The 72089-nt window shown below is 37.2% G+C and overlaps 3 protein-coding genes across 6 annotated transcripts; 2 read left to right on the top strand and 1 right to left on the bottom strand.

The window, feature by feature from the left end:
* The first annotated feature begins 22187 nt into the window (after positions 1-22187).
* Positions 22188-23544, top strand: rasd4 (rasd family member 4). Its single transcript, XM_058766340.1, has one exon. It carries the CDS (start codon positions 22286-22288, stop codon positions 22910-22912), a length of 627 nt encoding a protein of 208 aa, XP_058622323.1. The 5' UTR covers positions 22188-22285; the 3' UTR covers positions 22913-23544.
* A 3655-nt stretch (positions 23545-27199) lies between these two features.
* Positions 27200-42578, bottom strand: prpsap1 (phosphoribosyl pyrophosphate synthetase-associated protein 1). 3 transcript variants are annotated; one of them, XM_058766301.1, is made up of 12 exons: positions 42276-42578; positions 41728-41780; positions 40112-40178; positions 39414-39586; positions 38994-39109; positions 38503-38558; positions 37435-37580; positions 35787-35825; positions 32642-32712; positions 32405-32551; positions 29810-29982; positions 27200-27595 (listed from the first exon to the last, which is right to left on the bottom strand). In XM_058766301.1, exons 1-11 carry the CDS (start codon positions 42356-42358, stop codon positions 29824-29826), a joined length of 1110 nt encoding a protein of 369 aa, XP_058622284.1. In that variant the 5' UTR covers positions 42359-42578; the 3' UTR covers positions 27200-27595; positions 29810-29823. The 3 variants fall into 3 exon arrangements, with proteins under 3 accessions (XP_058622284.1, XP_058622294.1, XP_058622301.1); XM_058766311.1 differs by having other exon boundaries at positions 27200-27591; XM_058766318.1 differs by lacking the exon at positions 35787-35825 and having other exon boundaries at positions 42276-42577.
* Positions 42579-44167: 1589 nt separating this feature from the next.
* On the top strand, positions 44168-70603 carry LOC131533802 (NACHT, LRR and PYD domains-containing protein 3-like). Of its 2 annotated transcripts, XM_058766259.1 has the most exons (8): positions 44168-44263; positions 48129-48331; positions 50964-51047; positions 52046-53944; positions 59689-59862; positions 62785-62946; positions 67124-67170; positions 67254-70603. In XM_058766259.1, exons 2-8 carry the CDS (start codon positions 48180-48182, stop codon positions 67814-67816), a joined length of 3081 nt encoding a protein of 1026 aa, XP_058622242.1. In that variant the 5' UTR covers positions 44168-44263; positions 48129-48179; the 3' UTR covers positions 67817-70603. The 2 variants fall into 2 exon arrangements, with proteins under 2 accessions (XP_058622242.1, XP_058622247.1); XM_058766264.1 differs by lacking the exons at positions 44168-44263; positions 48129-48331 and adding an exon at positions 50778-50861.
* The last annotated feature ends 1486 nt before the right edge of the window (positions 70604-72089 follow it).

Raw genomic sequence — 72089 nt, 5'->3', positions numbered from 1 at the left:
TCACACTCAAGAGTCTGATTTCCTCTGTTCTTCTAAATTGCATTAGTATTTACTCACGACCCTGTGCAACAACAATCGGCTACTGAAGTGGTTTGTATTCTTGCTGTATGTATTTGAAAAGTCATTTGTATTCACAGCAGAATCTATACCGAAGCTCTTAGAAACACCACAGCGCATCTCATGAGACTCAATGGATTTCCTGACAAAGCATTTGGCTTATTCTTTCAGAGCAGTGCACACACATTTTAAATAAATGCAAGTGGCAACAATGGTGCCATTAAATTAATACATAGTTTATTATTATTATTAAAATTTAACATTTTAATGGAGAGAATCATAGTGTAATGGAGTTGAACAAAATAGATGGACAAATTTTCAAATATTTTTAAACAAGCACAAACAGTAAAACATTTTGTAAAAGCAAAAATGAGGTAGAATTTGAGAAAGGGGAAATGCAAATCTGCCTACATTCTGATGAAAAACAAGTATTTAAAAATAAATATGCATCAAATATATCTAATAATGCTATAGATATAAAAAGCTCAGCTTAAATGGCACAGTAAGTAACATAAGAGACAGTAAATAACTTGTCGTAACTAACTAACTAGCTCTACAATATAAATATTTGCAGAATGATTTTTCCATGCAAGCTACTACAGCAGCAAAAATGGCAAATTGTTCCTGGGCTTTTGTGAAGCAAACTAGTGCCCTGCTGACCTGTAAATCATTCACAACAATGTGCTATTAAAAAAGCCTGTCTCTGCAGACCTTTCTGATCCAGGTTGGTCCCCTTTCCTTCCATTTATAGATGCATCTAGCATCACTACAATACCTCCCAAATGCAATACAGCAATTACCCGTGCAAGGGATTGTGGGGGCTGAGGTAACCTATTGTGATGGATATCACTTGCTCATTCTGTTCAGGAACATGGGCACACACATACAAATGATTTCAAATCTTTGCCCTTTTTAGATCTGCCTGGTTTATTTGCACATTTATGGGCATTCAGATTCACGATCTCCAGCATGATTTAATATATGATTTACTTCACAAAAGAAATAGTTTGCAATCTTGAATTTTGAATGCTGAATCTTGAATTGTATAAACTGATACCATTTATAATAATTTTATAGTCATAATAAATAAAGGTTATTTATTTATTTATTCTGTTTAAATGTAAAAAAAACAAACACATGCCAAATATATTTCATTAAATACACACACAAAAAAATAAATAAAAATAAAAATAATAAATTGGAGTATTTACTTAAAATGGAAATAATTTTAACAAAAGTATTGGAGTAATATATTTCAGTGTACTTCAAAATGTCATTCTTTGAAAATAATTGTCAAATATACAAGCAATTTCTGGCTGACAATTATTTCTACACCATATTTTTATCTTTAATCTTTAAAAAAAAAAAAGATTTTTTAAAGTGGTGATAATCTTAATATGTCCTGCAAGAGAGGGTTAAGCAGATGAATCTATACCATTCTTTTCCTAGAATTACATGCGTTTGTTTCAGAACACTTCCCTGTTTTCCTTTTTGATCAAGCAATCGATGAAAAACAAATTATTCTGGCTGCCTGAAATAGGCCTGATATATAGATCGTGGCACTATGTTATTAAATATTAATTTATCAAGAAAAAGCTTTGTCTTTGTTTGCTTCACATATTTCCTCTTCATTCTATCAAGACGAGGCAGCAAACATTGTCTGTCGGGTGAACAGGTTTACTTTTCCCTCCCATATTGATCAGCACACATCTGTGCTGATACACTTCAACCGACAAGGGCAATCGCCACCTTACTATGTTCATGTACTTCCATGCGGATTTTAAACTTAGTCGTGTGACCCTCTCCGGGTTTAGTGGTTAACGTCATTGCTGGCATTGTAGCCCATTAATACGGCACATTAAACCAGCAAACACATCATAACCACATGGCCGCTCAAACCCAAACACACTGTCAGTATGGTTGACTACGCTGTGTTGACAGTGACGCAAATCTTACACATTTGGCCCTACAAGGTAAGGGTTTGTTATGATGATTAAACCCTATTTTATGCAGGTGAGTTTCTCGTGGTGTGTGTATTTGCTTGTTTTAAGGAAGCAATAAAAATGTAGATTTTACTGACCTATAGAATTATGTATTACTCAACAAGTCACTACTGGACATTGACTGTTAACCTTTTATCAAATTATTGGCTAAGTATAGTTAGCCAAGAGCCAAATGTTTTTTTTTGTTTGTTTTTTTATTTTCAACAGTAGAGTAGAGTACATGAAACATGTTATTTTGAAATGTGAATAAAAAAATAAATAAAAAAGTATTTGTATGCATGCCTTGCCTAAATACAGGTGCTGGTCATATAATTAGAATATCATCAAAAAGTTGATTTATTTCGCTAATTCCATTCAAAAAGTGAAACTTGTATATTATATTCATTCATTACACACAGACTGATATATTTCAAATGTTTATTTCTTTTAATTTTGATGATTAGAGCTTACAGCTCATGAAAGTCAAAAATCAGTATCTCAAAATATTAGAATATTTACATTTGAGTTTGAATAAATGACCATCCCTACAGTATAAATTCTGGGTATCTCTTGTTCTTTGAAACCACAATAATGGGTAAGACTGCTGACTTGGCAATGATCCAGAAGACGAACATTGACACCCTCCACAAAGAGGGTAAGTCACAGAAGGTCATTACTGAAAGGTGTGGCTGTTTACAGAGTGCTGTATCAAAGCATATTAAATGCAAAGTTGACTGGAAGGAAGAATTTGGGTAGGAAAAGGTGCACAAGCAACAGGGATGACCGCAAGCTTAAGAATACAGTCAAGCAAAGCCCATTCAAACACTTGGGAGAGCTTCACAAGGAGAGAACTGAAGCTGGAGTCAGTGCATCAAGAGTCACCACACTCAGACGTCTTCAGGGAAAGGGCTACCAAGCCACTTCTGAACCAGAGACAACGTCAGAAGCATCTTAACTGGGCTGTGGAGAAAAAGAACTGGACTGTTGTTCAGTGGTCCAAAGTCCTCTTTTCAGATGAAAGTAAATTTTACACTTCATTTGGAAATCAAGGTCCCAGAGTCTGAAGGAAGAGTGGAGAGGCACAGAATCCATGTTGCTTGAAGTCCAATGTGAAGTTTCCACAGTCAGTGATGATTTGGGCTGCCATGTCATCTGCTGGTGTTGGTCCACTGTGTTTTCTGAAGTCCACAGTCAACGCAGCCATCTACCAGGAAATTTTAGAGCACTTCATGCTTCCTTCTGTTGATAAGCTTTATGGAGATGCTGATTTCATTTTCCAGCAGGACTTGGCACCTGCCCACACTGCCAAAGGTACCAAAAGCTGGTTCAATGACCATAGTGTTACTGTGCTTGATTGGCAAGCAAACTCGCCTGACCTGAACCCCATAGAGAATCTAAGGGGTATTGTCAAGAGGAAGATGAGAGACACCAGACCCAACAATGCAGAAGAGCTGAAGGCCACTATCAGAGCAACCTGGGCTCTCATAACACCTGAGCAGTGCCACAGACTGATCGACTCCATGCCACGCCGCATTGCTGCAGTAATTCAGGCAAAAGGAGTCCCAACTAAGTATTGAGTGCTGTACATGCTCATACTTTTCATTTTCATACTTTTCAGTTGGCCAAGATTTCTAAAAATCCTTTCTTTGTATTGGTCTTAAGTAATATTCTAAATTTTCTGAGATACTGAATTTGGGATTTTCCTTAGTTGTCAGTTATAATCATCAAAATTAAAAGAAATAAACATTTGAAATATATCAGTCTGTGTGTAATGAACGAATATAAAATACAAGTCTCACTTTTTGAATGGAATTAGTGAAATAAATCAACTTTTTGATGATATTCTAATTATATGACCAGCACCTGTACACTCTGGCCTCCAGGCAAAAAACAAAAAACAAACAAAAAAACATGCATTTTCAAGTAAACCAGGATAAATACATTTAATCTGAGACCTCACGTACTGTCACGGTGCACACAGCAGGGAGGAACGAGGAACACGGAGACGAGTAGTAACTTCAAAATAATAGTCTTTAATGGTGACATCAGGACAGGGCAGGACAGGGCAGGACAGGGCAAGACAAGACAAGGCAAGGTTCACACAGACAGGAACACCGGGGAATAACGAGTAGACCAGACCAAAACTAACTAAACAGGCAGGAACTAAATACACATGACAATTACTGATAATAACTAAAACACAGCTGGACAACACTTAACTAATAATAACACTTTAACAAGGACAGGAACAAGACCAAATATGGAAACAAGAGACAGGAACACATGACACACACGACAGAGGACTGACACCTACAGGGTTGCCAGTTCTGCATAACAAAACCATCCCCATTGGTACACAAAAAAAAAGTAGTTCAATCACGTTTCGGGGGGAACGGCTATCAAATTCACTCCGAATTCACGTTCTGGGGTTCCACGTGTGTCAAAATCAAAATAAAAGAATAAAAAAACAATGTAAATTTAAGTTTATATATCAAAATTCTGATTTTATTCTCGCAATTCCGAGATTGCATATCAAGGACAATACGTCCCCTATGAACAGCATATGTAAATATTATATAGACCTAATGTTTAAATCAAATTTATTCTTTAAAAGTAAAATAATCATAGCAGTTTTCATCCATAGTATGTTTAAACATCTGCATTTAACTTCAAATGGCGTCTTTGACGACAATATTCTATAAAAATTATTGTGCATTCCGATTCTGACATTCAAAGCACAAAAAAAAAACTCTTATTCAATGGATTTTACCCATTTCCCTCCACTTGTTACCAGTATTTCAACTTTAATGTAAACAATTAAAAGAATTAATAAAAGAAAGCTAAACACACGACGCAAATTAACATGGTGATATTATTTGATAAATTTGACTTACTCATGTGCACTGCAAAAGCAAATGACTAAAATGTTACTTCCAATCTACCAGTTTAATAGGTTATTCAGAATAAAAAAATGGTGAACCTCTAGTGTCTGTGGCAGTTACTTCCCTGATAGTTTAGAGTGTGAGGAAGGAAAATTATTTCTTGCACATCCTGTAATGAAATGATACAAAACATCACAGTAAAAAAAAAAATAAAATGTCCTAATTTCTTCCTCAGAATGACACTTTGATTGTATTCCATGTGTTTAGTGTTGTGTTGTTACTTACATTTGCCTTATTTCTTGATGTATCCTCAAGGGTCACCATAGAGAGGGAACTAAACAAAGCCATTAAGACAGATAGAGGATAAATATGGCAGTTCACTGGAACTGGATCATTGCACTCACCTCTAACCCAAATCAAAGAAGGCACAGAGCATAATTGGTACACCTGAGTTACATAATGCTCGTCCTGTCAAAACAATATTTCCTTTTTAGTAAGAGGTCATCTAAGCCACAGCAGTACAACAAGTGTGACAAATGTGCGTAGTAGGGAACAAAAATCTGTAGTGAGAGTCAACATGAAATCAAAATCCACACTGTTTTTAATGTTCATTCCTGATCTTCATGTGTGTGTGGATCATCAGTGCATGCTTTTCTAAAAAAGAAAACAATAAGTTGCTTTTCAGCTGAAACCAACTAGCCATTTTTAGCACCTCTCTGACTTCATTCTAGGTATGAATGGCCAATCAATCTCAAACAGAAAATAAATAAATAAATAACTAAATCAAGACATGTCCTACATTTATTCTCACTCAGTAACAGTTTCACCCAGAAATATGTGCAAAATATGTGTTTCATGTTGATTTCAAACAAGAGCATTTATATGAATGAGCATTAATTGAATGTATGGTTTGCAATAGTTCATATACTGGAAATATAAACTTCATTAAGTATACTTAATTAAATATTTAGTTCATTACTTTTGTAATACATTTATTCCAAAAGCATAAAGTATTTACTTGCAGCATATACTTTATATCCTAAAAAGACACATTATGAGTCACTGAAAAGTGATATGTACAGCTGAGAAAGCATATCCAAATGAAACCCTGGAACAGATGATACAACCATGCCTGAAACACAATCTTCTAAAGCTGCACTTCTTTTTTTATGATATTCTATAATACACACCGTAATATTTGCTGGATTATTCAGCACATTTCCCTGAGTACACCACCAGATTTGAGACATGCATTACTGTTTGACCTCCAGAGGCAAAGGTTGCTCTGAAACATCCAGGATAAACAACATGGAGAAAGCTGGCAGTGAAGGACAGCCTGTGAACTTCAAGATTCAAAGCCAACATTGTAGCAGATATCTCTGTTGCCAAAGGGAGTGTGATAGCATCTCATGAATATTCATCTAGGGAAGAAGGAGATAACACAGGCAGATTTATAGTGCAGTGTTGCATACTCGTTTGAGTTTCGAGTGAAATCCATCCACAGGGTTGGTTGATATTTCTGTAGCATTCAGCTGTGCTAATCCATACATCTACAGGCTATGTACTCAAACCTTGCCATAGCTGCACTGCTAATAGCAGCCCTGCTGTCTCTAAGCCTTTCATGATTGCAGCCAAGCTGACGAGACCGGGTTTGTGATGATCCACAAAGGTCGATTCAGTCCTCACAACAAAACCACTATCTACCATTTCAGAGAACCTGGTACTTTCCAACTCATGTTTGATTCATGAAGCGAGACTCTCTCAGAATATCAAGTGACTGTGTGAAATTAACATTTACATTAATACACTAATGTGTTTTTTCCAAAAAGCATCACTTGCCAACTGGTCAGTTGTTACCAGCATCGTTCAACAATTAGTTTTTTCCTGAATCCATAGTTGAAACGAACATTTGCAAACAATATCACAAAAATATGGATGGATCTACAGCTCTCAACCTGTGGTTAGAAGCATAGTTTCTTGTTAGTATGACATTTAAGGAATAATCCAGCCGGTTGTTATCACAGAAAAAAGCCAGACAGGCTTATCAGCAGCCCGATGCGAAGTATGAATCAAGAGAGAGTGAGTCCGCGATACCGGAATGACATAATTAAATATTTGTACACTGAATATTGATTTAAGTTTCAATATTTTATTAGCCACCCAAATGCAAAGCTTCCACAAAGAAAAAAATGTTCCCAGCAAGCGAATGGCTCTGACTGCTGTTACCTGGATGTGTTATTAATTTCAACCGGTTATTATTGGGGAATAACATACCTCACAATTCGGTGACTGACCAATCAGAATAGAGTATTCCACAGAGCCGTGCAATAAATGGGCTTAAATGTATTTTGTTCTTGAGTAAAATAAGCAAGCTAACATACAGGACAATCTATATTTTTAATTCCATACATATACAAATATCATTCTACGTCTTTTAGTTTGTTAAAGGGGTCATGAACTGCCTATTTTGTACTGTTCTCTGAGGTCCACTTATAATGTTATCAAGATTTTTACAGCAAAAAAGTATCATAATTTAGAAGTAATAAGCTATTTTCTGTTCTGTTTTTAACCCCCCTCATCAGAACACTCTGTTTGAATAGGCGTGATGGATTGTAGACTCAGAAGTAACAGCACATTCATTCCTCATAGATGGACGCCACTGTGATTTAGGTTAAAAACGTATAAATACTCAGTATATATCAAACAATCTGTTTAACAGACAAAGCAATAGTGATCATGTAATAAAAACAGTTGCTCGCACTTGTGTTGCAATATTACTGTCAGATCCAATATAGTCTTTTAGTTTCAATCTCTCTGAAAATCCTGTGTTGAATTGTGCCATGTTTGTAAATGAATCCACGGCAAAATGAAATGAACAAAGGACCAAGTTCTTATTGACGCGGTCTGGATCTTCATTAAAAAGGAAGTTCATCCACTTTTTCCTCAAGTTGGGATCAGAAGGAAGGCAATGCAAAGATTGTTCAGTGTTTTTGCAGTACAGTGACGGTATATGTCAAAAGATCAAGGTTTCATTTTGATGAAAAATTGGCAAAATGATGGACAACAAAAACATCAAAGCAATGGTCAGATGCCGTGTTTGTCTTTTACAGCAATAATCTGACATTAATTTGATTGGACTGATTAATTAGAAGAGGTTATGTGCTTGATGTCATTAACGACAGTTCTAACCACCATGGTTTGAACATATGGAAGGCAGACAAGGCCAAAAGTATTTCAACTGAAAGCGTGAAATTTAACTTGTTCAACATGCACAGCAGCCACTTAAACTACTGTATTTTAGAGTACATTAGCATATGCAATGTGATAGTACATTGGTTTATACCAGAGGTGGAAAGTAACGAATTACATTTACTCGTGTTACTGTAATTGAGTAGCTTTTTTGTGTACTTCTACTTTTTAAAGTAATTTTTAAAATCTATTTAAAACATATTAATTACTGTGTAAAAAAAAAAAAAAAAAAATCTCTTCCTGGAAACTACTCCAGTAAATAATGGGTAGGAGAAAAAACTGGTGCTAAAATCACAAGAAAGATGCAGACGGACAAGACAGACGTTGTGGTGCAGACCCAGCTGAAAACCAAACCCCGTCGTATTCTGCTGAAAACTCCAAGGAAATGAAGTGAACCCCTGGCCATGTGTATGCTCTGTTATGCAGTGTAAGCTGTGTTTGCTTAGGGAGACCAAACTAGCAGTTTATAAAATCTGGACATCAACCCTTCGCAAGCTTGTAGAGGTAATGTAAATACTTGCATCATTGCATTGGTGGATAAAATGAAGCTTTGACAGCTTAGCAAAAGGTTTTGCACAAATTTGCCAAAAAGACAGTGGTGCAGGGTGTACGATATTAATATCTTAATTGTTGTTTTAACGATGTGCGATTTGACATTATCAGTATTTTGCAAAAACCAAGAAAAACACTCCTACAGAGTGCCGTGAAGTCTAGTAGATTTAGAGTGTGTTCTTTCACTGCGTGATTCAATCTGTTAAAATGCATTTTGAATGATCACAAAATTGAAGATATAGGGACAGAAAATGTATATATTTATATCATTTCATATAGTAAATCAATATCGCACAAAGAGTGCCGTTTTTTCTCCAAAAATCAGCATGCAAGTGCCAAAATGCAAGTGTCTTAATTAACTTCTTGTTTATTGAACTGTTGTAAAAAAATCTATATGTAATTATAGATTTTTTACAACAGTTCAATAAACAAGAAGTTAATTAAGACACTTGCATTTTAGACACCATATTGCCTGTTTTTGCTCTATTTCAACAACAAGAATAATTCCAAACACAGCAACCACAGCACAGTTTTACGTCTCTGAGCAATGACGGTCGTTCCTGAATGAATCAACAACTGTATAAATGATTCGGCTCAATCGCAATGACTCACTTATTAACAGTGACTTGCTGACACCTACTGGCAGTTTTAATTTCTCATTGACTTGATTTTATTTATTTATTTTTTATATAATTTCAAATATGAGTATTCAACATTTTATATCTTATATATCAAAACATTATGTATGCATTTGTAACTGCAGATTAAATGCATTCATGTCCTGCATTAAACAGTGTGTAAATACATCTAAATGGCACTTTCAGATGAAGCTTCTGTGTTTCCTCTGCATTGCAAAGATTAATTTTGTTGCTACTGATTTAATTTGCCTGGTAACAGCCAAAATGTCTTATTATTCTAAATAACTGATTCCTTTAATTAAAAACAACTAGTTTGAGATTTATAGGCCTATCCCAGGGGTGTCAAACTGGAGAGTCACAGCCCTACAGAGTTTAGTTCCAACCCTGCTCCAACTCTCATACCATGCAGTTTTCAAATAAGACTAAATGATTAGATTAGCTGGATCAGATTTAAAATTAGGATTTTGTTTAATCAGGATTATATCTAAACTTTGCTGTGGCCCTCCAGGAACTTGGCCTATCCCATGTTTGCCTCCCTCTCACTGTTAAAATGTAAATGAGTAAATTTTAAATGAGCTACTTTTTACTTTTACTTGAGTAGATTTTTAGACTGGTAAATGTAATGGTACTTTTACTTGAGTAGAATGTTTTCGTACTCTTTCCACCTCTGGTTTATACATATACAAGCATCGGACATCATGTTTATTTATGAAGGATGCCGTAATGGCACACTGGGTATGCATGTATGCAAACATCAGATGCTATGTTTGTTCATGAGGGATAATTGGTTGTGTGTGATGTTGTTATGATTTTTCATGTCCTTTTTCGATTGTTTAGTTCAGCATTCTTTTTTATGTAGAAAAGTCTTAATTTACATTGCAACATTAATTTACTCTAGCAGAAATAAGCTAAATGAAGGATTAATGTGTGTGTAAATCTAGTAAATCTACTTAAAAAATTATTAAAAGTACAAAAAGTATTACACATTCGAGAAATTTGAGACACATTATTGAGAAATTTTAAAATTCATTGTCTTTAAAGGCTAAAACTGTGAATCTTTAAACATACTAAAGAAACACTGAAAAAAAGGCACCAATTCATTTAAGACACTGAAAACTGCCTTAACCAAATGTGTGTGTCTCTAGACATACAAAAGAAACATGTTCAAAACTGTTGTGTTAACGCAGTCGAACATAGCATATTGACAGTCAAATTTTACATATCTTTTTTAAAGACTTTTGGCCCCATTCAGCCTTCCATATGAATGAAGAATGTGAGACAAAGAAACAGTTAGATAATTTCTTCAACAATGTATCATACTGTGGTAGATAAGCAGCGATTTATGTCTTTGTTTGGGAAACGCACACCTGATTACATCTATTGGCTCTGCTGATTCTTTTCCAAAGTGATTTCCGAGCACAAAAGAGTAATAGGAATGCAACTCTTGAAGAATCAGTGAAACACTACAAGGATGCAACAACAATTGTGAATTTATGTTACGCTACAGACAAGACCCTGATACCTAGGCAAACGTTTAGATATGCTGAGAATAGAAGATTTTGAAAGGTTTCTAGTGAGGTCTGTGAATAGATTAAATGCCAACAAGCACACTTTATACCCTGCAAATGGCAGACCTTTTCTTCTAAAGGCTAATTCAAATACACCAACAAACAGCAGAGGTTGTTGAGTTTGGTAAGATCAGTGTGCTAACTCTGTTGCCATTTGTTGGTGTTTGTTATCACCGACCGAACATGTTCAGTCATGGTTGTTGGGTCATGAAATGTTTGAGCAATCTGGTATGATTTTCAACTCCAATAAACCCTGGAGTAATCGGACTTGATCACCATCTGTTGCCACAACAATGAGGTAAGCACAGAGTGTCACTTACAATTCACAAGGCAGGAACAAAATGGACCGAAAGTATTATATATGCATAAGGTTTATAACTAATTTTATAAGGTATCTCTGTATCATTTACTGATAAACCCTTACAGATTAATCCAGGGTTTTTTTTAGTTCAGTCTTACAATTCTGAAGCAAAGTGTATGTGTTGTTCATAGCGTTGCACATAATGAATTTTTAAGGCTTACATGGAATCAGAAACAGATCAATAACAAATTGTGTCCATGCAGTGTGCCCTTAGGAGCTTGTCAAACAGCTCAATCTCATTTGACAATGACAAAGCCCTGTGGTGTCAGTCTTAAAATACAATCTGAAGGACAACTGGTAATTCAGTACGATTCTAATCACAGACATGAAATTCAAGTCAGAATCTTACATTACTGTCAATATGGTGATTCATGTCAGTGAATATGTATCATACCCAAGTTCTCCAAAGAACGTTTCACAATTCACATCTCCAAGATTTGTCGTTTTATAAAACCATATTGCATGTTCAGCTATGCAAATTACACATTACTGTAATCAAATGCAGTACTCACACATATATTCAAGTCACATTTCGCTCCAAAATCCAATGAAAAACGATGTGACAAAGCAAAGAATGCTTATAGTCCTAAATATAGTCTTGATTTTCTTTAAGCAAAATATAAATTGTTCTCAAGAGGGTTTATGAGATTCACCTAACTATAGAAGATTTTTGTGAAAGAGAAGGAAGGTTAACATGCCAGAGGAGTATTTTTTTCTTCTTCTAATAAACGGTTCTTGGATGTCAAAACCTGTTTGTGTCTTTTGATGAAATAAGAATCATTTGGTATGACATCCTCGGCTCTTGAGGCATAAATGACCCAAACCGAATGGCTACCATCAACTCTTGAGTAGTTTGGCTTGACCTCTCCATGTCAGTTATTCCAGCTAATGAATTTTAAATAATACACTGTAAAAAATGGCCGTGATTTTAACAGTAAAAAAACTGTGAAAATGCTTCAGTAAAAACCTGTTAAATGGTTAACGGGAGGGTTCCTGTAAAATATACAGGGAAAAAACATAAATTGACGTTCCCAGAATTCCCTGCATTGCATTTAAAATTGTGTTTGAATTTGATGTTTTTTCTTTAAGGTAACTATGCTGCTTCTCAGTTTTTTCTGATCAGTTATGTTTATTAGGGTTGTATACATCTAATGTTGTTATAATGTTTATTGCATATTTCAGTTTAATGAGTCTCACCATGATGGTTTTTAGTGCTTGTGTGAATGACACTGTTCACCTTCTATATAGTATGTTATTATTTAAAAGCTGCTTGTGATGGACTTTGGTTCATCATGTGACTTTCTCATCACCACCTGCATTTGGTGGTTATCAGTTTATTTCAAAGGTACAAAACAGATTTCAGTACTTTAATAGGTTGGTATATCAGTTAATGAAATTACGGTATTTAACTGTAAATTTAAGTTAAATCCGTAAAACCTAAAATGTTGTGACTGTATTTTTTATGGTAGAATTCCGGCAACCACAGCTGCCGTTTTTTACCGTAAATTTTTTACCGTAATTTTTTTTTTTTTTTACAGTGTAGGATAATTATAAAGTATAAGGCTTTAGATAAGCTCATTTATTTTTCAGCAATCAAAAGGTTAATAATAGTAAAGTAATTACTTGGAATGAATTCACCCTTATGTCCTCATATAGATGAAGAAAGATGAAACAGGAAGCAAGGAATGTTATGATTTATAGTAATAAAAGACACACCCTATGGACGGCACTTCAATTACCACTGAATTTATTTTTATAGTACGTTTATGGTAATGAACAGAACATGAAGGTAAACCAGGTCGACATTCTAGAGGGCTTAACATCAAATTTATACTCTCTGAACTTTCAAGCCTCTTATGTCTCTGAGCATTTGAGAATGGGCAAACAATACAAAAAATAAAAATACACCTAAATATAGTTCAGCCTTTTGACAATATTTAATATGAATCTCAGTTTTTTTGCACTGGAATGGCTTGGAATAGAGGATCTCGACCTTTTTGACTCCAGGGAAGAGTTACAGCTATATAAATATTTCAGTATAACTAGAAAGAGATTAGTGGTGTTAGCTTATTTTAATTGTCTTTTCTTGTTTTTGTCATTTTGAGGCTTGCTGGTTTAGAATCACTCTTTTTTCAGAGCACAGTACATGATTTATGGAAATGAATAAAACATAAACTCAAAAGCCATCTATGCTCCAGAAGATCAGACACTGTTAAAGGGCAAAACATTAAAAATGAACAAATACTTGGAGCAAAATCCAGTGTAAACAAGCAATTTTCGTTTTCTTGGTTAAACTGGTCTCCTGGGTTAATCTTGTGCTTTAATGTGGCTTTTCCACAATGTTGCTGAACTACATACTGTGTATGTACTAAATATACTGATAAACCATTTTAAAAATACAGATAAAAACTGTATGAGAAAATCTACTCTGACAGAACAATGTGATTAAACATGATTAGGCCTTAAAATATGAAGTTTTATAGATCCAAAATTATATTTATAGGGACATGTTACAGCATAACTGTGTTAAACAGAAAGAAAACTACAGAGGCATTGAGATCAGTGAACCTATTAATAATTAATATGTAAAGGGCCGTGAAAAGTTTGCCCCTTCCTGTTTTTTTTTTTTGTTTGTTTTTTGGCATATTTGTCACACTTAAAAGATTCAGATCATCAAACTAATTTTAATATTATACAAAGATAATGCAAGTAAATACAAAATGCAGTTTTTAAATGATGATTTCATTTATTAAGGGAAAGAAGCTGACCAAACCTGCCTGGCACTACGTGAAAAAGTAAATCTATAAACTGGTTGGGCCACCCTTTGCAGCAACAACTGCAATGAAACATTTGTGATAACTGGCAATGAGTCTTTCACATCACTGTGGATGAAGTTTGGCCCACTCTTCTTTGCAGAATTGTTTTAATTCAGCCACATTGGAGGGTTTTCGAGCATGAAAGGACTGTTTAAGGTCATGCCACAGCATCTCAATCGGATTTAAGTCCGGACTTTGACTTGGCCACTCCAAAACCTTAATTTTGTTTTTCTTGAGCCATTCAGAGGTGGACTTGCTGGTGTGTTTGGGATCATAGTCCTGCTGCATAACCCAAGTGCACTTGAGCTTGAGGTCACAAACTGATGGCCGGACATTCTCCTTCAGGATTTTCTGATAGAGTGCAGAATTCATGTCATCCAGGTCCTGAAGCTGCAAAGCAGCCTCAGACCATCACACTACCACCACCATGTTTGACTGTTGGTATGATGTTCTTTTTATGAAATGCTGTGTTGGTTTTACACCAGATGTAAGGGGACACACACCTTCCAAAAAATTCTACTTTTGTCTCATCAGTTCACAGAATAATTGTCCAAAAGTCTTGGGGATAATCTATTATAATAATATTTTTTGGCAAATATGAGACATGCCTTTGTGTACTTTTTGGTCAGCAATGGCTTTTGCCCTGGAACTCTCCCATGGATGCTGTTTTTAACCAGCTTTTTTTCCCTTAATAAATGAAATCATCATTTAAAAACTGCATTTTGTATTTACTTGAATTATATTTGTGTAATATTAAAATTAGTTTGATGATCTGAATCTTTTAAGTGTAACAAATATGCAAAATATTTTAAAACAGGAAGGGGGCAAAAACCTTTTCACGGTGATGATATGCAAACTAGCTAATTATAAACATTTAAACATTTAATTTAAAACTTCATTCTGCATTAATTATTAAATACATTTAAATAAAGTTTGAAAAAGTAAATTATATCAGTAAGTCGTTTGTAAGCAAATGGGGCACAAATGGGGCTCAAATAATTCCCGAGAAATAGTGACCCAGATATGGACTCATTTCCACTTAAATTTTTTTCAAAGGGAAACACTTTGAAAGATATTCTTCACAATGAATTTTAGATATCCTGAGGGAAACAGCAAAAGGAGCCCAGAGTAAAAGTGAAAAAAAATCTGAGTGCAGTCATATTACTCCTGCATAAAGAATGAGTCGGCAAAGTCTCTCTTCTCTCCTCCCTTCTATTCCAGGCTCAGAGACGTCAATAAAAGGTCTTTCAAGTCCGCATAACACTGCAGCCTTCTTATCATTTGTGGTTTCAGACCAAAAAGCTACTGAATGATACAAATCCAATTAGACCGCATGCCTTCAGAGCTTCTGAAACTAGGTCATCGGTAAGAAAGTTCTCGTGTGCAAATAAAAGAGTACTCACGTTAACATTTTGGATGAGTCATATGGGTCAGTGCCTGGCTGGCGGAGCGGACCGACGGACCCAGAAAACGAGCCTCTCGTCTTTGAGTGTTTCTGCCCATGAGGCAGATGATGAACTGCTTCATCACAGTGAGAACGATGATGCACACAGTGTTCTCATTACGACAAATAATCGTCAGTGTGATCTGCTTCTCTGCACCCATAGTTGCATGGTTTGCTGATATGTTCTGAGGGCACTTATTTTAGCGTTCAGGGACTTTAGAGTCCCTCAAGAGCCTGCCACCTATTAGTGAAGTTAGGTCCAGTCTCATATATACAGGTGCTGGTCATATAATTAGAATATCATCAAAAAGTTGATTTATTTAACTAATTCCATTAAAAAAGTGAAATTTGTATATTATATTCATTCATTACACACAGACTGATATATTTCAAATGTTTATTTCTTTTAATTTTGATGATTAGAGCTTACAGCTCATGAAAGTCAAAAATCAGTATCTCAAAATATTAGAATATTTACATTTGAGTTTCAATAAATGACCATCCCTACAGTACAAATTCCGGGTATCTCTTGTTCTTTGAAACCACAATAATGGGGAAGACTGCTGACTTGGCAATGATCCAGAAGACGAACATTGACACCCTCCACAAAGAGGGTAAGATACAGAAGGTCATTACTGAAAGGTGTGGCTGTTTACAGAGTGCTGTATCAAAGCATATTAAATGCAAAGTTGACTGGAAGGAAGAATTTAGGTAGGAAAAGGTGCACAAGCAACAGGGATGACCGCAAGCTTGAGAATACAGTCAAGCAAAGCTGATTCAAACACTTGGGAGAGCTTCACAAGGAGAGAACTGAAGCTGGAGTCAGTGCATCAAGAGTCACCACACTCAGACGTCTTCAGGGAAAGGGCTACCAAGCCACTTCTGAACCAGAGACAACGTCAGAAGCATCTTAACTGGACTGTGGAGAAAAAGAACTGGACTGTTGCTCAGTGGTCCAAAGTCCTCTTTTCAGATGAAAGTAAATTTTACATTTCATTTGGAAATCACGGTCCCAGAGTCTGAAGGAAGAGTGGAGAGGCACAGAATCCATGTTGCTTGAAGTCCAGTGTGAAGTTTCCACAGTCAGTGATGATTTGGGCTGCCATGTCTTCTGCTGGTGTTGGTCCACTGTGTTTTCTGAAGTCCACAGTCAACGCAGCCATCTATCAGGAAATTTTAGAGCACTTCATGCTTCCTTCTGTTGACAAGCTTTATGGAGATGCTGATTTCATTTTCCAGCAGGACTTGGCACCTGCCCACACTGCCAAAGGTACCAAAAGCTGGTTCAATGACCATAGTGTTACTGTGCTTGATTGGCCAGCAAACTCGCCTGACCTGAACCCCATAGAGAATCTATGGGGTATTGTCAAGAGGAAGATGAGAGACACCAGACCCAACAATGCAGATGAGCTGAAGGTCACTATCAGAGCAACCTGGGCTCTCATAACACCTGAGCAGTGCCACAGACTGATCGACTCCATGCCACGCCGCATTGCTGCAGTAATTCAGGCAAAAAGAGCCCCAACTAAGTATTGAGTGCTGTACATGCTCATACTTTTCATTTTCATACTTTTCAGTTGGCCAAGATTTCTAAAAATCCTTTCTTTGCATTGGTCTTAAGTAATATTCTAATATTTTGAGATACTGATTTTTGACTTTCATGAGCTGTAAGCTCTAATCATCAAAATTAAAAGAAATAAACATTTGAAATATATCAGTCTGTGTGTAATGAATGAATATAATATACAAGTTTCACTTTTTGATGATATTCTAATTATATGACCAGCACCTGTATACTCTCACAAAATAATTATAAAACTGGCATGGTGCCCTTTCAAAATGTACTAATATGCACACTTTAGGTATTAATATGAACTTTTAAGGTAATAATAAAAATATGTACCTTTCATACCTTAGGGTCTTTGCTCCAGTGACAGCTTTGTACCTTTTTTTTCTAATTTTTTTCTAATAGTATACTGTTATTGTTCATATAGCAGAAACAAAACCCACAAACATGACTACAAAGCCTAGATCAATTCCCATTATTTACAGAAATAATTTGTTTACCTAGATGATAGAGATTTGTAAACAAACTTTGATGTTGGCTTGACAAAGCCTTGTTTGAAAGTTTGAAATAACTTTGCAAAGCATGAAGTTTGAAGATGTTATTAAAATGTTATGTTCTAGCACATTGCCAAAAGTCTTGACTAAACATGCTGCTAACTTGTTTTAATATATTGCGAGCATGATTTAGCATGTTGCTAGTATGTTTTAACACGTTTTAACATGTTTTGCCATGAATTAGCACATTGCTAGCATGTTTTAACATGCTGCTAGCATGAATTAGAACATTTGGTCACACTTTATTTTAAGGTCCAGTTCTCGCTATTAACAAACCATTAACTACGATTTTGCCTCAATAAACTTCTAATTTGCTTCTTATTAATAGTTATTAAAGTAGTTGTTAAGGGTATGATTAAGGATATAGAATAAGGTCATGCAGAATACGTGCTTTATAAGTACTAATAAACAGCCAATATGTAAATAATAGGCATGCTAATAAGCAGCTATTAATAGTGAGAATTGCTACCTATACTAAATTGTTGCTAACATGTTTTAACATTGATAATAATCAGAAAATTTTCTTGAGCAGCAAATCAGCATATTGGAATGATTTCTGAAGGATCATGAGACTCTGAAGACTGGAATAATGATGCTGAATGATATTCCTTTGTTTTTTGTTTTTTTCTCTTAAAGGGAAGATCTAATCCTATTTCATGCATTCTACCTTATTTACACTCTTCAAGAGTTGTATTCTCATGCTAAACATGACCAAAGTCTCAAAAAAACAAGCTGACAAGATATGACAGAGTATTTACAGTATGTGCCAAATACACTTCTTCAGGGCTTGTATACGTTTCGAAAAGTTTTTTTTTTTTTTTTTCGAGAGTATGGCCCTGTGTGACATCATAAAGGGCGAAATTGCTTTTATGGGCATTTGTTATTTTGTTAGCCATAGTAAATTTAAGTCAAAGTTTTGTTCCTGTTTTATGTCGTTGTCACAGCTCGCACACAATCGCAAAAGGCAAAAAAAGTAGCGCATGCTCTTCACTCTTTAGCTCCGCCCACAGCACGCCTCCTCCAGGAGCTCGACTGTTTTAAGAGGGAAGCAGTACAGCTGTATCTGTCTTTTATAAAGCTGCAAAAAATAAAGACTCTTCTGAGATACGAAGCAATGCAATACTACTCTATAGGGACTCAAGATTACCATGAAATTGGCAGAAGCTATGTGTGTTATGTCCCTTTTAACTTCAAATCAGTGTTTCTTTTGCGGTACATTTTTGAGCTGCTTGGGTGAGTTATTGAACTATTTTTAAAGACCCTTTGTAAAACATGAATGGGAAATACTTCTGAAACCAAGGCTGCTGAAAAAAAAAACATACTGGCGGCCACTGCTGTGCTCTTGACCCACTTATGAATGTTCAGAATAAGTGCGCCATTGAGCTGAATTGGCTACTGCTGCACATTGAAACACTTCTCACTACTGCTCTATGATTGTCAACTTATCCTGGATAATAAAATGCAGATGCAAGTGGGTGACACATCACAGCGATACGTCTGGGTCAGATGTGTCATTTCAGCTGAAGCGGGTCTTTCAGCTACATCCACAGTCAGCACTGCCGATGGTAAATATAAAAGATGTGGAACAGGAAAAGGATCTTTTGAAGAATCATATCCAGGCAACAAACACGCTGTGAAACATGAAACTACTCACATTTGACCCTGTACGCTGAAAGAAAAGCAGTACATTGTGTCTTCTGTCATGGTTCATTTACTCCATTATGTATGAAATGCATTAAAGAAAATATGGTTACACTTTATTTTAAGGTGTCCTTGTTACAGTGTAATTATACATTTAAGTACTGAGTAATATTAATACATGTACTTACTATATGGTTAGGGTTTGGCTTAGGGTTACTTGCATGTAATTGTGCATCATTTATTGTTATTATAATAGTAAGTACATGTAACAGGAAAGGACACCTTAAAATCAAGTGTTACCAAAAATATCACATAAAAATAAAACCTGATACTTGGGAGACCAGTCAGTCCTCAGTCTGTCTGGGTCACTGTAAAAAGTGATAAGTTGACTTAACTTAAAAAAAATGAGGAAACCCGTTGCCTTAAAGTTATTAAGTAAATAATAATAAAAAAAAATAAGTTAAGTGAATTGTCAAGTTCACTTAACTTTATTTATTTATTTTTTCAATTATTATTTAATTCATAACTTTAAGGCAATGGGTTTCCTCAATTTTTTTAAGTTAAGTCAACTTATCACTTTTTACAGCCTCTTGGAGTCTTTTTTTAAGTCTGGTGTTTTTTAACACACACCACATGCTTCACAAACACACACCTCTTCATGCAGCACATTATCCTTCAGTAGGTCTCTTCCTTATGTATCTAATTAGTAAATTACTGTTCAGTGAGGAGAGAAAAAGCTGTTCACCTTTAGCCCTTAAAGCAACCCTTTCATCATTCACAATACCATCAGATATTGCCTGAACCTCTGACTGAGACTCATTTGAATTATGGATCCAAACCCCAGAACATATTTACATGTTTATATTAAAAGCATCATTAAAATGCAAATTATGTGCAAGCATGCACATTTAATATGCAAGATCACTTAAATTTGTGAATTTCCCCATTATTACATATATGCTTCATGAACAGATATGCTCTACTTGAATGGAAAATGAAACAGGCATGAGAGGAAACTCAACAGAAGGGCTTTCAGAGATCTCACGAGATGTTAAAAAAAGAAATGTTATCTGAGATTTTATATATTTAATAATAAAAACGATTTTACTGGACTTATAAGAATCTTTATACATCAGAAAAACAGTGTTTAAAAGATCAGTCTGATTCTGATTAGATGCATACAATTCAAATAATAATAAATAAATAAGAGATGTGTTCATTCATGTGTGTGCGTGTGTTATAAGTGAACTCCTATTTCTCACTATTTCAGGGTCTTTTGTTTTCTGACAAGATTTATTTTTTATTTTTTTCCTCCTGAAGATAGAAATAAATCACCATAATTTCAAAGTGAATAATGTGTTCATTATTGGTAAAACTGAGAGAAACTGCAGCGTACATGAAAAAGATGTAAGACAATATAGAGAAAAGAGACAATTTTAACACAATGGAGTTTATTATGTAATAGTACATGCTCTGAATAGAGCTTTAATGAAAAGATGTTCAGTGGTATTCCAGCATCTGTGGCCGAGGTGCATGAAAGAACCGACAGCTTCTTGAGTGTCAGCTGAGCCGCACATACGAGCACATGAGTGTTGGGGGTGGGGAGAGTAAACCAGTGAAATTACCACAGGTAAGGGTTATATGCTGCTCTTAAAGGGATAGTTCACCCAAAAATGAAAATTATGTCATCATTTACTCACCCTCAAGTAGTTCCAAACCTGTATGAATTTCTTTGTTCTGCCGAACACAAAGGAAGATATTTTGAACAAAATTTGTAACCAGGCTGTTTTGGGGCACCATTGACTTCCACAGTAGGAAAGAAAAATACTATGGAAGTCAATGGTGCCCCAGAACTGCTCTGTTTCCCACATTCTTCAAAATATCTTCCTTTGTGTTCAGCAGAACAAACACATTCATACAGGTTTGGACCTACTTGAGGGTGAGTAAATGATGACAGAATTTTCATTTTTGGGTGAACTATCCCTTTAAACCTGGCTCGTAACAATTTTAATACCAACTATCGATGCAGTGCTTCTGTCTTTTCAAATTAGCAACTGTGAAATTGCTAATACATTTCTTAAACATTTTCTTTTCAACACAGAAAATAAAGCCATGCTCCTCCTCCACTTACAATCCAAGCAACTGGCTTTCTCCTTGAAAAACTGTGAAAATGCTCGCAGCATTACAATATTGTTTCCATTCTAAAACATAGCAAGCATCCAAAATCAAATCATGTACGTGACAGATTTGAAATACTCTATTGGCAACAACTGTACTCTTCAAGAAGATTGCCTTCTCCTTGAAGGATACACTCTAGTACATCAAAACAAGGTATCTTGAAAGCCAGCAAGTAAAGAAAAACACCCATGACGCCAGAGTTTGAACAACTATAGTGTGCATACTGCTTTAATATGACTGCTGCTGTTTATGTTACTTCAGGCAAAATCTGCTGCAATGATGAATTTATATACAATATCAATATATCTGAAAATCTGATGAACTACTGCTGCACTAATACTTTACATTGCACATGCAAACAAAAAACTGGCAAAATGCGTATCCAAACTCTTTGGATATTAAATTCACACATCTCATTCTAAAACACCCGACAACCGGCGTATTCAAGGCGCAAAACACATCTGACAGCTCTCTACTACATTACCTCTCCTTCAACAGCGAGTGCTTGTATCTCATCTGCATAGTGTCTCGTGATTGGCCAGTGGTTTAACAACAGGAGATGCTGCTGCGAGCTGATTGGCCGAGCTCTGAAAAGGGCATGGAATCCCCTGCAATTGAGAAAGGCCATAAATAGGGCATGAGAACACACAAATCACAGATGCAGCTGCAACAGCTTACTGTTTGACATTTCTCACACTCTGTGAAACAGCTACAATCAAAGATTGAGAAATTTGAAGCCTTTATTTAAGTCTGCAGCTTCCAGTACAGTAGAGAACTTGGCTTTGGGATTGGGATCATGTCTCTAGAAGTGAAGGAAAAGACAGAAGTGCGCTTGGTGTTCATGGGAGCAGCAGGTGTGGGAAAAACTGCCCTGATTAAACGTTTCCTACAAGACAGCTTTGACCCCAAACATCGGCGCACGGTGGAGGAGCTCCACAGCAAGGAGTATGAGGTGGCTGGAGTCAAAGTGACCGTTAACATCATGGACACAAGCGGCAGCTACTCCTTCCCAGCCATGCGGAAGCTCTCCATCCAGAATGGAGATGCATTTGCCCTGGTCTACTCTGTGGACGACCCCGAATCTCTAGAAGCTGTCAAGAGACTGCGTGAGGAAATCCTGGAGGTCAAGGAGGACAAGTTCACGCCCATCGTGGTGGTGGGCAACAAAAAAGACCGAATGCAAGAACGAAGGGTATCGGCGGACGACGTTCTGGTGAAGGTGGAACTGGACTGGAACAACTGTTTTCTGGAGGCCTCGGCTAAAGAAAATGAAAACGTGATGGAGGTGTTCAAGGAGCTGCTCCAGCAAGCAAACCTCCCCAGCCGCCTCAGCCCGGCTTTGCGCCGTCGCAGAGAGACCTTTCCCAAGGACATGAGTCTACGACCACCCATGAATAAGACCAACAGCTGTTCCGTCTCCTAAAGCTGGCAAGAAAAAGATTATCGAGAACGGAAAGGGTCGAGTTGCTTCTCAATGCCAATGTTGAAGCAAAGCAAAGATGCGGAAGGTTCTTTGAAGGCATGAAAAGATGTTTTTTGTTACATAGCGAAACTTCCCCTAATTCTGCTCCAAAATCAGCATCCTCCGCATTGATGAAGGAAAAGGGGCAATGATTACAGACAAAGGGGAGAATGATCAAAGGACAATGAACTGTTGCATTTGTGCAAAGAATGTCTTGAATGTTTTGAGTTCCTGAAATTTAGTTGTGTGATCTGTGTAAAGAGCTACTGAAATATTCAATCATGTATATGTCAAAACGTTCTGACTTTTATGACATTGCAATATTGTAATGCCGTAGCATTAATGTTTTTTTTACCATAATTTAAAATTTGACTGTATGACATTCTTTGGTTTACAAATCATTGCATTACAAGTATTGAAGTCAACGTGTCTATATTTCAAAATGTTTGGCGCTGTGCACATGCACTTTTATTCTGTCAAAAACTCATATGATGCACTGGTGTCTTTTTTTTTTCCTTTTTTTTTTAACTCAGTTTCTTTGGGGGATTTTGTACCTTTTTGATTTGCTGTAACATGCATAGGAAAAAATAAAAGAAAACTAATGGCACCTCAAAGGCTTTCTGGCTTCTCTTAAGATAATTAATATGTTATGTATATGTATGTGTGTGTGTGTAATGACTTCAAAGAGTTCAGAAAAGACTTGAAAGACTTCAAACCTATGGAATGACAAATATTGTAGTATGGGAATTATAATATGGAGGGATTTATTTTCTTTACCCTCCATTCCTACACTCTGTAGGGGGACCTCTTCAAAAGTTAAAATATGTACATTTTAGGTATGCACCTTTAAGGCACTTATATGCACTCTTTACACGTAAATAAATGTGTACCTTTTGATAGTATACTAATCTATTTAAAATAAATAACATTTAAATATTATTAACTATAAATGCATTCATATATTTTATATTTGTCTAATCATTTCCAAATAGCTAATTAGAAGTGTCGTCAAATTGTGTCCAGATGTAATTTTATCAGTCCTAAAATCCAAGGAGCAATCAAAAATCAAGCGGCTGCCACAGCTCAAATTGCATGTTCGCAAGTATGCAGTGAGGATCCTACAGGAATTGTCAAATATTGCCATCTTGTGGTGCATCGACAGACTTGAAGCTTGAAGCTTTTCACTTCACATGCTATAATGTGAAGTGAATAATGACAATAAAGCAACAGGAAATGTGTGCTTTGTTTAACAAAGGCTCATTGTTCTTTATGCACACAACAGGATGTAATCTAGTTCCTAAAACAGTCAGTTAATGACCTATTGAATGGAAATGTATGGCCCATTTTATGCATGTTGCGTATGCAGCATATAACTGCAACAGGATCATGCAACTTTGCACTGAAATATCTGCTGCATAACAGATTGATTGTTCAGACTGAATACTGCCTGAGAGAAAAGCTGTACATATGTCTGGTTGTTCTGGTGCTCAGTGTAGCACCAGCCGGAGGGCAACAGCTGAAGGAGAAAGTGGGCTGGGTGTCTGGGGTCTAAAGTAACTTCTCAGCCCTTTTTCTCACTCTGGAGGTGTAAAGATCTTGGAGTTTGGGCAGGGAGGCACGCATGATCAGTCCTCAGCAGTCCTGACTGTCTATAGTAGTCTTCTGATGTCTGATTTGATGGCTGAACCAAACCAGACAGTTATTGAAGTGCACAGGACAGACTCAATGACAGTCAAACAGAACTGTGTGAGCAGTTCCTGTGGCAGGTTGAACTTCCTTAGCTGGTGTAGGAAGTGCAACCTTTGTTGGCCCTTTCTGATTCTAATATATATTTTCAAACAAGAGGGATGTGGATGAGTTTGTTTCTTTAACGGAACAGATTTGGAGAAATGTAGCATTACATCACTTGCTCACCAGTGGATCCACTGCAGTGAATGGGTGCCGTCAGAATGAGAGTCCAAACATTTACATTTTTACATTTTTATGCATTTGGCAGACGCTTTTATCCAAAGCGACTTACATTGCATTCAAGTTTTTACATTTTATCAGCTCTTGCTTTCCCTGGGAATCGAACCCATGATCTTGGCGTTGCTAGCGCCATGCTCTACTATTTGAGCTACAAACAGCTGATAAAAACATCACAATCATCCACACAACTCCAAAGCTGCACATTTATGATAAGCAAATCCATTTTCTAATCCATAACATTGCTTTCGCTAGTGAAAAAGTCGTCTTGTCTGAATCAGGAGAGAAATATTCACAGATCAAGCACCGTTTATAAGCAAAAACAGTCCAACACTGTTCTAGGTTTATTTTGATGTGAGAGAACAATATGGGATGGACTTTTTCACAGATTGAAGATTTATTATGGATTATGGACTATTTTTGCCAGGAGCGACGGTTTAAATGTTACGTTAAAATGCCTTAATGATGGATTTGTTTCTTACAAACACATAGCTCTCTGCTTAACAAGGCCACAATTGATGGACTGCAGTTGTGTGGATTATTGTGATGTTTTTATCAGCTGTTTGGACTTTCATTCTGACGGCACCCATTCACTGCAGTGGAACCACTGGTGAGCAAGTGTTGTAATGCTACATTTCTCAAAATCTGTTCCAATGAAGAAACAAACTCATCTATATCTTGGATGGAAATTTTCAGCAAATTTAAATTGTTGGGTGAACTATTCCTTTAAGGCTTGTTTTCATCAACTTTCTTGAATTTAAGTTTAATTTGTATTTTTATTTTTTTTATATATATTTCACTTTCTACACTTTTGTGTACTTAAAACAAGCGAAATATGCCAACGCAGCAAAGCAAAAATGTAATGGTGAAAACATTTTAATTGTGGTATTTCATTGTTTCTCATACAGAAAGCCACTGTATTATTTCACAGAAGACTTGTATTATAAAGCACAAGTCATAAGAATCTTTTCTAAATGAATCATGCATCTTGATTGCACTGAAACAAGTAAATCAGACATTGTACCTAACATCTCTTTTTGAGTCAGTCATGCAGGTTTGGAACAACTTTTCTACGTAATAAAGTGTCACAAAATGTCTATGAACTAAAATACAGTTAGCCATTTATACACACAAACCGTGAATATTTCCCCTTTCATACGAACAGTAGATACAAGGTGTATTGTTTCCTGAGGCCAAAAGCGGGAAGTGACCTCTAAATGCTGCATGTCTGGTTCCTCTTTGAGCCAGGTTTAAACACACAGCTGTCTGTTCATCAGCTCTGACCTACAGCCATCCTCACAGAGATAAGTGCTGCTCTCTCAACACAGCTTTGTTTCACCGATAACAGAGGTTTAGCTCTGCTACAGCCGGAGAACAATTGGAGGTATGGGTTTTTACCTTTGCACAACTATCATTATTCTTTTGCGATGTAGAAGATCATTGATGAAGCTATATTTCTAACCATCAATAAAAGGGTAATATTTGATCATTTTAAACAGTTCTGTAATGATCTCTGTCTGGTGAATCTCACAAAATCTGTTTAAAATGTTCAATTCTGTCATCATTTACTCACCCTCATGACTTTGTTTTCCGTAGAACATAAATATTGATATTTTGGTAGAATGTTGGTAGCCAAATAATTTTGATGGCCATGGAATTCTACTGAAAATTTCTCAAATATATATTTTATGCTTCACAGAAGAAGAAGAAAAATAAAGTTTTTTTCTTTTCTTTATTTTCATTTTCGGTTGAACATGTCTGGGTGGCGTTTCACTTCAAGAAAATTGAAATTGTAAAACTATTAAGATGTTTCAAATTATTTATTTTTAAATTAATTTATGTATACATCATGGTAGTATTCATTGCACTGTTTTTAATTCATGCTGAATAAAAACAAATACTGTACTGTGATATTGGCATCATCATTCACAACAGAAAATCTAACTTAAAAAAGTGCAGATGCATTATGGTAACAGTCAAAAATATAATGTCAATGCTAATTATTCTAATTACTTTAAAAAATGCAATTTTCTTTATGCAAAAAAATATATTATTTATTGTGACAAGGACACGTTTTCGCAAGTTCTGTTCGAGTCCCTTGACTTGGTCTAAGCTCCTCAGTGTCATATGACCAAACCTGAGGAGTTTAGAGCAAGTAAAGGGTCTTTTACCAACTCATCCTCTAAAACCGAAGACCACCGATGACAACATATCCTGATGGAGATTTTCAAATCTCATTGCGCATTTTATTTATTTATTTTTTTCAATAAAGATACACCTGAGCAGCATGAAGCAAATCACTTGTGTTTATTTACAAAAATAAGATTGCAAAGCAACAGCAGATACAATACACTGTAGCAAAACCATATGTTCTCCGTAAGGTTGGACCATATTTGCACTATACTGCAAAAATATAGCTAGAACAGCTCTGAATAAGGTTGCCATAGCAACCACGCTCGCTCTCACAGAGTGAGGCACTGGGAAATGGCTAGTCAATGTACAATTGAGGAACACAGAGAAGTGGAAGACAACTTTAAAAAGAAAGAAGTGTAGCTGTGCTTCAAAGGAACACTGAATGATGGCTCGATGGCAGAGACAAACGCACACAGAGGAAGTACAGGGACGTGCGGGGGCAGTGCTGGTGCATGTTTTCTCCGTCCGCCAGTGATCCAGGTCTACCTGACACACAAAACTCATGCATTGTGGTTATCAGCTTACCATTCAGCTTTACAATCCTGCTCCAGCCTCCTCTAAGGTTTAATCAGGAAGCAAAAGCTAAATGTTTTTATCTGACTGGGTGGATGTCACTGCTAACAAGCCAAGTGATCATAATATACTGCATTTAGTTAATGCTAAACATATCTGCAGTATATAACTGGCCTAGTATTGCTAATATGGTTCATTTAAGATAAAACCCAAAGTCTTCTCTTCTACACCAGGCAATACAGATCTTAACATTATAGCACACAAATGTAACACACTGAAACTGAGGAACATGCCGTTTTTGCTCCCTTAGTTTTGTTATGTAGGAGTACAGAGACGTATTCACAGTACTTGGTTCATTTAGAGCTCGTTTGGAGTAAACATTTATTATACAAATCAACCAACTAACCAAAACCACTCAGAAACCAGCATTTTCTGTAACATATTTTGGTTCCTTAATGTGCACCATAGATATTAAGGGATAGTTCACCCAAAAATTTAAAAAGGTAATACTTTAGTATATAGGGACCAATTCTCACTATTAACTAGCTGCTTATTAGCATGCCTATTATTAACATATTGGCTGTTTATTAGTACTTATAAAGCACATATTCTGCATGACCATATTCTACATCCCTAATCCTAATACCAATACCTAAACTTAACAACTACGTTACTAACTATTAATAAGCAGCAAATTAGGAGTTTATTGAGGCAAAAGCCATAGTTAATGGTTTGTTAATAGTGAGAATTGGACCTTAAAATAAAGCGTGACCATTAAAATGTAATATTTACTGTATTCATACTCCTTGTATGACTCTCGCATGGAAAAACAGGAATATTTTAAAGAATATGCTGGAAACTCTTATAATATTAGCAAAAAAAGACGGTTTGCTTTCTGTGCTTTTTCCACTGACAAAATAAAGTCATACAGGTTTAGAATAATATGAAACGAGTAAATATGAAAGATTTCACTTTTGGGCGAACTATCCCTTTCATTCTGAAGGGACTATGGTACAATGAAACCAAAATAAACCAGAAATACTGGTAAGAAGTAAAATCATCAGTTTTCCATAACAGTAGAAAGGTAACACTTTACAATAAAGTTCCATAGTTAACTGCATTAGTTAACTAACAATAAAAAAACACTTCTAATACACTCATTAACTCTTTCCCCACCAAACGTGGAATTTTTCTGGGTTTTCAAATTCTCAATGTTATACAGAAGCAGAAGCATAAACGAGTGATCTTATCATAAGCATATGAAAAATAACGTGATCATCAACAGTAAACAGCATACAAAAGAAAACAAAAGTATAATGTTACAGCATACAGCATGTCGATCCAGGAAGTGGTAAAGGACTGTGAAGCTTTAGGGGAACTTTAGGGAGCCATCTACTGTAACTATGCTTTGATCATTGTACTGAATATGATCCAGATGTAGTATTTGATAACAATATAATTTTCTCAGCTTTTTGCACAAAATGTTGCTTTTTATGACACTTGCCTACATTCAAAAAGAACGCCTGAAGCTAGAATGTTTAAAAGAAGAGGCTCTGTTCTTTATTTTTATCCATTGCATGTGCAGATATTTATACAAGAAAATATTCTGGGGATCATGAAATTTTAGTGAAAATTATCAAAAATATTGGCGGTGGCTTTTTTTTTTTTTTTTAAATCTGGCGGGGAAAGAGTTATTCATAGTTCATGTTAATTTCAACAAAAAGTTGCAGTTAATATGAACTAACAATGAACCGTATTTTGATTTGCTAATGTTAAAAAGATGAATAAATACTGCAACAAATGAATTGCTCGTTGCTAGTTAAAGCGTTAACTAATGTTAACCAAAGGGACCTTATTGTAAAGTTTTACCAGTAAATCTAAAGCTGCTGATTTTACTGCAGAGTATCACTTAAAGGTTAAAAAAAAAAAGTGAAAAGGTAAGTGAACACTTGCATAAATTATGTTCTTTGCATCATTTCATATCTATGCTCATATCTTCATTTATTTTAGACTTCAACTATATAATTTGGCAATGCAAGTTTACTTTAATTGTTTTGCAGAGTAAAATGTGTTTATTTGGGAAATGAAGGTGATTGCAGTGTTTGTTCGGCTGGGAATGGGGAACTGTGTTGGCACACCTCTCAATTGTGTAAGAGGGGAAATATTTCCCTAAACTCTACACCTCACCATCTGTTTGTTGGCTAGTCGTCTACTGTGATATTGCGGAACAGATAGGCCATGGACTCCCCGTTGTGAATGCGTCGGATAGCCTCGGCCAGGATCATACTGACATCCACTGTCTTGATCTTAGGACACTGCAGCTTTTGCACCTCATGAGGGACAGTGTTGGTCACCACCACCTGAAAGACCATAAAGATATCCCAAACATTTGGTCATGCTACAGCATTTAATACACTTATTCAAGTCAATATTTAATGCTAATTAAACAGCTAATGGACTTAATAATGGCGCTTGTCTATTAAATTAATTCCTTTTTTTTTTTTTTTCATTGGAAAGAGTTAAGGCCCGTTCACACCATGGACGATAACAATAAAGATATAGTTCTAAAAATCGTTCTCAATTTTAAAGAATAGCAGAGTCCACACCACAACTATATGATAAAGGCACAGAGAAACAATATCGTTGGAATCATTTTCAGAATGATTTTTTCCAGCTGATGAACGATACAAACACTGACACCCAATCAGAATCCATCCTGCTACAACGAGCTCGAGAATTTAAAACAGCAGAAGCACGTGCGATTAGAATAAACAGATAATACATTTCGCTGGTGTGGACACTAATATCGTTATCTTTATAGTTATCGTTCTTGGTGTGAACAGGGCTTTACAGCTGAACTTTTTTGAAGAATGACCTTCTTTTCCTAATTCAGGGACCTCCATATGCATCCTAATTAGGGATGCATGATATTGAATTTGTACCGATATCCGATATGCCGAAAACTGTCAACTCATTTTGGCCGATAGCCGATGCCGATATATAATTATTTTTAATTTTGGTTTGTTTTTAACAAGAACTTATGTGTTAGAACTAAATAAACAATAATAAAGTTATTTTATAATGACAGTATTTTGAAGATTTGAAAATAACTATAAATAAACTATATTAATCACTGCATTTTTTTATTTTTATTTTTTTCAGAAAAATGCAGTGGTAACCTTAACATTTTATTTCATGATTTAATATTTGTAAATGGTCTAAAGCAAGAGAGCTGTAAAAATTCTAAATATCTTTTAGAGCTCATGATTTGTTTAAAAAATACATCATAATTCACATTAATGAATAAATCAGTACAGACAAAATTATTTAAGTGTAATGTTTGTGATTTTTTTTTTTCCTCATGTAAGCTTTAGATTCTGACCTTTAAATCAAAACATACTCATTTTATGGCATCAATTACTGATATATTTAATCAGAAACAGTCTAAATAGTATTTGTGTATTTTGCTTTCATTTTATAAGTAGGCGGCCAACAGCGCCCCCTACAGAATTAAAACTCCTTAACAAACAGGCATTAGGACCCAGGGGAAGCTTCCACTGCAGGTGCTATTACCGTTTACTCTGTCATACAACGAATGCGTCATTCTGTACTTGCATTCTCAGTTTAAATGCAGTCATTCAAATCAGTGAATTCAATTATCATTTAGGCAAAACTTTGCTTCAAGAATGGGCCACAATGCTAACGTGATCTAATCACTAGCACACCCTGAGCACACGTGAGTTAATGTATTCTTCTTATCGGCAAGACATATCGGCATAATTTTTCATATCGGGCCGATGCTGATATTTACATTTAAAGCCATTATCGGCCGATTATTGGTCCGATAATATCGTGCATCCCTAATCCTAATGGTCAATAATAACTTTGAATGGCAGTTTCGCAATGTTTCCCCATTCCTAAATACACGGTTATGGTTGGTTAGAGCCTTGCAAAATCTAACTGTAACTAAAGTCACATTATTTCAACCCTTCTGTGCTATAAGGGCTTGTTCACACTTGGCGTCTTTTTTGACAAGAAAAAGCTGACAAGAGCGCTTTAATCAAATAAAAAGCTGGCAGCCTTTTGGTAACAAATAGCAGCAGAGGGCATCTTTTGTTGCTATAACAACAGCTGCAACGGTTGCCTAGCTCTGCGTGCTGCAGAAATGTCGTGAAAAAGTAAAAAGTTGGCTCTCGAGTTGGCTTTTGAAGTTAACGGGGAGGGTAATGTCGGTTCACAACGACGTTTGTGGGTGTGCAACATTATACAGGGAAGGAAAAAGTATGGTGCTTACAACAATTTAGTCCAGGAGCTCCGGTTGGATGATGCACGGTTGCCATATTTTAGACTAGCTCATATCATACAACTCCTTGTGCTCCGAAACCGGTATGATCTGTCTACTGGCTATCTTCTCCATTTTTCTTGTTGTTTTTGTTGTAATGGATACGACTCGCCACTCCCTTGTCATTCGTCAGCTGTCAAAAAGGCGCTTGGCAGTGGCATTTTAAAAAGCGCTAAGGACTTTTTTGAAAACACGGTTTACTCTATAGGATTATAATGTAAAACAAACGCTGGCAGCTTCAAAAAAGACGCCAAGTGTGAACATAGCCTAATGGAATCATAACAGTTATTATTTTGTTTTTTTCAGAAAATGCATGAAGCATGTAAAAGCAAGTAAAATTTTCATTTCAATAAAAACTTTTCTTCTTTTTTTTTTGGAGAATTAGAATGAGCCCTTCACTTCTCAATGGACGTGCATTATAAATGAGCTGAAAGACTCACTTCGTCTATGGCGGACTCCTCGATGAGGCGCGGGGCGTCTGCAGACAAGAGGCCGTGGGTGGCCATGATGTAGATCTTATAAGCTCCTCTCTCCTTCAGAATCTCAGCTGTTGCCACAAAGTCCTCCACATCATCAATGATGTCATCCTACAGGGCAGAAACAACATACACTGCTCATCCCGTCAATCAAAAATTACTGTCACACTGATACCTAGTCCAAAAATACGCATTTCTTACGACAATGATGGCGATGCGGCCTCCAACATCTCCGACAACAGTGATGGGTGGTTTCTCCTTGGCCATCATTACTATAAAGACAAAAATCAACTAGTTTTTCAAATCATTTCAGGAAATTGTTTGCAGACCAATAGGCCAATCAATCACATTCCATCATTAGAGTAGATTGGGTAAGATGGGTTCAAGTTTATGCAATGGCCTAGAAGTTTAGGCAATGGCCCAACCAACCCATATACACAAGTATCATTTAATAATTTGAAAAGTCCTGCATGGACCCAATTACACATAACACTAATTTATTTGTTGGAGAATGCTTCCCATTTTACCCCACCTACAATTCAATCCAAATAGGAATGAAAAACTCATGCCATGCAGAAATCAAAATGATCATCTCTTGGTCCCCAATATACCCAATCATAGAGGCAAACATCTAGAGGTTTTACACTAAGAGTCAGTGCAGGAAACTACACATCAATCAATCTGTCCTCGAGTCAACATGACAGACTCCAGGACATCGCTGTAACTCAGGAGTGGTCAAGAAGGGCTAATGTTATTCATCCAAAGGAAGGTAATAGGAACACAGCCAAAACACACACTCCGATCCAAGTAATCACGTGAGAGAGAGGAAGACTGGTGGGTCGATTTAAGAATACAAGGGAGTTAAAGGAGTTATGCATGCCTTCAACACATGCCTTTCATCAAGAGCATGACCCCCAATGCTTTTCTATATTTATACCTTCAGTTTTACAGGTTAATGAGGCTCACAGACCTTCTCTCCTAATCATATTCAATAGACCACTGCTTTAAGGAATCGTTGTTCTGTAAAATAGCATCTTTGAAAGGCATCGTTCACAGAGGACGGGTTCTTGACTTAAAAAGAGCTATAGTAGATAGGTGCAAATGTAGGGACCAGCAACCACATGTACCAAACAGTGTTTTTCTTAGGGCTGGGTGATTTTTACGGTTTTTATTACATTAATGTGAAAGTAATGTTTCACCACTATTGATTGATTCATTCACTGATTGAGGAACCATGGCTTTGAACAAAAATTTGCAAAAATATTAGTTACAATTAGACACGTTGAAAATACATAAATGATAACAGTTAAAAGAAAAAAAACAAGCTGACCGCATTGTTTTTACAAAAATAAAAATTACTGTTAATAATATCCTGGAGTTATACTTTTAGTCATCTGGAATTTTCATTATATTATAGTAAAAGTTTATTTGGAGAGTTTTTATAAGAATGAAAATGACAGTCTTGTGTCATCAGCCAATCAGCATGATAACGATGACGTAATTCTCCTGCAGTGATTAGTCACGTGGCAGAGATTATCTTTATGCAAATGCAAAGTGACATAAATGCAGCGACTACCAATACAGACAGTGATCTGCTGTCTGATAATGCTGGATACTGCAGCAAACAAAAAGCAATTCTGATCCAGCCAAAATAACTTTAAAAGGCAGAAATCACTGACCAAAACTGCACACAAGTAAACGTCAGCAGAGATGATCAAAAATGATGGTACAGTTGCAATATTAAATATTTGTTTGGCTAAAAATAAGTTTCTTAACTAATTAATAATTCTTAACTTCTTAACTAAAAAGTTTGAGGAACTTCACTACAACTGATTTAATTTTAATCTGAGACTACTACACCCTGAACAGATTTTTAAAATAAATAAATAATGAATGACTTTAAAAATTAATTACTAAAATGCATCCATATTTAATTACCAAAACTTTACTTTTGCCTTTGGTTTTCAACTAAATTAAAAATTCAATGTTTTAGTAAAAACAAAAACAAAATAAATAAATATTTATTAAATATTAGTAATAAATATTAAATAAATAGGTATGATTTATAAATAATAATAATAATAAATATTAAATAAATATTTGTTATTTATAAATAAATAAATACTACTAATAATAATACATTTGGTGCATCACTACTTCAAAATGTGGTGCTCATGCACTAGAGACAATGAATATAAATGGCTTACGTCTGTGTAGTGCCTTGTCTACATACTGTAGACTATCAATAATTAAAAAAATAAAAATAAATAAATAAAAAAGATGGAAAGCAAAATGATGTCCTGTGTGAACGACCCCAACAAGTGCTGATAGCCAACGATAGTATTTATTTATGACAATAAATATTTTAAAATTTTCTAAACACTGTTTTTTCTGTGTACTTCTACAAGCTTATGTGAACAAAAAGCATTCGCTTTTTTAAAATTAACCCTGTATCTAAACCTCTATGAACTTTCAGTGAACACCTTCCTCTTTTTATTTATTTAAGGTCATGTGTTTCCAAGACGATGCAGGGGCCTTGGTTACAAGCAGCTAAAAGACTACCATTTAAAACCTCTAGTCTAGGGATTTTTCATAAGCAGGCATGGAGTGTTGATTGGCAAGATGAGCCTGGATCACAAATAAAGGCATTTCTCTCAGACAGACATTCAATGGTTCCATTTCTGAACGATGGTAATTACATGGAATTTGAAAATAAGCACTTCATTTGAGGCTTCTTAGTTCTGTTCGACTGAAGCACTCTGAAGCTTAATTCATTTTTTGTTACCATTATTAGGTAAAAATCATTAGGCTGGGCGGTATATCGGTAGATATATTTATGCCATTATATGTGCTTTTATCGGCTATTTTACAATGGCTTCTAGTGATTTAAAATGTATCAAATTTAGAGTCACTGTGTTTTATTTATTTTAATGTATAAGATGAAGCACCTTTAAGTTGTAAAACAGTAAATTAGGGGGATGTGCAAAAATTGGCATTAGGACATTAAAATACAAACTTTATATTGAAAATATTATATAGAAATGTGACTTGGCATAATATAAAAAATACCTACATTGTGATATTTTGGACATACCGACCACCCCTACTCTTTATAATAGTTTAGAATTATATTATTAAAATAATATAATCATTTGAACTGCTCTTGTCATAACAGAAATATTTACAGAATAAATATCTCTAACTGGGTTTACTTTTGGTAAATAAAGAGCTTCAGAGTGCTGGGATCACAGACACTGAGAGACCTCAGCCACTGCACGCATGCAATAGGAACCATTTCAGCGTGTTCACTGCTGTGATCGGTAGCAAATAGAGTTAACCGTCATACTTGGGAGCTCTATGCCTGGGAACGGAGCTTGTTGTTTGCCTATTACCAATAAATAAACATCACGTTAAACAAAAATCCACACACAAATGATAGAACATACAGACATGAAACCAGGAACTTCAACAATCCTTGTCAAACCCTGACAAAAAAAAATATTTTACAAGCTTTCAAATGAACTTTTCTTAGTTCCACTGAATCTAGTGCTTTGAAACTGAGCAAATTGAGGGTCTTTTCAGGATTGTCAAAGTCCATACAAAAACCATAAATGTACATCGAGCTACTTGGAGTGAACTCCTCTCAGGCAATGTGTGTGTAGACAAAGGCCAAGACAGGACCTGCTCATACATTAATGTGTTAAATATAATAAATGTGTGTTTATGATCTTAATTAACTTCTATACTGAGATAACTGTGCGCTCAAGGTAAGACATAAGTGAGAATCTTAAAATCTAGAACAATTAACTCATGGAATTGTGAAAATAATAACTGTGTCTCAAAACCTAGATGACCGACTCGTCTGTTTCACTTATTGGTTGGTGTCTATCTAAACACACCAGAACTGAACTGTTCGTCATGGAATCAAATTTTTGTCAAAGGAAATAACATGTTTTGTGTAATTCTTTAATTGTTGGTCTATATATACACATGCTTCAGACAGATCTATTTTAAAGAATTTTCTTTTTTAAATCTGAAGACCATACAATATAGAGCGCTGTTTATCTGAAATGAAAGTCACCAAGCACGTTGTTGCGCTCTAAACATTTGGACCACTAGGTAGAGCAAAAATGCAACAAAATTTAAACTATGACTTCATTTTGATATGTTTTCTGTCAGTGTGAAATTTTCTGGCATTATGCAATTAATGCGTTTTCATGATTGATCATTCCTGCTGTCACTTTTGAGTATTTGTTGTATTTTTTTAGTTGGATTGTTCAATAGGTTTGGAACAGAACAGAGGAGACTCAGTGCTGTCTAGGTGGCTCGTAGGTTTTGAGACAAAGTCTTTGTAAACATCTAGAGACAGTGATAAATGAATGGGGGAAGGTTAAAAAAAAAAACCTTCTTGACCTATCTTGATCTCCTTAATCTCCAGAATCAGCTATTTTGCAAGATGAATGCTGCAATCGAATCCTTAATTAACAGGCTCATTGTATGAACTTTGTAGCTAAAACTTACAAAAACATGTTTTTTTTCACCCCAAAATCAAAAGGAAAAGTAAATATATTTTTGTAAATTTACTTTGGATAAACATAAAAATAGTGTTTTTTGCAATGTGGTATTAATACCACATTGCAAAAAAGACTATTTTTATGACAGTTAAGCACATTTTCGTTCATTCGCTTTTGCACTTTTGTTATAGTTTAATATTTATGCATGTATTTTTTTATTTCTGTGATGAGATTGAAATTCTTCCATTTTCCTGAAAAAAGTGTCCCGTAAATATTAAACTTCATTTTGTTGTGAAAAATAACATTACCTACTGTTACTTTTGATTTTTGGGGTGAAAGGCTATCACAAAATGTCTTCCTGATCTAGTTTGTGTTTATATCCTGGTTTAACCTCTTAATAACATTAATGCTTAGTCACTGGGTTGGAGCTGCTGAGATGTGCAGCAACAACCTGCAGCTTCAGAGTGTGGTGACTCTTACATGGCAACTCCAAGCCAGAGTGACCAAAGGTGTTGCGGACACATGGAGGAGAATGCCGCCCATCTGCCATGTCGGACTCTGAACACTGTGCTTCTCCATGCATGACGGCCAGACCAAGACGCAGACGCTCCGCATACGACTGAGCCCTGAAGAGAGGGGAGACATACAGAGATGTTCCTTATGATCCTCTTGACTATACGTTTATGTGAGTGGCTAGTTTTGAAGGTTTTTTTTTTAAGCATTCCTTAAGACTTAAGGTCATTGAACACTGAGTCCGAAATTCTCGACCAAATTTTTTGCACGTAAAAAAAAACAACAACAACCTTACGTTGTGTCAATCACATTTACACACTGCCTCCGAAACCTTCGTCCATCATAAAAAAAATATGGATCAATTTCGATTTTCTGCGTTTTTGCATCCGTAGCAAGCATTTTTGATAGGAAAGGATGATGAATACGAAAAAACGCATAGGAAAATTTCGGACTCAGTGAGCAATGACCTTTACTCATCTTTTCCATAATAATGATTGTGTCTGTCAAGCTTCAAAATTGAAATAAAATAAAATAAAATTCCATGCAACTTTTGCGCTAGTCTTAACATTAGCTTGTGCAAGGAATAAAATTATGATTTTTATAAGTACGCAGTTAAAGGGATAGTTCACCCAAAAATGAACATTTTGTCATTATTTAGTCATTCTCATGTGGAATTTCTTTCTTCTGATGAACACAAAAGATATTTTGAGGAACCTAACAGTTGCTGGTAGCCACTGATTTTCATGGGGGGTTTTTGGCTACTGTTTGGTTACCAAAATCTTTCAAAACATCATCTTTTGTGTTCAAAATATCTCCTTTTTAATTTTCTTTTTACATTTTTTTCCGTCTAATTTATAATGCTTTCAGTTAAAATGTTGTGCTTTTATCTGTGTTTAACACTTTGTTTAAATCCACATCCACATTTTCCCTTGAAATCAGAATATGTAAAAAAAAAAAAAACAATTTAAATCTGTAACTTCAATCTAGGCCTGCTTTTATCTATGACCAATACAACACAGTTCCAGGAGCCGTTACCTTTTTGCAGCAGATGGGGACTTTGCTACAATGATAGCGTTTCTATAATCAGGAATCTATTCAAAATAGAAATGGAAGAACAAAAAATTACATTTCTTTCCCCCTATATTTATATATAAAAAAAAAAAAGTAGTGCTGTCAAACAATTAATCGCATCCAAAATAAACGTTTTGGTATACAGAATATATGGGTGTGTACTGTGTATATTTATTATACATATATTTAAAAACACACACATGCATGTATATATTTAAGAAAACGTTTATACATTTAAAATATTTATATATAATATCAATTATATGAATATAAATATATACATGGAAATATTTTCAAACTATATACTGTATGTGTGTGTATTTATATATACATAATAAATATACACAATATACATTACGTAAACAAAAACATTTATTTTGGATGCGATTAATCGCGATAAATTGTTTGACAGCACTATAAAAAAAGTGAAGTTAATGGCTGTAAATGCTGCCTACCTCCTCCTGAATGTACTGCAGCAGGAATGGAGAAGCCCGCAGGTTGTCAACAGGGAAAGTAAAGAAGCCCTGGATCTCTTTCTGGTGCAGATCCATGGTGATTATATGAGTCAGACCTAGTTAACATTGAAAATTGTTAAAAGCTGATGAAATAACACTCTGGACCATAATGGTGTAACACATAACCATATCAGTATAATGTTTAGACACATTGGACAGGGTTTATGTATCTTTTGAATTATGCATGAATTTCTTTTCAGTCAACTGAAACGATTTTTAAAATAGATATTTTTAATTTGGAGCAGAGGGGTTAAGAAAAAGCAGCCAACCATAATAATAAAGACTGATTGTGGTGTCCACATTTTTGACTGTTACTGCGAAAAGAGAAGTAGGAACACGACAGCCATTATAAGCCATTACCTGCTCTTGCTAGCATGGAAGCGAGCAGTTTGCACACTATAGATCCTCTCTTCCTCATCTTACACTGTTTACTGTAGGGGAAGTACGGGATCACGCCGATGATGTTCTTGGCACAGGAGGTCTTCAGTGCATAGGCCATAATCAGCAGCTCCATAATAGCAGTGTTAACATCTCTGACGGACACAGACAAATGGACTTTAGATAATTGTTCTAAAGAGCTTCAAAGCCAGCCGAGAGCTGCAATCTGAGACATGCAATTTAGCAAAAAAAGCAAACAAAAAAAAGACAAGGTAAGATGCCCTGTAGACTTCACTTTGCACTTTGTGTGTTCCACGGAAAAAAAGAAAGTCAAAATGACATGAGGGAAGGCAAATGATCTAGGAATTGGCAAATAAAGTACACATTAAAAATATAATTTAATGTACAATGATGCTCATGAAAAATCTGAAACATCATGGCAAGTATACGGTGAATATTTGATGCATGGCCTAGCTCTAAACAGCTCTATATATAGATATATAGATGACAGCACAAGCAAGATAAGGATTACAATAACACAGCAATTAAGCTATAGCGGTATGCAAAAATTCACAGGCACAAATAAGTTTAAACAGTCTGAATTTACTAGAATTTAATAAGCATGCTGATTTCCTATCCTGAATTGGATTCAACACACTGCCTCTCACTGGCGCTCTCACCTGGGAATGGTTTGGATGATGAAGATTGTTTGTCCTCTCACAGACTCTTTAATCTCAACTCTCGTTTCTGTCAGATAAAGGCAAAAACATCAAAATAACAATAGTAATGGATTATTTAGTTGACACTAACCTGTTTGGGTGAACCTCAGGAAGAAAATGAAAACATTTACCCCAAAATAAAAATAAGAAACTATAGTTTGAATAAAGAAACAAAGCCTATTTTAAGACCATTATTATTAAGACGATAATTGTTAAGAATCATCATCATTCCATTCCATTATTAATCATTGTTAAGACCATTTAATCACATACACCAATCACCATAACATTAATTGCATTAAAAAACACAATCCCATTATTTTAATATCTTCAGATTTATGAAAATGTATGTTCCCTGAACACATACTGTGCATGTTTTTATTCATTTAATATATTTATTTGATTTTGCTTCTCAATCTTAAATATTAGGTCTTGTGCATACATATTTGTGCATAAAATATGCGTATTTATGCAAAAATCTCACATTTCAAGAACAAAACATGATTCACCAATAACTTCAACGCACACGGAAAAAAAAAAAAAAAAAATGAATGTAGGAACTGAACTGAACCCAAATGCAAAAAAAGAAAAATAATCACATACTCTGCCTGGCCATATAATCATGTCGAGATGACAATTTTTACACAGTTATTTCATCTAAAATGTATGGTAACACTTTAGCATACAGGGACTAATTCTAACTATTAACTAGTTGCTTATTAGCATGCATATTACTAGCATACTGGCTGTTTACTAGCATGTATAAAGCACATATTCTGCATGACCATATTCTATATCCTAAATCCTACCCAATACCTAAACTTAACAGCTACCTTTCTAACTATTAGCTAATAAGCAGTAATTAGGCTAAAGTTGTAGTTAATAGTGAGAACTGGACCTTAAAATAAAGTTTGACCCAATATATTACATATGAAAAAGTAAGAAAAATCAGAAAAGCAGCATTACTGCTTGAGTTGTGAGGTTTCCCTGTATAAAAGCGCAGATACATACGTACAGCTGGCTAATCAGCGGTCTGTAATCTGGGTCTATATTAAAGGTGTTAATTGTTTGAACTGGTTTTGAGGACGGCACTTTTGGCATTATTTGAGAATCTAGCTGCATGTCTCTCAAATGGGTCTTTAGAGAGCTTCACGTGTTTGCTGAGAGTCACGAAAGGCTGTAAAGTAAAGACTGTGTAGAAAGCCCTTATATGGAGATAGTTTGGGCGCACGGCTGCTCATTTAGAATAGTCTAAATTCATTAACATTAGAACGAGGTTAACAAGACATTCATGTTGTGAATTAGGTGGAATTTTTTTTTGTAAGAAGTTCTCCTGTGCATACAAATAACGCAATTATTAGTGAATGAGACCTGTTAAGTTTTGTGTGAATTATTAAACACTATTATTATGAATTGTGCTGACTTTGAGACAGATACAGATGACGTTTTTTTAAAACTGCAAGCGTGAAGGGAGTACAGTAATGAGAAAGAGATTTTCACATCTATTTAGGTCCATTGTCAAAAGCGACAGGGTGCCAAGGGTCACTCATGTGTGTAAATAAAGCATGATTGATCACCTCTGTTTGACTCCTGGTAAACAACAGATTTCCCCAACTCAACTCCAAGACGCCTGCACAAACACACACAAGCAGAAAATCAACACAGGTATGCCAAACCTTTCTTATCATGAAAATCACTTTGAAACTGAGCTGCATGACAATCTGCTTAAACAGATTGTATTATTTCAGGCACAATTTGCAATGAATGCAGGCTATTTCCATGAGCAGTCAGTCACATGCACAGCTTATGTGATGAATAGCCCACTGTTCACTTCATGTGGAGAAAACATTGCATTTACCTCCCACAGTAAGCACACTTAACACAAAACGTCCACAGTTATCAGTCCAAATCCACATAGTATACACTACTGCAGCTGGCGGAAGTATTTTTTATTATTCGATATCAAAATTACGACATGAAGAACCAGGCCAGGCTGTCGTGTTTTCTGCTTATCTAACGTTACAGGCCAGAATCCCAGCAGCATCACTCATACAACATCAAGATTAGCATCTCAAATCAAGATCCTTGTTAAAAAATATTGAGAAGTTGGTCACAGGATACTTACTCAGTAATCTTCTTAGAGAGTTCAGTGCACGCGGGCGTGGAGTTGGCAGAGAAAACGCGATAACCGCTTTTAGCCACGTTCATGTTCAACTAACGTTAAAGTTACCACAACAACAACAAATCTGAGACGTATACAAGTCTAATGCTAAACAGTCGCGTGGTTTTATCGCTGTCTTATATGGGAACGTGAATGATGTATTAGCTATTGAAGAAGTCCAACGGCTGCTGTTCAAGTTTACTGTGGTTTCCAAACAACCAGCCGATTTCTTCTGCGCGAGCTCCGCTGCTGAGACTCACTACAGCCGCCTGCTGGCCGGAAGATGTTTTATGGCGGTTTGGCAAACCAACGATGCATTACCGCCACCTACTGATCTGGAGTGTGCAGTGTGCGTAGATTTAGAAGAAAGAAATACAAAAGGAAGAGGAAAGAAACAAAAATAAATAAAATAAAAAACTAGATTATATCTATTGTTCCTGTGTTTTTCAGGTATTTAAATAATATATCACGCACTCTTGATTGCCTTGACCTGTTTCCTAACAATACTTTTAAAGAAATAGTATTATCAACTCCCACCCATCCTAATTCTTGTATTAATTGAAATCTCTCCCTTTCATATGCAGAACACTCAATAAGAATATGCATCGCTGTTTCTAATTCGCCACATTTGTCACACTTTCCCAATTCATGCTTACCTATTTTATAAAGACTATAGTTTAATGCTGTATGACATATTATTACCTGCTAAAAATTGAATGGTTTTCATTAAAATACCATTGTAAACCATTAGCTTTTTCCAGGAAAACCATAACAAAATTCCTTTTTGTGTTTTGGGCATTTTTCCAATAGGATTTAACATCCCACCAACAGAATCCATCACATACCAGTATACGCCATTATAGTTTCCGTTAAAACCATTACATTTTCTATTGTGTTTTGGGAAGGGTTCTATTTTTTATTTTTTTATTTTTTTTCAGCAGGGTAGTCTTGAAATAATGACATCTTTCTTCCTATTTCCATATATTTTTCTCTCATTTCCAACATAGGCCTACTCCTGAATCTGGAAAATATGTCTTCCTTTAGACCCACTATTCCATAACTTTTGCCATTTCTTACTTATTTCAAATTATATCACTCTCTTGAATTCAGCTTTACTTAAAGCTAATTTAATTTCTATTTGTGGATGATTTAATGCTTTCTTTGCTAGCAAGTCTACTTCCTCATGTCCATCCACACCCACATGTCAAATCAGTTTGCAGAATTTATGGGGTGCGTCAATTCAAATTATGACTGCTTTTTATTGACTGGTAATTTTAACGTTCAGGTTGCCCAACAAATACACTATCAAAAGAGTTTCTTAGCCTTAATGAGTCATTTAATCTGGTACAATGGATATCCTTGGCCACACTTTGGACCTAGCACTGACTCATGTTGAGACCATAGTACATTGCTATTACAGCTCTGATTGCATTCGTCTGAAAGAAGAAAGTCATATGCACCCAGGATGGCTTGAGGGTGAGTAAATCACAGACTAATTATCATATTTTTGAGTGAACTATCCCTTTAAGAAGTAACAATTTCTGTGACAATACAGAGTTTATGAGCAAACTGGTGAACCACACACTCGTTGAAATATTAAGCTACTATAAGTTAAGTTAATTAAGTTAAATAGCCTATAGGCTAAGTATGTTAAGTATGTTTTGTTTTATGTACAGCTTTAAAACTAAACAAACAAAAAGTTCATGTGCAAAAGTAAAATATTTGAATCAATCAGTATTTTATTGTATTATTATTTCTAAAAGTATCATATGTCTAAGTATGTATTGCACGTAGTCCAACGTCATTATGTTTAGTCCAATTTTGGGGGAGGAGCTGGTTGTTTTTAGCGGAACACACCTGTCTGTCTCATAAAGTGAAACCAAAAGTGATCGTATCAGAGACGCTATTTCGGATTATTCGATTTCTAATAATGTCTTCACATGTCATGCACGGTGAGTTTAATAGCAACGACGATCTTTTGCGTCTAAATAGATCTTATATCGAGCTAACGCCTCAAAACACTGCTGAAAACAAAACAAAACAATAGAACCCTGCCCAAAACACAATAGAACATGTAATGGTTTTAATGGAAACTGTAATGGTGTCTACTGGTATGTGATGTATTCTATTGGTGGGATGTTAAATGCCCAAAACACACTACAAAAAGGAATTTTGCAGTTTTACTTAAAAAAGCTAATGGTTTATAATGGTATTTTTAATGGAAACCATTGGAATTTCTGTGATGGTTTCTATTGGGCTTTTATTGTTTGTTTTTTTAGCAGGCTATCTATCTATCTATCTATCTATCTATCTATCTATCTATCTCTCTGAATACTTTACCAGCTGGAGACCTGCAGCTACAGTCCAGCAGTCCAGCATATTGTTTCCTTTCTATTGTTACTTGAACTTAAAGACACAGCGTATGGGCATTTAATGTGAAATATATTTATACAGCACTGATCATATTAAATTCAAAAGCCTTGAACAATGAAAAAAAAAAAAAAACTATATTTTGGTAAATATAAATAAAATATAAAATATTTGGTAAATATATGGTAAATACTATAGGCCTTGTGTTTTTGAACCATACTATAGTAAAGTACTTGAATTAATTTGTTGTGGTAATTCTATAGTTGCTGTGGTAATATAACAACTATAGTAACATAAACAAATTACTTTACCCAATACTGTACTAAATGTTCTACACTTATAGGGTATATTATACTAAAATACACTACAGTTTATAGTAAAAGCTAAAGTTTACTACAGTATTTATTACAGTTTATCAATTCACTAGTTAATACTACATTATGCTGTAGCATTCATTAACAAAGTGTTGTAAATACTATAATATACAGTATAATGCATTTTACTGTAGTATGGTTCAAAAACACTATAGTATTTACTATAAAAAAGTATTTTTACATGTCGGTAAGTTTTTTTTATATATATATGAAAACCAATAAGACCAATTAAATAATAAAATATAACTAGTGCTTAATAAATGTGTTCACCACATCATGACACAAATATTACATACTCACCATATTTTCTGTGCTTGTTCTGTTGTCTGAATCTCACTGTCCTGATGCTCCTGAAACTGCTGATACTGTAGATCTGCAGCTGAAAATCTTGCTCTGTGTCTCATTCAGAAAATGTCTAAGTTCAGAAAAGCAAGCATTATAAAACTTACTGTTATTCATTGTGAGGGATAAATTAACTGTAATTTCCTTCTTACTTAGTAATGTAATGGTTTCTTTTCTGAAATGGTGCAGGTTTCAAAATCAGATTTTAAAGACGTGGCATGACGTGACTCTTCCAGTGAGTGACCCTGTTAACCAGTATTGGGGAAAGTTACTTTTAAAAGTAATGCATTACAATATTGCGTTACTCCCTAAAAAAGTAACTAATTATGTTACTTACCGGTAGTTACCAGTAGATTTTTATGGAAAGTAATGCGTTACGTTACTTTTGAGTTAGTTTTAAAATCTATATTATTGCTTGTTTGTTTTTAATATAAAAAGTTCTTCTTTAGCCCTTTTACAACAAAAGTGAAATGAATACGCCTCAGGCTGAAGGAAATGTAAATTCATGTCTGTACAGTAGAGGGTGCTGCTCAAACAAATCGTATGAAGAATTTGACACAGGAGAAGAAAGTTTAACACTATTCAGCAATAACAAAAATGAAACTTAGTATGGTTTTGCTTAGTATGGTTGAATTTGATCATCGAAGTTCAGTAGCAAAGACATGGGTTAATAAAATGAGATTAAATACATAAATGATATTGGTCTTACTTAACATAATTATTGCAGGTTTGTATAATATTCTGAATTTGCATTTGACTGTTTTTATTCATTTTGAGGAATACTGAAACTGTTCTCATTTCAAAGGGTTTTTACAGTAACTTACTGGCAACACTGTTGCCAGTAAGTTACTGTAATTAAGATTTACAGTAGCAAACTGCATTTGATTTACAGTTGCAAACTGTACTGTTTTACAGTAAATTACTGTAAAGAAATACAATTCATCAGTATACTACTGTAATTCATTCATTTTAATATAGATTTCATTAGATTTTATTATTTTTATATAGAATTCATTTTATTATTACTCTACATAGGTACTACTGGCATTCAGTTAAAACAGACACAATAATTACAAAATATAAAATTCTTTATTTAAAACATTGCATGTATAACACTTAAAATTATAGTCTTCCAGTGCTGGAACAGTGCATCTTCACCATTTCTCCTGTCTCTGGACGTTTTGGAGTGCATTATGTTGTGTCTTCTGGATTCATCCTTACAAAGAATCTTTAGGCAACAGAAACATAATGGGGAAAAAAAGACAAACATCTGCAAAACCCAGGTGCTGCTCCAAAACGTGGCCACCATCTTTGCTCACCATCCACTTTGTTAGTGACAGAAATGTCTTCTCTGAAAAACAAGAAGTAGAAATGGCACACTTTTAAAAGGCAAACTCCATACAGAATACACAAACCTCTCAAAACCATAGTTGGCCAACATTAACCACTAACACCTGAACAAAATTTCACATTCATTAACCTAATGTTAATATAAGATAAGCGTTGCTCGTTAAAAATAATTTTAGTTCAGTAACTTAAGTCAATAAGCTGACAAAAGTCGTTTGAAACAACAGCCCGCAGTTTACCATAGTAAGTTTGTTACCGCCATGTTGACGGGTAAATATTATTAACGTTAGGTAAACTGGTGTGCAAAAATCTGACACAAACACACACACAAACGTATATATATTTTTACCTTGCTTGCTGGTCGTATTCTCTCGTAAGGTGCATCGACATACAGCGTAGATGTTCTCCGGAGCTCTCCCACTCTCGCAGGTTCATCCCAGGGCAAAACCCGTGGCGCTGCCCCGCTGGATCTGGTCTTCCTCAGACGCGAGTGGCGTTGCGTGGCGTGGCGTGGCGTGGCGCGGTGCGGCGCGACTCGATAAAAAACAATATAGTACTCATTATATAGTAATATTATATACTATCTACAGTGTATGCGGACAGTAAAGTGATGCCCCGGTATATTTCTGATGTTCAGATGCACTCCAAGCGCTCGCGCTGTTTCTAACATGAAGTACAAACGGATTTTCCAATCATTACAAGCGATGTAAAAGGTCCAGTGCAGTCAGTCCCAAGCTGTTGCGGCATAAGAAATGAGGAAAATAAAACAACCTCAATAAAATGGTGCCAAAGCGGCCGTTACAGCAAATACAGTAGTATACAGCAAATTTTAAAAATACAGTAAGTCTCTGTATGTGGGGTCTGACGTCACAGAAAATTCCCTTGATGCACAGGGTATTACAGTTATTTACTGTAAAGGGAATTTGCAGTATTATACTGGGTGATATACAGTAAATAACTGCAGAAATTACAGAAATGTCTAACAGTGTTACACATGTTGTATTCTCTAACAGGAGCACTCCTGGTCTAGATTGCATCAATCATAATTTGGGTTGACTTCAATTAAGTCATATATGAATATTTTGTTAATCTATAATGTGCATGATAACAAAGCCATCTGAATATCTCTGATAATTTACACACAACTAAATGAAAGAAGAATAAACTATAAAACAGATTATAAAACAGATAGTTCTGGTTCTTGATTATTATTGGCTGAGGTGTGTTTAAAACCACTAATACTCTATAAACACCGCATTACTGCACCAGCAGTGTGTATTTCTGCATAACAGCAGCCCCTAACTGCTCTAAAATCAGTCAAAAGTGCCTCCTCATTTCTGATCACCAGATAAATCCAGCATATGTTCTCGGTTTCCACATACAGGCCTGAAATCAAGCCTGTCATAAGAAGAGAAGCAGAAGAACAGCCTGTGGAATGAGTGTGAATGAGGAGAGAGAGGAGGAGGCTCCTGTTGACACTCAGAGAGCAGAATCTCCAGGATTCAGCTGTGTGTCTATGAGGAGTAACAATTCTATGATTGAACCTCCTAAATTCAGTGATAGACCTGCTGTGACCTCTGACCCCGTGTGAGTATCATGAAGTTGGATGTATTTTTGTTTAAAAACCTACTTCAGCTAAAGGAGAAACAACAATCATGTGATTGTCACAAGACATGTGATCAGCTAAAAAAAGGAAAAAGAAAAAGAAAAACAGACCACTCCTTATTGTTTTGTAAAATAATAATAATAATGCTATTAATAATAATAATAATAATAATAATGCTTTGCAAAAAATTGCAATACTAATATTTATTGCTGTATTTTTTTTTTTTTGGCAGAAAAAAAAATTGTTGTCACTGGGATAATCAGTGCCCAAATATAATCAACTTTATTTACCAAAAATTAAAAAAAAAAAAAAAAAAAAGCCTCACACATTTTTGGATTAGCATCCAAGTGATTAGGAACAGGAAAAAAAAATCACTTTATTAATTGTATTAAATAAAATTTTGGCTGCTTTGAATTTTATTAAACATATTCAATAAATATTTCAAGTGATACTTGCTGCCTCTCCTTCTTCCATTTTCTCTCAGTCTCTGCATATTTGTCTAGAAATACAAATTTCATTCACTTCTTCTGGTGTCACAGTTTTTCAAACACAAACAGTTTTTCCTCAGTGTTGAAGATTTTTTTTATTATTATTGTTATTTATTTATTTATTTATTAGGACAACCTGTCACTTACATAAGCTCTACCGATAGCAAACCATAACCATCCAATTAATTCCAGATATACAAAACGAATGAAAGTCCCATCCAGTGTTATTTATTTATTTATTTAATTCGAGCTGTCGTTTCACTCAGATCTTAATAAGACAGAAAAGAGTATCACAACTTCCATTTTATGCTAACATTAAGCAAAATCCCACAATGCTAATCAGCAGTGAGCATAATCTATCTTACATTAATCACCAATTTACTGTACTGCTGAATTGTTGCAGGTATATATAACAAAGTACTTATTTTTTTAACGATATGCTATATTTACACTAAGTGCAAATAGCTATAGATTCTATTTACACTATGTTAAAATAGCAGGATTTTCTGCTATTTATACTACTTATTGCAAATAGTGGCAATTATCTGCACCTCAGTATTGTAGTACATTATAAAACAGTACGCAATAATAATGTATTGAGTGTAAATTATAGTTTTAATTCAAATTATTAAATGGATGCCACCTTATTGGGACAGTAAAGCCCTCCCTACACCTACCCTAACCCTACCCGATATTTTATTTTTAACTTTTGATTATTTCCTTCATTTTTATTGAAAATAAATGCCTTTCTGATGCGATATGAGATTTGAAAAGGGAGAAACAAAGTTTGGCAAAAGCCAGGTTCAAACTCAGGTCGATCGCGTCACAAAGCATGCGCCTTACCATTTACGCCACTGAAACTGATGTGGAATAAGCGTCTTTTTTCAGTGTTGACTATTCCAATCACACGTTTGTGGGTGGAGTTAGTGTAAATAGCCTCTGCCAACAAGACGGGCTTTTGCACTTAGTGTAAATAGACACTCCGAAGATATAAATCCTACTGTTCTTGATAAAAAAACAGTGGTGATATTTTACAGTGACATACAGTCATCGGGGTCCTAATGTTAGACCTAATGAGTATGTTTAGGGATTTGAAGCAGTGTAGTCTTAAAATAATAATTGTACATTAAAAATGAATGGAAATAATTTATTGTGTGCTCTCTCTCCTATTGTGGTCTTTGATCTTGAAATTAGTGTCAGGGCTATGTTCTGTTTTCCGTTTCATTGCGTTCTCCCCATACGTGTCATTTGACCCAGTTTCCCAGTGTGTCTGATTAATGATTATGGTCAGCTGTTCTGGTATCTGGTATCTTGTTAGTTCTCCTTCTAGTATTTAAGTCTTTAGTTTTCTCTAGTTTACATGATTACATTATGCATGATACATTTGGCAGGAGAGATGATCAGTTCAGATGCGCTACGTGAACAGAAACACACCTACAACAATCTCGAGATTTATATAAATTGCAATTGTTGTTTGGAATTTGTGACAAAATTAAACAGAATTTGAAAGACTGAGACCTATCATACCTATTCATATCAAAATAACAAAGCACATGGGTTATTGGGATTATTGGACAGGAGGCATGCTACAAATAATGTTCAGTTAAGTTAAGTAATATTTACTATATTTGTAAAGCTATTAACTTCAACTGGGCCTGAATCTTTGGATGCTGATCCGTCAGATGCTGTAACATTTTAGATATGTTCGCTGTTTTAGTTGTCACTTTGCATATTGGATGCCCATCTTCAACCACTCATAAATCATTTTTAGATAGCCAAAATGCTCCCAGATAGCTTAATGTGTGTCTTCAGTGGACGTCCGGGAGATTGTGTTGTTCCACCATGTTTTCATTTTGGGAGTTTCACATGTGCCTTTCCTAGACAATCACCAGTGAAGTGAACTCTGCTAGCAACAGCCTCACAGAGCATCCAAACTGAGGGCACAGCACATGCAGGAGAAAGTAGTTAATCCCAGTCTGAAAGACTAGTTTTCATGTTTTTCTTTTCCCTAATTTTCAACCAGGTTAGCAAGACTTGTTCACACCAGTGTTGTTAATTTATTGGAGCAGACAGATAATCTGCAGAAAAATAATCTTGTTTATTTTTTTCCCCCTGTTTTTTACAGAATCATCAGCAGGAAGAGAAAGAGGGCAGCTTCTCCACTGCAGCCCCCTGATCTCAGTGATGGAGCAGTGCCTTTTAATTCTGTGTGAGTATATTCATGTAGACTGAGACATTCAACGCAAGAGACAGAGAAATAACAAGGGAGGAATGTACATTTTTATTTTAGTTCTGCAATTAAGTTCTTTAGAGAGAAAAAATAAATGGAAATTTTGTTCCCTTAATGGTGTTTTTTGGTTTTTCTTTTTAAAGCAAATATCAATCATAGCGTTAGTTCAGGCATGTCATGTCCGATAAGCTCACATCAGCTGACTCTCAGCTGATCCAAACCTATAGGGATACGACACCTATTACAGCATCCATATAATATGGTCCTTCAGTATTATTAGCAGTCTTTACCTTATTCAATAGCTAATTACCCTCTTCCATCCCCAGCTCCTCCTCCCTTCCAGTCAGGATTTGGCCTTCTGATTCCCCTTTTAGACTAATTTCTAAAATGATTGCTAAAATTTGACATTCATTTTTTTTTTTACATTATTGATATCTCCATTACATTTATGTTGGTTCTGTTCTGTTTTCTTTTCCCTAAGGGGTTATTGCTACTCCATGGATTGACTTGGGTCTTGCTCAGAACAGAACCATACCGCTAATCCAAACGGTGTGCTAACTGTCAGTCATCTCTGATGATAGTGGCCCTGATAGAAATAACACTAAAATGAAAATCAAGAAACAAAGAAAAAAAAAAATGAAAAGACAACGTCAATAGGCTCTTTGTTAAATACTGCACATATGCTTTGTTAAATAGTGCTCTTGTGTGCTTCTCTAAGTCTATTCCCTTTTTGTCTAGTTACACAAAAATGAAGGGGGACAGTGGGATTTCTGCATAAGTGTTATATTGACAGTAATAAGAAGAATCTGTTGACCACAACATATTCATTATACTTAATATGAGCCTATCAGTTAAACTCTTCTTTCTAAATGTGGTTGTGGTATGATTTAAAATAAGATAACATATATTAGAGACATTTAAATATTTTCTCTGTTTTGATAAATATCTTTTCTAGTTGTTTTTCTCTCTCTGTTCAGATATGTGTCCTGTCAGACCAGCACATCCTCCTGCTGTCAGAGCCACATCAGTCATCATGACACAGAAGCAGTTCTGCAGCTTGATTCTCATCAATCAGTCCATGATGATCTGCAGAGAGTCAAAGACCAGCACAAGACCAGCATGAAGAACAAGTATGAGAGATTATTTGAGGGAATCAAACTACAAGAGAATCAAACTCTCCTGAACAGGATTTACACACAGCTGGACATCATAGAGGGAGAGAGTGAAGGAGTGAATGAAGAACATGAGGTGCTACAGATGGAGAAAAGTTATACTCCTGTCAACTGTAATGAAATCTTTAGTCCTTTACCTGAACTAGGATATGAGGAGATGAGAAGAGAGAAGAAAGACAAAATAAAGACTGTTCTTACTAAAGGCATTGCTGGAATTGGAAAAACCGTCTCTGTGCAGAAGTTCATTCTGGACTGGGCCGAGGGAAAAGCCAATCAGGCCGTAGATTTCATGTTTGTGCTTACATTTCGAGAGCTGAACTTGATTAAAGATCATCAGTACAGTCTTCACAAACTTCTACTTGACTTTCATCATGAGCTTCAAGATCTGGACTCAAAGATTTATGATAAATGTAAAGTTGTGTTCATCTTTGATGGTCTGGATGAAAGCAGAATTTCACTGATGTTTTCAGACAGTCAGAAAGTTTCTGATGTGACTGAGATTTCATCAGTGGGTCTGTTGATGTCAAACCTCATGAAAGGAGATCTGCTTCCCTCTGCTCTCATCTGGATCACCACCAGACCAGCAGCAGCCAATCAGATCCCCTCCAACTACATCAACCGTGTGACAGAGATTCAGGGATTCAATGACCCTCAGAAGGAGGAATATTTCAGGAAGAGAATCAGTGACGAGCATCAAGCCAGCAGAATCATCTCACACATCAGAAGAGCAAGAAGCCTCCACATCATGTGCCACATACCCGTCTTCTGCTGGATCTCAGCCACTGTGCTTCAAAACATCCTGAAACAAGATCTCAGTGCAGAAATCCCTCAAACTCTGACTGAAATGTACATCTACTTCCTGCTCATTCAAACAAATATGAGGAACCAGAAGTATGAAGAGAGAGATCCAGAGAAACTCCTGCAGTCCAACAGAGAAGTGATTGTGAAACTTGCTGAACTGGCTTTCAATCAGCTGATGAAGGGCAATGTGATGTTTTATGAGGAGGACCTGAGAGAGAGCGGCATAGACGTCACTGACACCTCAATGTATTCTGGGATTTGCACTGAGATCTTCAGGGAGGAATCTGTGATTTATCAGAGGAAGGTTTACAGCTTTGTACATCTGAGCTTTCAGGAGTTTTTTGCAGCACTGTATGTGTTTTACTGCTATTTACACAAGAACAATGAGGTTCTGGAAATGTTCCTGACAGAAATGTCCAGAACTCAATGTGGGACTGTTACTCTGGATGTGTTTCTGAAAGAAGCAGTGGATAAAGCTTTAAACAGAGAAAATGGACACCTGGATCTTTTCCTTCGATTTCTTCATGGCATCTCACTGGAGTCCAATCAGAGACTCTTACAGGATGTGCTGATACACACAGAGAACAACCCAGAGAGCATCACGAACATAATCCACAACCTCAAACGAGGTCAAAAAAACTATGTCAATCCTGAAAGATGGATAAATCTGTCACACTGCTTGATTGAGATGAAGGATAATTCTGTTGTTAAAGAAATGCAGGAGCTTTTAAAATCTAAAGCAAAAAGTAAAAGTCTTTCTCTTGCACAATACTCAACTTTGGCAAACATGATCCTGATGTCAGAGGAGGTGCTGGATGAGTTTGACCTTAAACAATACAACATCAAATTAAATGAGGGAAGATGGAGACTGTTACCTGCTGTGAGGAACTGCAGAAAAGCTCTGTGAGTATGAAAATATAAGCATAATTATTTTCAACAGAAGTTGGGGTGGGGGTTTGTTAAAATTTTATTGTATTTGTATAATATTGTATTGTATAAAAACTAATATTGATTCAGTTGAGAATGTATACATCACTCATGTTTACATTCTCAACCCATGTAAAAATAGGATTGCACTTTGTGAACATAGCCAAGCTACCAGTAAAACTAGTCCAACTCTAAGACAGTCATTTAAATCAATAGAATTGGTTTATGTAATAAAGTAACTCATCATGCACATAATGTACAACAGTATCAGTAACAACTTCATCTCCAACCTTGGAGGACCAGTGTCCTTCTGAGTTTAGCTTTAACCCTAACCAAACACATTCAAACATGTAAGTCACATGTAAGTTACAGTTGTGTTTAATAAGGGTTAGAACTAAAGTCTGCAAAACATTGAAAAAGCCCTGATATACATAATTTACTTCAGATTTTTATGTCAGAGTTTTATTTAAAATTTTGGACCAATATTTTGGAACAGACTAGAGAGTGAATGTTAAACTAACATGCTCTTTTATAGTGCTTCTTAAACCTGTCCTGGCGACACCAGCACAGCACATTTTGAATGTCTCCCTCATCCAACACATCTGTTTTAACTCATCAGCTCATTAGTACATGCAAGACTTGAATTGGGTGTGACTGATGAGGGAGAAATCCAAACTTTGTATTGGGTGTATAATAGTTCTCTGTAAAATAAATAAATAATCGTACTGTTCGCCACCCTCAGTTTGGTAGATTAATCTCAGTTCTAACAAAGGATGTGGATGAGCTGTTTTGGCAAAGAAAACAAAACGTCAAGTAGACTTTCAGAGTGAAAACTTCCACTAATGCACGGCAGAGGCTTGTTTATCTGCATCTGTGGGCGTCTTTGCGTGTTCTGCAAGTTCACAGCCAAAATCAAACTGCATAGTGGATATCTCGACATGGATAAAAAAACATCACCTACAACTTAACCTAGCTAAACCTAGCTTAACCTGTAACCATCCAGCTTGGTTCATCAACAATAATCCCATCGAGTTTGGCCAGAAATCTTGAGGTAATCCATGACGATCAGCTGACCTTTAACGATTATATTGCAAAAACAGCATGATCATGCTGGTTTGCATGTTTTCAAGGAGCAACTAAAAATTCATCTCTTCCATGAGCATGTAACGTCTCGGTTACGTACGTAACCCTCGTTCCCTGATGGAGGGAACGGAGACGTTATGTCGTGACGACATAGGGGATTTACTTGGGAGCCCCAATCATCTCTGACTTAAGAGAAAACGCCAATGAATATTGGCTGGTGGATTTTGCATACCTGCGCCACTCCCCGTGCACACGGGTATAAATAGGCGGCAGGTGCATCCACTCATTAGGTTTTACGCTGAGGAGCCGAGAACGAGTCCCTGGCAACCAGCGATGGTTCGAGATTGTGGCATGGGGACATAACGTCTCCATTCCCTCAATCAGGGAACGTAGAAAGGCAAGGTCCGTCCAGGGGCTGAAGGAACGGCGACACTCCTGTGTGATGTTCACACGAAGTGTACCGCGACGCCATGCCCACCTCGTGACTAGGGAGTGCAACCAGTGCTGAAGTGGTCTCATATGAAGCAACCCGAGCGGCGTGACTGCGGCTGCGGATGCCATATGCCCCAGGAGCCTCTGAAAAGAGGTGGTACCACCGTCCTGCCTCTGAAGGAACTCAGGCAGTTCAGCACGGACTGGGCACGCTCGTTGGTGAGACGAGCCACCACACTCACCGAGTCTAACTCCATACTGAGAAAAGAGTTTCTCTGCACGAGGGAGAGCTTGCTCTTTTCCCAGTTGACCTGAAGCCCCAACTGGCTGAGTGCTGAAGCACTGGGTCCCTGTGATCACACAACTGTTCTCGCACGCGGGCCATGCTCGAGATAGTTGAGGATCCTGATGCCCACTTCCCGTAGCGAGGCAAGGGCGCCCTCCGTGCCTTCGCGAAGACACAGGAGGGACAGGGACAGCCTGAAAGGGAGGACCCTGTATTGCCATGCCCGACCCTCGAACACAAACCGTAGGAACAGTCTGTGTCGCGGAAGGATCGAAACATGAAAGTAAGCGTCCTTCAGGTCGATCGCTGCAAACCAATCCTGGGGCTGGATGCATTTGATATGCACCTGTTCATCAGCATCTTGAACGGGAGCCTGTGCATGGCCCGGTTCAAGACTCGCTGGTCCAGGATTGGTCGAAGACCACCGCCTCTCCTGGGTACGATGAAGTAAGGGCTGTAAAACCCTTGCCTCATCTCGGCTGGAGGGACTGGCTCGATTGCATCCTTTGCCAGGAGGACAGCAATCCCCTCGCGCAAGACAGGAGCGTTCCGAGCTACCACTGAAGTCTCGAGAACGCTGCTGAACTTGGGAGGTCGCCTGGCGAACTGAATCGCGTAGCCGAGTCGAATCATGTGTGTGAGCCAACGAGACGGGCTGGGCAGCGTGAGCCACGCCTCCAGACGCCGTGCAAGTGGCTCCAACGGCACGATCGACGTACCTGCGGTGGTGCAGCGAAAGGGAGTAGAGCTGGATGGTACAGAAGGCTGTGCATTCTGAGGCATCCTCGCAAAACTCCCTGGGTCCCAGAGGGAACTGGCTAGAGGTGCGTGGGGAGGCACTGCGTCCCCTGAACCGCACTCTCTTGGCCGCTGGCAAGATGGGTCGTGGGCGAGAGTGAGGAGGCAACGCGTCGCACACTGTCGGCCCGTGGACCTGAAAACCCGGAGGAAAGGGAAATTGCTCTTTCTTTTGACAAAGTGGGTGAACCAGAACCAGAGATTTTCCACCCGGCCCTCCTCCGGTGGAAGGAGCGGCGCTGTCCCTGTCGTCTCCTGAGAAAGAGCAGCTTCCCACATCACTGGGTTGCCCGTGTCAGGGCCGCTTTGTCGCCTATCTGGGCAATTAGGGGCCGACTGGGACACGGGGAGCGCCGCACTCCTGCGAGAGGCTCACATATGGGACGATTCAGCACAGGGCGGAGCAGCTCTGGAGGACGCGGGAGGGCACCCACGGTGACAAGCAGACTGGGGCTTGCCTTGCGGCGGAGCAGTGCATCACGCCGGGGCAAGGTACTTACCTGTTACCCAATTGGCCTCGGTCTGCTTCTGTACTGCCGAGAACTGCTGGGCACAGTCCTCGACAGTGTCGCCGAACAGTCCAGCCTGGGAGACGAGAGCGGCGAACAGCGCACTGTCGACATCGCTCTTCTCAAGGCTGAGCCATAGATGGCCCTCTTGGACCCCAAGTGTGGACATCGCCTTCCCGAGGGACTGTGCTGTGACTTCCATCGCTCGTAGGGCACAGTCAGTCACCGAGCACAGTTCCTGCATCAACCTCGGGTTGGTACTACCCTCGTGCATTTAATGCCTTGGCTGGTGTACTCGCAGGATAGCCATGGCATGCAGGTCAGAGGCAGCTTGGCCCGCAGCACTGTAAGCTTTGGCCGCGGGCAGTCGTCAGCCTACAGGCTTTGGACGGGAGACGAGACGATTCCTCCAAGTGGTGGCGCTTTGCGGGCACAAGTGCACCGCAAACACACTCTCCTCCTGGGAAATGTCAACGTACCCCCTAGCTGCCCCGCCATCGAGGGTAGCGAGGATGGGGGAGGCAGACGAGCCGCTTCTGGCCGTAAAAAGGGGCCATCCACGACTTCGTCAGCTCCCCATGCACTTCCGGGAAGAAAGGAACCGGGGCAGGGCGTGGTCGCGAGCCACGGCCCGTGCCGAGGAACCAATCATCTCGCCACGAGGGCTCAGGACTAGGAGGTGTGCACGCCTCCAGCCCGATGCTCGTGGCGGCCCGGGAAAGCACGGGCGTCAACTCTGGGTCCGATTCGGCGGCGGCCGCAACTCCCGAGGGAGGCGGCCCCGCCGAATCTTCATCCTCAGAGGACGATTGCCCATCCCCCGATGCTGCGATCGTCATCTGATCCTCTATCGGCGCACCGAATGAAACGCTGGGCACGCCGTGAGACAGCACAGCAGAATCACCGGGGAGCCACACAGAACAGCTGCTGCGGGAGGAGTGAGAGGTCCGTGAGGACTGGCCCGGCGGAAAGGCTCTCACTGTAACCCTCAGATCGCCCAGAGCACTAGCCGATGGTTCTCTGCTCGTGGCAGAGAAGCCAGCGCGGTAGTGACAGAGGAGCCCCTCCATCCCCGTGAGGAGAGAGGCGTGATCGCAGCGCTGCCATGGTTACACGCTCAGAGCGAACGATAAACCATCCATTTAACGCAGCTTCAGCGCGCTGGATGCCCAGACACTGAAGACAACGATCGTGGCCGTGGACGGAGGATAGGAAACGACCGCAACCAGAGGACACGGCGGGCAGGCGTCTTTAAAAGACGCGAACCGACCGTGATTTTCTCTTTAGGAAATCTGCTCTTTTAGTTGAAGTGCCCAGGGGAATCGCTGCAGACAGGGACACCGCTGTTCGCACCATAACGCCAACCAGAACAGCTTCCAGACAGATGATGAATGGCTCTTTGTGGAGATCAACACGTTCATCCACTCGGCTCCGAAGCAAAAATCTAATGAGTGGATGCACCTGCCACCTATTTATACCCGTGTGCATGGGGAGTGGCGCAGGTATGCAAAATCCACCAGCCAATATTCATTGGCGTTTTCTCTTAAGTCAGAGATGATTGGGGCTCCTAAGTAAATCCCTTATGTCCTCACGACATAACTCGTAGTGACCGACAGATAGGAAACTACATCCTGCTTAAAAAAATTTAAAAAAATCCTCTATGGTTTTACTATTCACATGTCTATACTGTCATTATCCCTTATCCCTTCCTGTTCTAACTTTTACTATTTTAACTGAACTCTTGTATTACTAGCAGTACTCATGTTTATTGCTTCCTGATGAAATGATGAATCACTTGTTGTATCCCGCAACTGCAAGTCTCTTTGGATAAAATCATCTACTAAATGAATAAATGTTAATGTGCACCGCTAGATGGCGCTGTCAAATACAGGAGCAAAGTGTAGCAGAAGACGTTTGTTTGCCTCCATGAAGAGACAGCTGTGTTAACGAGCAAAGGAATAATTATAGAATATATTTTTTATATAAATATAATTTAGCAGAATTCTCTTGTAAATTTAGCTATTGCATCCTGTCGCTATATAAATAAACAAAATATATTATGAAGTTTTCAGATCTCTTGATTAATTTATGATTTGAACTTCATCCTGTGTGACCGGCCTCACCGAAGCTATAAGCAGTCAGGCTCTATTACATTGATTTCCAATGGATTCAACACAATGTAAATACTGAACTTCAGTCAGTGCACTTTCTATTTTGCAAACCATTTGTTTTAAAAACAAGTGAGACTTAAAAGACGATGGGGCCCAACAGAACGGAGTGCAGTGACATTTACTAAAATATGTATTTTTAATGTATATGTATTTAATGTTGGACTTCAATTTACCTAGAATTGTATTTGTTTTGAGAACAACTGACAAAACTGTAATGAGATTATATTAAAGTGTGTATAGTAAAACACGTCATTTTTACACCCACCCCCAAATCAGTACTCAAACTGTGACACCAGAACCGCAATACGTACCAAACCATGAGAACCTTGAAACTTTGAACCCTTAATGTGCACTAAAGGACAGGTTTGAGAAGCAGTGAACAAAGAAAGTTTTTTTTTTTTTTTTTTTACACCAGCCTTTTAACCAGAGTCTTGTTTTCAGTTTGGCAGGCTGTAATCTCACTGATCAGCACTGTGAAATTGTGGCTTCAGCTCTACAATCATCAAACAACCCCCTGAGAGAGCTGGACTTGAGTAATAATGACCTGCAGGATTCAGGAGTGAAGCTGCTCTGTGCTGGACTGAAGAGTCCAAACTGTCAGCTCAACATATTGAGGTTTGTGTTTCAAAACGATTAACTTTGTGGTGTACAGACCCCCTGCCACACATGTTTAAGAAAACACTTTGGGAAATGGCAAAATGTGTTTGGATAGTTTTAAATGCATAAAGAAATGATCACAAAATATAATCCAAAAACAGAAGTAACCCAAAAATCAGACTGTTAGAAGAAATCTCCAGTTCATACTTAATGAATGTTGGGTGAAAAAAAAAAAAAAAGTCTGTGTTAGCAACACTAGCCAAGGGTTAATTCAATTATTAGTATATGAGCACATGGTAGTCAGCCTAATGGTACACGGCTTCCAAGGATCATGCTTTTTGTTTTATTATTTTATTTTATTGTATTTATTTATTTTTTTAAATATATATGTGTGCATTAAAAATACCATCCCCGCAATAAGAATGACGCTGTGTCAAATTAAGATAAAGATGTGTTCTCATGTCTGGAGTGTTTATTGAACCAATCAGATAAGAGTAAATCGAGAGTCAGCAAAAGCCTCATTTGATTGTCTGCAAGAAGAAGGTCCAGCCTTCCACACGCGCTTGCAAATCTGAAATCAGTGAGAGAATTGTGCCAAAACTGCAAGCGCAAAGATGCAAACATACATAGCGGTTATTTGGGTAACATTTTGCTCTATGCACGCAAGAAGTCATTTAGACAGTTGCAACGTTTTTTTTTTCTACACACACATATTGGTTTTACGCAGTCAATCCGTTTTGCAGTTCTTGATACGGTTGTTTTCGCTTGCAAAACGCTGTGCACATGCTTGCAATACTTTTGGCTGTATTTGGGGCGAAACAACAGTGCCAAAAGTGTAAGCGCAGAAAAATGAAAGTCAGAAGAATACAGATCATATTTATTTTGCCTTAGCATGAAGTTGCAGTTTCACAATACATGATATACACTTACAAAAAACAGTAAAAGGGTGCAGATCTTTTTTTCTTACGCTTGAAATGCAATTTGAACTTTTACAACTCTTTTCTTGCGAATGCAAAATTAATTTATGCTTGCTATCTTATGTACACTTTCAAAAAATTTTGACGTCATTTTACCTTCATATTCATCAGTCAAATTCATTAAAAACTGTAAATTCAACAGGAATGAAATGTCAGTAAGAGAAAAATACTGCTAATGAGAAGACAAGTGCTAGACTGTGGCATGTTATTGAGGAAATATATGTATTTATTATTCAGAATGCAAATAAAGGAAATATATATTTACAGGAACATTTCAGCAAGTTAAAGATAATTCATGTTAATGCAGAGAATATAATTAATTGTTTAAAAAAAAAAAATGCCAGCTCGAAAACATAGTAATGCATTCTCATGAGAAACTGTCTGTAATCAAGTCTGGTAAATGCTGAATGGAAACATCCGAGCTGTACTAAGTAGAACACAGAAGTAATTGTGCAAACAGTCCATTAAGATCTTCAGGAGAACTTAATAATTACAGACAGATGTGACTGATCAGGGTTAATGCTGATCTCTGCAGGTAGATACATCTCCAGGAACAGGATTATCTATTAAAGTAATGTTTTATGCCTTCATCTGATTGGCAGAAAACTTTAAACAAACAACACAAATTTCTTAAATAATAAAAACATAACATAAATTAAGTTATTTTTATGAATTAATTTGATGTGCTTTTTTATTATTATTCGATTAAACCAGAAATATTAAACACAAAGTACTGCTTATTGGAGGTTTACTGTTAAACATGGAAGGGGAAAAATGTGTAATTATTACCAAATGTATGATTTCTGAAAAAAAGGTTTAATAATTTTATTAGTAGTAGTAGTACATTAAGACGTACAATCTACTGCACAATATTAATTTATTTCTCTCACAGTTTCTTCACTTTAAACCGAACTTTCATTTTGATGCATTTATGTGTCTGAAATGATTATAGTTTTTTTCTTAAATTAAATGGTAAAAAGACTGTGAAGTGACTCTCAGAGATGTTCATGTCCTCATATAGTGAGACATAAAAAAATAATGAAAACAAATGTAAACAGATGTATGCAGAATGCAAATGTAAACATGTTTACATTTGCACTGTTTACTGTAAATAGTATATGTACAGTAAGCAGAGGGCAAATGTAAACCAATATGTACAGAGTGCAGAATAGGGCGAGTGCAAATGAACCAAATATATACAGTGTAAATATATAAATATATAAGTAAATGCAGATATATTAAAAATATAATCCAGAAAGATAATTAAAAGAATATACTTTGGGTATGATAGTGTTGAATGCAGAACTAAAGTCCACAAACCGCATCCTTACGAATGTTCCCGGGTGCTCCAAATGATTCAGTGCAATGTGGAGAGCTGTGTTGATGGCATGATTAGTTGATCTGTTAGCTCTATAAGCAAACTGATGTTGATCCAGGGTGGAAGGGAGTGATGATTTAATGTGTTTTAGTATCAGCCTCACAAAGCACTTCATCACAGTGGAGGTGAGAGCCACAGCTCTATAATCATTAAGGCTGCTGATAGCTGTTCTCTTGGGGACAGGTGCAGTGGTGGCAGATTTGAGGCAGTTGAGGACAGTGCACGTTGACCGGGAAAGATTAAAAATGTTGCAAAAAAACCTCTGCCAGCTGATCCGCTTTTGTTTGTGATTGGCTACAATGCTCAACCCTGCAAAAAAAAAAATTGTAAATAGTAAACTTTGATGCAAAGAGAGAAAATATAAATATAATAATGCAATCTGCTTCTGCACTTTTCTCGATTAGGTAAACAGGGCAGCTGTAATCATATTCACAGTTAACAAAGACAATGTAACAAAACATTCAGGGCTTTACTAAAACATTTAAGGTTTAAGTCCTGTTTGCCGCCCCTGTCTGCAGCTATATTTATACTGGACGTCTCTAAAATGGAGCACACTAACATGAACACTTACTGTTGTTGTTGTAGATTATCTGGTTGTTTGGTAACAGAGAAAGGTTGTGATGCTCTGGCATCAGCTCTGAGTTCAAACCCCTCACACCTGAAAGAGCTGGATCTGAGCTACAATCACCCAGGAGATTCAGGAGTGAAGCTGCTCTCTGAAACACTCAACTATCTGGACAAACTCAAGTATGTTGACCAGAAACAATCATCCCGTCAGCTCTGTAAATGAGAAAGGTTGAGTTTCCCGTTTCAGTTCCCACAATGAAAGCAAAAATCATAGTTCATTCAATAAAGTTAAATGAACCCAAAATAGAATTTTATTTTCTCTTTGTATTATTTTGTATAGTTTTAAATGACTGTGGTGGCTCATACCAACTTAATAACTGTATTAACAAAAATTACTTTGGTACTGCTATTTAGCTTTAACTTAAATTTTTTTAATCACTATTAGATCTATTCTTACAATTTATCTGTAGGCTACAGTATTCATTTAACACTAAGGATTTTGCTGTATGTATCCGTCTTTCGGATGAGACGTTAAACCAAGGTCCCAACTCTCCGTGGTTATTAAAAATCCCTTGGCACTTCTCATAAAGAGTAGGGGTGCAACTCCGGTGTCTGTGGATGCTGCACACTGGTGGTGGTTGAGGAGAGACCCCCCACATGATTGTAAAGCACTTTGGATGTACAGCAATAGACAATATAGCGCTATATACAGTGAGGAAAATAAGTATTTGAACACCCTGCTATTTTGCAAGTTCTCCCACTTAGAAATCATGGAGGGTCTGAAATTGTCATCGAGGTGCATGTCCACTGTGAGAGACATAATCTAAAAAAAAAATCCAGAAATCACAATGTATGATTTTTAACTATTTATTTGTATGATACAGCTGCAAATAAGTATTTGAACACCTGAGAAAATCAATGTTAATATTTGGTACAGTAGCCTTTGTTTGCAATTACAGAGGTCAAACGTTTCCTGTAGTTTTTCACCAGGTTTGCACACACTGCAGGAGGATTTTGGCCCTCCTCCACACAGATCTTCTCTAGATCAGTCAGGTTTCTGGCCTGTCGCTGAGAAACACGGAGTTTGAGCTCCCTCCAAAGATTCTCTATTGGGTTTAGGTCTGGAGACTGGCTAGGCCACGCCAGAACCTTGATATGCTTCTTACAGAGCCACTCCTTGGTTATCCTGGCTGTGTGCTTGGTCATTGTCATGTTGGAAGACCCAGCCTCGACCCATCTTCAATGCTCTAACTGAGGGAAGGAGGTTGTTCCCCAAAATCTCGCAATACATGGCCCCGGTCATCCTCTCCTTAATACAGTGCAGTCGCCCTGTCCCATGTGCAGAAAAACACCCCAAAGCATGATGCTACCACCCCATGCTTCACAGTAGGGATGGTGTTCTTGGGATGGTACTCATCATTCTTCTTCCTCCAAACACGTTTAGTGGAATTATGACCAAAGTTATATTTTGGTCTCATCTGACCACATGACTTTCTCCCATGACTCCTCTGGATCATCCAAATGGTCATTGGCAAACTTAAGTCGGGCCTGGACATGTGCTGGTTTAAGCAGGGGAACCTTCCGTGCCATGCATGATTTCAAACCATGGCGTCTTAGTGTATTACCAACAGTAACCTTGGAAACGGTGGTCCCAGCTCTTTTCAGGTCATTGACCAGCTCCTCCCGTGTAGTTCTGGGCTGATTTCTCACCTTTCTTAGGATCATTGAGACCCCACGAGGTGAGATCTTGCATGGAGCCCCAGTCCGAGGAGATTGACAGTCATGTTTAGCTTCTTCCATTTTCTAATGATTGCTCCAACAGTGGACCTTTTTCACCAAGCTGCTTGGCAATTTCCCGTAGCCCTTTCCAGCCTTGTGGAGGTGTACAATTTTGTCTCTAGTGTCTTTGGACAGCTCTTTGGTCTTAGCCATGTTAGTAGTTGGATTCTTACTGATTGTATGGGGTGGACAGGTGTCTTTATGCAGCTAACGACCTCAAACAGGTGCATCTAATTTAGGATAATAAATGGAGTGGAGGTGGACATTTTAAAGGCAGACTAACAGGTCTTTGAGGGTCAGAATTCTAGCTGATAGACAGGTGTTCAAATACTTATTTGCAGCTGTATCATACAAATAAATAGTTAAAAATCATACATTGTGATTTCTGGATTTTTTTTTAGATTATGTCTCTGGTGGCTCATACCAACTTAATAACTGTATTAACAAAATTACTTTGGTACTGCTATTTAGCTTTAACTTAAATTTTTTAATCACTATTAGATCTATTCTTACAATTTATCTGTAGGCTACAGTATTCATTTAACACTAAGGATTTTGCTGTATGTATCCGTCTTTCGGATGAGACGTTAAACCAAGGTCCCAACTCTCCGTGGTTATTAAAAATCCTTGGCACTTCTCATAAAGAGTAGGGTGCAACTCCGGTGTCTGTGGATGCTGCACACTGGTGGTGGTTGAGGAGAGACCCCCACATGATTGTAAAGCACTTTGGATGTACAGCAATAGACAATATAGCGCTATATACAGTGAGGAAAATAAGTATTTGAACACCCTGCTATTTTGCAAGTTCTCCCACTTAGAAATCATGGAGGGTCTGAAATTGTCATCGTAGGTGCATGTCCACTGTGAGAGACATAATCTAAAAAAAAATCCAGAAATCACAATGTATGATTTTTAACTATTTATTGTATGATACAGCTGCAAATAAGTATTTGAACACCTGAGAAAATCAATGTTAATATTTGGTACAGTAGCCTTTGTTTGCAATTACAGAGGTCAAACGTTTCCTGTAGTTTTCACCAGGTTTGCACACACTGCAGGAGGATTTTGGCCTCCTCCACACAGATCTTCTCTAGATCAGTCAGGTTTCTGGCCTGTCGCTGAGAAACACGGAGTTTGAGCTCCCTCAAAGATTCTCTATTGGGTTTAGGTCTGGAGACTGGCTAGGCCACGCCAGAACCTTGATATGCTTCTTACAGAGCCACTCCTTGGTTATCCTGGCTGTGTGCTTGGTCATTGTCATGTTGGAAGACCCAGCCTCGACCCATCTTCAATGCTCTAACTGAGGGAAGGAGGTTGTTCCCCAAAATCTCGCAATACATGGCCCCGGTCATCCTCTCCTTAATACAGTGCAGTCGCCCTGTCCCATGTGCAGAAAAACACCCCCAAAGCATGATGCTACCACCCCATGCTTCACAGTAGGGATGGTGTTCTTGGGATGGTACTCATCATTCTTCTTCCTCCAAACACGTTTAGTGGAATTATGACCAAAAGTTCTATTTTGGTCTCATCTGACCACATGACTTTCTCCCATGACTCCTCTGGATCATCCAAATGGTCATTGGCAAACTTAAGTCGGGCCTGGACATGTGCTGGTTTAAGCAGGGGAACCTTCCGTGCCATGCATGATTTCAAACCATGACGTCTTAGTGTATTACCAACAGTAACCTTGGAAGCGGTGGTCCCAGCTCTTTTCAGGTCATTGACCAGCTCCTCCCGTGTAGTTCTGGGCTGATTTCTCACCTTTCTTAGGATCATTGAGACCCCACGGTGAGATCTTGCATGGAGCCCCAGTCCGAGGAGATTGACAGTCATGTTTAGCTTCTTCCATTTTCTAATGATTGCTCCAACAGTGGACCTTTTTCACCAAGCTGCTTGGCAATTTCCCGTAGCCCTTTCCAGCCTTGTGGAGGTGTACAATTTTGTCTCTAGTGTCTTTGGACAGCTCTTTGGTCTTAGCCATGTTAGTAGTTGGATTCTTACTGATTGTATGGGGTGGACAGGTGTCTTTATGCAGCTAACGACCTCAAACAGGTGCATCTAATTTAGGATAATAAATGGAGTGGAGGTGGACATTTTAAAGGCAGACTAACAGGTCTTTGAGGGTCAGAATTCTAGCTGATAGACAGGTGTTCAAATACTTATTTGCAGCTGTATCATACAAATAAATAGTTAAAAATCATACATTGTGATTTCTGGATTTTTTTTAGATTATGTCTCTCACAGTGGACATGCACCTACGATGACAATTTCAGACCCTCCATGATTTCTAAGTGGGAGAACTTGCAAAATAGCAGGGTGTTCAAATACTTATTTTCCTCACTGTAAATGCATCATTCATTCATTCATTCATTCATGATAGTGTCGTAAATCTTGTAAGACCCATTTACATTCATCTCATTATATAATATATCCACACATTAGCAGATCATTTGTTCAGTATACTGTCTAAATGAGTCTAATGAATGATTTTCACTGATACAGAGATTGCACATTGTTCCTTAACAGATTAATAACACTAATGATAACGCACATGTGTATGTGTGTGTGTGTTTTCTAGTGTGGATCATGGAGGAGAGTTCAGGATTAGATCAGGACTCCATAAATGTAAGTGCACAAAAATTCAGTTTTAGTGTTTATTGTTTAGTTGTTGTAAATGTTGCTCTTTTAATGTGTGTTCTTGTGTTCAGATGCCTGTGATCTCACACTGGATCCAAACACAGCAAATGTTTTCCTCATTCTGTCGGAGAAGAACAGAAAGGCGACGTGTGTGAATGAGCCACAGTCATATCCTGATCATACAGAGAGATTTGATGGGCGTCCTCAGGTTCTGTGTAGAGAGAGCCTGACTGGACGCTGTTACTGGGAGGCTGAATGGAGTGGAGATAGAGCTGCTGCTATATCAGTGGCATATAAAGGAATCAAGAGGAAAGGAGGGCTCTTTAGTAATGACAGTGTGTTTGGATACAATGAAAACTCCTGGAGTCTGTTCTGCTCTGATTACGGATTCACTGTCCGTCACAATGATTACTCCACTTCCATCTCTGCTGCTTCAGGCTCCTGTAAGAGAGTAGGAGTGTATCTGGATGTGTTGGCCGGCTCTCTGTCCTTCTACAGTGTCTCTGACACACACAAACTCACACACTTACACACATTCACACACACATTCACTGAACCCCTCTACGCTGGATTTAGAGTTTATAATTACAACTCTTCAGTGTCTCTGTGTCACATTAAATACAAAACTGACTGACACTTCATCTCTCTTTAACACACACACACACACACACACACACACACACACACACACACACACACATACACACATTCACTGAGCCCTTCTGGTGGATTTAAAGTTTATTCTTCAGTGTCTCTGTCACATTAAACACACACACACACACTGACTAAAGCCCTATTCAGACAGGACTAGTTTTACATGGAGAGGTGGGATTGTAGAGTAATTATTACCAGAGCTTCTCAGTGATTTTAGTTCCGTCCAAATGTGCCATCTCAGGAATCATTACAAACAATGTCTATACCTTCTGCAAAAAGGTCTGGAAAAATTACCTCCGGTAATCCTGATCTTGTGCGAATAGACCAGCTGTAAATATGTACATAAATATAATTTCCTTGCACAAAACGTCTGTTGGCTTTAGGTAACTGCATATTATATCTAATCATAATTTCATTAATTTAATTGAAATTAATTAACCAAATTGATTTAATTAACCTAACTGGTTAAAATTTAAAGTCTGACCGATTCAAGTTCTGTTCAGATTGATCAAAAATAACATTAACACATATCTGACACAAACTGTGTAACTATAGTGTGACACGCCGTGTGACACATAAAAAATGCAAGTCATTTTGGAATTCAATTCACATTCTCCTTTTACTACCCCTCATGACAGCATCATACACCACATTTTTCTATTCATTCCTAATCCATTCATTCTGGTTCAAAGCTTTAAAGGGGTCATCAGATGCCCATTTTCCACAAGTTGATGTGATTCATTGGGCTCTTAATGAAAAGTCTATAACATACTTTGGTTAAAATTTCTCAGTTCTCAACCACCCTTTTTACCCTGTCAAAATCGGCTCTGTTCATAGCAAGCAGTTTCGTTGCATGTTCCTTTAAATGCTAATGATCTCTGCTCTCTCCGCTAGAGAGTGAATTTCTGTCTCTTTCACCCATCTGCTGGTTTTGTTTTGTTCACATTTTATCTAGTATAGATTCACAAAACTAAAGTCAGACCATTCTGGGGTTTTCTGACCATTCGCCGTCGTGTCCTGTGGGTCAAGGCTCATTTAAAATGGACTGTTTCAAAGTGGACAAGTGTTCTATGGTCAGACGAGTCCAAATTTTACATTATTGTTGGAACTCACGGACGCCATGTCCTCCGGGCTAAAGAGGAGGGAGACCTTCCAGCGTGTCATCAGTTCAAAATGCAGCATCTCTGATAGTATGGGGGTGCATAAGTGCATACGGTATGGGCAGCTTGCATGTTTTGGAAGGCACGATGACTGCTGAAACGTATATAAAGGTCTTAGAGCAACATATGCTCCCCTGCAGACGATGTCTATTTCAGGGAAGCCTTGTGTATTTCAGCAGAACAATACAAAACCACATACTGCAGCTATTACAACAGCATGGCTTCACGCGTGTGACGGAAATGTTACTCCCTTTACCATAATGTGATGCCATGTCCCGGCACGACGACACAAAAACTATAAAACCCATTATAAACAAGGCATTTGTTGCATCCAGTGGGGACATACAGTAATTACTGATTATAATGACTTATACTGTCTTTTTACGCGCCGCTTTGCATCGCGCCGCATAAACATTACCATGTCTGCATTTGTGATTGGAGAAATGACAAACAACAAGCACTACTCTACACTGCTCAGAACTCGCGTTTGAATGGTAAGTAGCACATTCTTTAAAAAAGCAAACGTACTTACAGGCTGTGAGTCAGAAGCGCCAGACTGTCCTTGCAAAGTTGGAATTGCCCCACTTTATAGAAACGGTCTTTGTGCACAGCTAGCATTGTAGGCTACTCTCCTCCCAGGTTCAGGAAACAGTCCTCCATAAAATGCGCTGCACACATCTGAGTATTTGCGTTGTACTGTTTTGGAACAGTGTTGTAAATACAACTTAACCACTGATTTTTAGTTGTGTCCTCTTTTGGAAGCCCAAGCAAAGTAGTTTCGCTTTCACAATGAAACACACAGTGTCTCCACGACATGGCGGCAGCAACAATACTACAGCTAGAATAATAGTTCCACCTTCTTTCGTTGCGTATACATTTGGGTGGTGTTATGCAAATCTTCCCACACAGTGACGTAAACATGTGAGGGCGTGTTTGAATGAGCCGTTTTAGGGGGCTGTGGTCGAGTCTTAACTTTTATAAAGAATATCTCTTTGGTTTTGAGACTTTAGTCTTTGCAACTTTAGAGATCTTATCTATGCACAAACAGCTTGTAAACACTCCAAAGAGAAAGGGAAACTTGAAATCACATCATATGACCCCTTTAAATACTTATTCTGAAAATTGTAAATTGGGTCAAACATATACACTTAACAAATGTAACACAATTTAAAACCTTGTCCTTGTCAAGGAAACATCACAGTCACTCACGTCAGCACAATCACCTCCCTCGACACACACCAGATCCCAATCACCCGAATTCTAATCACCTGCACCTGCCGATCATCAATCAAGTCACCTTCAAAAGCACGCTGTACCCAGTCTATCCTCGTCCGGTCTACCGTTCACTACCCCCGAACAGTACCTGACTTCCTTGTGATACTAACCTGTCTATACTTACCTTCCGGTGTCCCGAGTTCCTCCAGTGATTCTCCCTTGTTGTTCCCTTTCCTTCGCGGACTCCTGAGCTCCAGCCATCCTGCACAGAAAGTGACTGTCAGATTATCACTCGACATTCTAAAGACTGGTTTCAGTATTCCCCTCACCTGCCCTCGCTCTCCTTGATCACCCATTCCCAGTTGTTCAATAAACCTGTTTGTATTCACTTACCTGTCTGTGTCTGGCCCGTTTCATGACAGTCCTCCCTAAGAGAACATCTGTCTCATTAATTGAACTTTAAACCTAAAAATATATAGACTTTTTGTTTTAGAGTAAGCATATCAACACATCTAACTGAAAAGCTTTAAGCATAAACATCTCTCTAAACATAGCTTTAAAAATGAATGAAATTTTAAAATTTCATGTAGCAGTAGTACTATTTAGGATAATTAGCTTCTGATCAATGTTAACAATAAAACACACATAATTATCATTTTTAAAGCAAAACTTTAAACAGAGTTGACATTGATGGTAACAGAGTTGACATCAGAAAACAGAGTTGACCTCCTGTAGTTAAAAGACCAAAAACAGCAGTATTTTCTGCCAGATTTTGAAACTGAAACCATTTTAAATGTAACAACTATTTAATTTGATCAAATTGTGAATTACATGTGAATTACAGATCTTTCATGTAACTGAAAGTTAACTTCATGTGTCTGAAGATCTGGAAAATAAAACAACATTGCTGCTCCCTCACCCTGGGCATGCAAATCAGTTATTGGCAATTTCTGCCCATATGTCTTTATTTAGTATTTAAATGTGCACTATGCAAGTTTTTATAGACATAATAAAAGACAGAGCTCTTGATTCAAGGAATAGCAGTGAGCAAGCCATATGTTTACATTAGTATTTATAAACATTAGAGCAAAACATGCTTGTATTTTGAGTAGTGGTGCTTTTTTTCCTTTTGTGCCGTCTATTTTCTGCCTTCCTTACAGGGTCAGCATGTCGCTGTGCCGTCTGTTGCTCTTGCCTTTTTGCTGCTGAGAGTTTGATTTAAATGTAATTCAATTTCTTTAACTGATATAAAACAAATTTATCATTTGTAAAATGACCCAGAATCCAAAATAAACATAATAATAATGGAAAATAATTAAATGTGATTGGGAACATTTTATTCTGTTACTCATTGTCAACTCTGTTATCATTAAACTTTTTAAACCACTAACAGAGTTGACATTTTCCACCATTTTGTGCTTTAGCTCAAGATGCTAACCCTCAAACCAGATGGCATGTCTAAAATAGAATTTTATGTATTTCCATCATATTATTGTTTTTAAAAAGTGAATGAGAGATTCACTGAAAAATCACAATAACAGATTTGACAAATAATTAATCTACTATTGGTGTATCATTGTAATGTAAACATTTTGTACAAATGAATGAGAATAAAGAATAAAGACATACATCAATGCCTTCTAAAGATTCCTACCAAAGGAAGTGACATCACTTGGTGCAATTTTCTATGAATGCTGTTAAAGCTTTTATGCCTTTTTATAATTGAGGTAACAGAGTTGACCAGAACGTAGGGACATAATTTTTTTTTAATTAATGAAATTACAAATATTTAAAAAATTTGATATTTTATGCAATTGTTTATGTAACTTAATAGAGTAAACGCAAAAATATGAAAATTAGACTTAATTATTTCATGAT

The sequence above is a fragment of the Onychostoma macrolepis genome, chromosome 03, assembly GCF_012432095.1.
Source record: "Onychostoma macrolepis isolate SWU-2019 chromosome 03, ASM1243209v1, whole genome shotgun sequence".
Lineage (NCBI taxonomy): Eukaryota > Metazoa > Chordata > Actinopteri > Cypriniformes > Cyprinidae > Onychostoma > Onychostoma macrolepis.
This window is presented reverse-complemented; position numbering and strand designations above follow the sequence as displayed.

Coding starts and splice junctions, on each gene's coding strand:
- rasd4 (XM_058766340.1), top strand. CDS start 22,286: ATGTCTCTAGAAGTGAAGGAAAAGACAGAAGTGCGCTTGGTGTTCATG.
- prpsap1 (XM_058766301.1), bottom strand. CDS start 42,358: ATGAACGTGGCTAAAAGCGGTTATCGCGTTTTCTCTGCCAACTCCACG. Junction 41,781..42,275: donor CTCTCTAAGAAGATTACTGA/GTAAGTATCCTG, acceptor GTGTTTGTGCAG/GCGTCTTGGAGTTGAGTTGG. Junction 29,983..32,404: donor AGGAGTCCGCCATAGACGAA/GTGAGTCTTTCA, acceptor ATGGTCTTTCAG/GTGGTGGTGACCAACACTGT.
- LOC131533802 (XM_058766259.1), top strand. CDS start 48,180: ATGAGTGTGAATGAGGAGAGAGAGGAGGAGGCTCCTGTTGACACTCAG. Junction 51,048..52,045: donor GCAGTGCCTTTTAATTCTGT/GTGAGTATATTC, acceptor CTCTCTGTTCAG/ATATGTGTCCTGTCAGACCA. Junction 62,947..67,123: donor AACTATCTGGACAAACTCAA/GTATGTTGACCA, acceptor TGTGTTTTCTAG/TGTGGATCATGGAGGAGAGT.